The sequence below is a fragment of the Neopsephotus bourkii genome, unplaced genomic scaffold (assembly GCF_033783945.1).
Source record: "Neopsephotus bourkii isolate Nb327-2 ecotype Australia unplaced genomic scaffold, CSIRO-AGI_Nbou_v1 NB_1765, whole genome shotgun sequence".
NCBI classification, from domain to species: domain Eukaryota; kingdom Metazoa; phylum Chordata; class Aves; order Psittaciformes; family Psittacidae; genus Neopsephotus; species Neopsephotus bourkii.
The window spans coordinates 6,559,953-6,631,846 of record NW_026902239.1 but is presented as its reverse complement, the minus strand read 5'-3'; the positions used below and the strand labels follow the sequence as shown (position 1 = coordinate 6,631,846).

The following is a 71,894-nucleotide window of genomic DNA, read 5'->3' as shown; positions in this document are numbered from 1 at the left end:
GTCCTTATGGCCAGGAACTTGAGAAACTTACCTTGGGTTATTGCAACCTAAAAGCCAGGATCTGTATGAGCATTGCTTGTGCTGCCATTTCAGAAGTCCCAGCTCCTTCTCTGCTTTCACTGCTTCTGAATCATCTTCCTGAACACTGGGACAGGAAAATTGTTCCCTACTTGCTTTGCTTCCAGTTGTGTTTGTGAGGTTTGGAAGTCTGTGTGTGGATGACTGCAGGAAAAGGCAGTGAGAGTGATAGAAAAGACCTTTACTCCAAAGGTGCGGTTGTAGTGCAACTCATCAGTACCTCCTTCCTCCTTCCTGTATTGACTTTATTGACTGCTTTGCATAGCATCTGCAAGAAAGTGTGAGAGACTATCTCTGAAATATAGTAACAGGAGATGCCATGCTGAGCCAGAAAAGTCTGTACAACGTGCCTTTGACTAGTTAGGGAAAAAAGGGCATGGATAGAGTTGGTCAGAAAAAGCTTAATAAAACTTAGATGGGTTTTGAGGTGTTTTCTTGTATGAATTAGTCAGCTCATTGAAATGAAATAATTTTGCAGACTCTGAATTTGCTTTCAGTGGTGTCCCAACACAACTTTGTCAGCCAAACCATGTTCAGAACAAGGTTAGGTGCCAACACACCATCTCCATTACTTTGTTTTTTTTTCAGGCTTCTCCTGAGCAGACAAACAACCTGAGCTCATTGAATCCTAGCTAACAGCTTTATTTCTCCATGCCTGGCTGAGCTGACAAAATCCCTACTTGGAGCAGTTCACAGGCACAAGCTCGATGCTGCATTTTGTCCAACTTGAGTGAGTGTTTTAACAACCAACATGCTGCTTGTTTTGTTGCCTTTCTGTCTGGCTGCTCTCCTCACCCAAAAGATGGCTCTGAACTGGTGCAGAATGTGAGAGTTTCTGAAGTGCTAAAAATTACCTGAAGGCAGGAAACTTTTTCCAGCACAGCATTTCTGCCATGACTGTCCTCTTCAGGATATCTAAAACTAATGCTGCTGTCCTTGCTTTCTTTGCCAAAATCCTATTCCAGCTTCTCATAAGAAAAAGATATGTGAATTTTAGTTGGAATCTGTACAGAGGTCAAGGCATCCTGGCTAAAAAGAGCCCAGACACATGACAGAGGATGTGGTAGTTACTGGATCTGCTCAGAAGTTTTCATTGCAGAAAAGCTGGTTTGCAGGTCATTCCCATGTATATCCACTGAGAGCAGTCAGTCAGAAGATGGAGGAGAAATGCAGGAGGACAAATGCAATTAAACTTATTAAATTATCTAGATATGAGAGCTGATTGACTGACTGTCATAATAGCTGGGTCCCCACCTCTATTATTTTGGATACAGGATGCATGTGTTGATCACTGCTCATCAGTATCATTACTTCATTAGTGAAAGAAGACAACTCAGTTGTTATCCTAGGATGCTGGGCAGTGGAAAAGCCTGCCTGTTTTATCATTTGCGGATTCCCAGAGTAGTGTGTGTGGGGGGGAAATAGTTCTACTTTTCTGTCCACCTTTCAATTATTTAGGAGGCCCACAATGTGCAAGATAAACACCAAAGGCTGAGAAACAACCTCAGAAAAAAGATCAAAGGGAAACTGGCTTATATGCTTGAGACAATGCACGAACTAGAACTGATATGCTGGAGCTTTGGATTTTTATACCATAAAAGGGAAGAATGAGCATATTTACTGCCTTGTACTTTTTAGAAAAAGGTTATTCCAAATACTTTTCATGTAAGCCTTGTAAGGATTCTATACTCGCGTAATTCATAGGGTAAAATTAATGCTTATCTCTGCTCTTCACATAAAACTTCTGAAAAGATAGATGTCTGGCATGTACTTTGAAACTTTAAGGTCACACAGAGAAAGGATTATAGTAAAATTTCCCTTGCATCCTCAAACCCTATTCTGTTAATATCTATTTTCCAATAATGACTAGGGAACCTAAACAATAATATTTGCTTATGTAGGCTATGTAGGCTTTTTTTTTGTAAACAAAACACAGACTGAATGATTGAGCCCAGGGCCAGTGGCAGTGTTGGGACTGGCCCTCAGTGTTTGGGATTCATCCCACCTTATTACCTGGTACCAACTAGCTCATTTTTGGGACTGTTTGTTGTGGTGAGGGACCATGTCCTGGTGGGTGCCTCAGGTGTTGAACTCATGTAAGTAGGCCTCCTATCAGGTCAGTCTTCCTGATCAATCTTAGAACTGTTGAGGTAGATTTCCTCACGTTAGAGAGATGGAAGTAATAGAAAAAGATGGGCTTGGGGCTATATAAATTGTTCTAGTAAAAAAGGATATGACAAAAGCCAGAAGAGATGTCTCTGTGAGTCATCAAGTGACGAAAACATGGCTTGTGTACACGTGGAGACAGTTTGTGTTGTTTCTGTGGAAAAGCTAAACTGAATTTACAGAATCCTCTTAGACACACCTGTTCCTCTCTAAGAATGCTAACAAGAACAGGGAGCTATGCCCAAAGCTTTATTTGTTTCATAATTGTTTGTAAGTGCTCTGAACATGGTGAATGTAAGTGCTCATGAACATGGTGAATTGCTAAGCCAGAAGAATATGGGCAATGACTTCTGACTGTCAACTAAAGTACTTCATCACTTCATCTCAAGGAATTGCTTGTACTACCCCTCTCCTCCATGGTAAGCAATTAGAAGTTGTAAATGCTAAACCTTTTCCAAATAGGGTAAAGACATGATTTGAAATTAAAGTAATAAGGAGTTCTTGTCTACCTGTTTGATTGGCAGTTCTAACCGTCACAGCATCACTGAGTCAACTTGCTGTCAGTGAATGCTATCATGATTACCAACCCTAAACAAGTCTAAAGGGATAACCAATAATGAAGTGCCTTAGCACTTAGTTGCCTACTTCAAAATGTCAGCTACCACTACAGTTCAGATGCTTTCTCTGTGAATTATGCTGCAATTCAGAAGCGGAGAATAAGTAACAGGGTGACTAAGTACAATAAGCCCGCACTGAGTTAACACCTTGAATGTGTTATAGGAAGATACTTTGCACAGACAAGCAGTTCTTCAGAAGTTTAAATGGCTAGTCTGAGACAAGCTGATTTTCCAATAACTTGTAAACTATTTGGCCAAGATATGTGGTACATAGAGCTCTTGGAACTTTCCATGAAAAAGGAACCCCAGACAAAAATAAACATTCACTAAAAATACATGATGTTTCTTTCTGGTGTGAGGGTAAAATGACTTTTAGACACCACCAACATCCTGGTTGAGTCAATTAAACCTCCCTTAAAATACATAGTTGGGTTTGGTTGAACATACTACTTTTTAAATGGTGACAGTCAAAAGAAACATACCTAGTAGAGCTGACAACTTGTTTTTTGGGTTTTTTTTTTTGGTTGTTGTTTTTTCTTACATCTTCTTAAAAAAAGACGAATAGAAAGATTAGTAGGAAAAAAAAAGAAAAAAGATGAGCTTTTAAGCTTTTCTCTGGAGGAGTTCCTTGTCAGGTAAATTTCATACACTGGTCTTTTGAGATATTTTCCCTTTTTTTCAGCTTCTTGGTCCTAGCAGGAAAGGCTCATAGGAGAAGGCAACACTTACACAACCTGCATTACATACCCTGCAGTGAGTGATACTTAGCCAAGATTTGCTGAGTAATACAGGCTTTCTCGTAAGTGATGGACTACTGAGAAACTGGGGACAAAAAAGTTTAGGCAAGGGAAGCAAATATGGAATGAGCCAATCTACCTCTGACAGCTGAAGGTCATCTGGCTGTGGCATGGTCCATGTAAGAGAATTGCTGATTCAGATGTATGCAGACATCTTCAAAGAAAAGTTTAACAGACTTGACATAAACATCTTGGGATTTTATAAAGGATCCTTAACTCTACTCCTTGGTAAGATTAATTTGCAAATTAAGCTGGAACAAAGAATGGCTCTAGTTGGGGGCGGGCTGAGTCTGCTGCCTGAAATACCCAGTACAGGCTTGGTCAGCAGAGGAGTGGCTGCTCTTGTGAAAGACCTGCTTTCTGTTATCCTACTTCCTGAATAGATTCAGGAGTGTTGCCTTCCACTTCTGTTATGAGCTACAGAAGGTATGAAAACAGAATAGTAGAAATTAGAAGACTTACATTTTTAATATTCCGTTATACTGATTGTGGAGCCACTACTGACTAACTTGCCATGTGTCCATTTAGAACTGGTTTAGCACATGTTAGCTAGATGGATTCTGTCATCCCCACCTGCAGACTTCAGTTCTCTTTGTCCACCATCACTTTATCCACCAAAAAATTATGACTCATAACAACATACTCAAATTCTGCTCTGAAACTAGGGCAGTGGATTGAGTTTGGATGACAGAATATCCCTTGGGATATTCTGGGTTCCTGAAGATCATGCCTAGGGCACCTATATAAACCTTGAATCAGACTTGGAAGAATGCTTCCTGGCATTCTCTGCAATCTGAATTAGCCGTTCTTCCTGACACCTAGTTCTGGTGAATCTCTGGAAAGTCTTTAGATGATTCCTGGGTCAGGCATGAAGCAGCAGGATTCAACTGCAGGCACCCAGCTAGAGACTTCATGCTGGTTCTCAAAAAAGAGGGTAGGTGCAGTGTCCTGCCCCAGAGCAGCTAATGCATTCTTGAGATGTCATCCTGAAGGATTTTTAGTTTTGTTTTTTGGTTTTGGTTGTGTTTTTTTTTTTTAACTATTATTGAAATGTGCGCTGTTTCCCTTTCCTCGTGGGCTTCGCGCCCAGGCCATGTCCTGGAAAATGTTTTAATTTTATCACCCTGAAGCAGCTTTACCAGAAACAGTGTTGTGCATCCTCTTGTAGTTTATAAATATTTCTAAAGATCCGTTTAATAAACGCAGAGGAGGCAAACTATAGAGCCCAGAAGAATAACACTAATATGTTCTCTGGAATTTCCCTGGACAGCTTTCTGTTGTGGGAGCCTAAGAGGAAGAAGCACAGGTTAGCGGAGTAACAAGGCAGAGTTGAAGACTCTAGAGTTGAAGGAGGATCGGGGTGGACTCAGGTGCTGGTCACATCTACTCATGCTATTTGGAGACAACAGTGTGAGTATCTCCTACCAGGAGACACTGTTTCCCTACTTGACGAGTTTTTCTGTATATGCATGCTTGCATCAAGTCAGAAACAGCACAGAAGCAAAACAGGTGAGCAGATGTGTGCCACCAAGGAACTCGGGCATAGGCTGATGTGGCATGCAAGAATGCATTTATCCTTGACAGTAACAACATACAAGCCTCTAATGTTAGACAGCTTTTTCCATTGCAAAAGACCTTCTTCCTGAGAAAATATAATTCTAGTCATCTTAATTAGAGATTACCAGAGAGCTCTAAAATTCATGGTTGATTAAAATTTATATACAGATGTTGTTCTTAAGCAGTGTTTAAGCTTTCAAAAGTATTTGTAAACAGACCTGTTAGGATTGCTAAACCAGATGTCCAGTGAAGGCTATGATGGTCAAGACTCCAGAAACATGGAGCATTTGTTGTTGTCTTAACTCTGAAGCACAGAAACACCACAGCTACTCAAATTACTTGGAGGATTTATGGGTGTCCTTTTACAGAGGGGAAATTTGATACAAACAACAAAATCATGACAGAATATCCCTTGGGATATTCTGGGTTCCTGAAGATCATGCCTAGGAACTAGAATAGTTAGTGTTGGAAAGGGCCTTAAGATCATCAAGTTCCGACCCCCCTGCCATGGGCAGGGACACCTCGCACTAAACCATGTCACCCAAGGCCTCATCCAACCTGGCCTTTAACACTGCCAGGGATGGAGCATTCACAACCTCCCTGGGCAATCTATTCCAGTGCTTCACCACCCTAACAGGAAAGAGTTTCCTCCTTATATTCAATCTAAACTTCCCCTGTTTAAGTTTTAACCCATTACCCCTTGGCCTATCACTACAGTCCCTAATGAAGAGTCCCTCCCCAGCATCCCTATAGGCCCCCTTCAGATACTGGAAGGCTGCTATGAGGTCTCCACGCAGCCTTCTCTTCTCCAGGCTGAACAGCCCCAACTTTCTCAGCCTGTCTTCATACAGGAGGTGCTTCAGTCCCCTGATCATTCTTGTGGCCCTCCTCTGGACTTGTTCCAACAGATCCATGTCCTTTTATGTTGAGGACACCAGAACTGCACACAATACTTCAAGTGAGGTCTCACAAGAGCAAAGCAGAGGGGCAAGATCACCTCCTTCGACCTGCTGGTCACACTCCTTTTGATGCAGCCCAGGATACGGTTGGCTTTCTGGGCTGCAAGTGCACACTGCCAGCTCATGTTCATTTTCTCATCGACCAACACCGCCAAGTCCTTCTCTGCAGGGCTGCTCTGAATCTCTTCTCTGCCCAGCCTGTAGCTGTGCCTGGGATTGCTCCAACCCAGGTGTAGGACCTTGCACTTGGCATGGTTAAACTTCATGCATCATACATCAGCTTACCTCACAAGCGTGTCAAGGTCCCTCTGGATGGCATTCCTTCCCTCCAGCGTATCATCCGAACCACACAGCTTGGTGTCATCAGCAAACTTGCTGAGAGCACACTCAATCCCACTGTCTATGTCATCAATGAAGATGTTAAGACCGGTCCCAACACCGATCCCTGAGGGACGCCACTTGTTACTGGTCTCCAATAGGACATTGAGCCATTGACCACAACTCTTTGTGTGCGGCCATCCAGCCAGTTGTTTATCCACCGAGTGCTCCATTCATCAAATTGATGTCTCTCCAATTTAGAGACAAGGATGTCGTGTGGGACAGTGTCAAACGCTTTGCACAAGTCCAGGCAGATGACATCAACTGCTTTACTGCTGTCCATCAGTTCTGTAGCCCCATCATAGAAGCCCACCAAACTGGTCAGGCAGGATTTCCCCTTAATGAAGCCATGCTGGCTGTCACCAAGCACCTTGTTGTTTTTAATGTACCTCAGTATGCCTTCCAGGAGAATCTGCTCCAAGATTTTGCCAGGCACAGAGGTGAGACTGACTGGTCTGTAATTCCCCGGGTCATCTGTTTTCCCCTTCTTGAAAATGGGGGCTATATTTCTCTTTTTCCCGTTGTCAGAAACCTCACCTGACTGCCATGATTTTTCAAATATTATGGCCAGCAGCTTAGCAACTTCATTTGCTAGCTCCTTCAGGACCCGTGGATGGATTTCATCAGGACCCATGGTCTTGTGCACGTTCAGATCTTTAAGATGGTCTCGAACCAGATCCTCTCCTACAGTGGGCCCAAGGTCTTCATTCTCACAGTCCCAGCGTCTGCCTTCCAAGACTTGGGTGGTGTGGAGAGAGCCTTTGCCAGTGAAGACCGAGGCAAAAAAGTCATTCAGAACCTCAGCCTTCTCCAAATCCTGTGTAGCTAGTTCTCCCTAATGTTTTCATTAGGTGCTTTGTTCTATTGAATCTAATTATCTTCTATTGTATCTAATTATCTTCTAACTTTACAATGCTTGCATATACAGCAATGAAATTCAGATGAGTCAGAAACAGCATCTGCAGGATGAAAACCCAAATATACAACTTACCCTCTCTTTCCTCTCAGGTGCTCCTGTCCTCTCCCTCCCTTCTGGAGATCTTTATCTCTCAAGTTTTCTAATTGGCCTTAACATTCTACTTGTCTGGTATAATGTTAATGTTAATCATGTTAATGTTAATAATGTTTAAACTCTTGCCTTATGTCTTCATTAGTTTTTCTCTGAAAGGAATAAAAAATGGTACTTTTCTCATTATCCCTGCATGTGGCATTTTAATTTTGTGTGGATATTATTGAGTAATAGCCTGTTTTACAATACCAGTTGTTTTCTTAAATGTGCACAAAGTTCCTGGATCAAATTGCATTGTGGAAGTTACAAATTTTTTTCTTTTTTTTTTAATGATAATTCAGTGCAGTAAAGTCTTAAAGCATTATTCTGGGTACTTTTCAAAAGTAAATATATTTTTCCAGAATATTTTTTTGGTGATATTTTAGTATGTTCATATGAAATAGATGTTGTTCCAGCAGTGAAACACAAACTTGGCATTTCATGCACTTGCTTCCACTAAAAAGGTAGTGAAAGCCCATGCCTGTAGCTGTTGAAATGGAGATATCTGAATCATAATGCTACTCTACAGGACATAGGACTTTCTCGTATTACACTAACCTACATATTTTACATTATGACAATAAATACTAAAATTTAAAGAGGTATTTCTTCAGGCACCAAGAATTAAACTGTAGACTCAGGCAGCACGAATTAAACCCTAGTGCAGAATGGGATAGATGCTAAATGTGCATGTGTTCAAAAGGTTAGACATGATGAAAAATTATCACGAACAGCATTTAGGAGTAAACGTTCCCTCTGGCTCAAATCTTCTCAGCTGCAGATTTTTGACTGATGTTTAACTGGATCTAATACAGCAGTTGTACTCTTAGGCATGAAATAAAGGTGGATTTCAAAACTGTTTATGCAATTCAGGAATAGAAATCTCTATGGAGATGCAGGATGTGCATTCCTAAATTCCTTGTGCTTTTTTTTTTTTAAGATCTCTGTCCCTAGCTGACCATCTATTTCAAAAGCCCCCTTTTTTTTTCTTTTGTTTAATCTTACCTCTGTATTAAATCTTGTTCACTTTGAGTTATCAAAAATCAGTGGGATGTAAGGGGATTTCTCAATGTGATTTAGGTTGGTGAGACTTGGCCTTAGGCACCTATGAGATTCAGAGGGGAGTTAGTCAATATAATGTTACTGTGGCCTTTCTATAGGTTACCTTCTGGTTCACCAAGTTGTTAAAGATATCTTAGAAAAAATGTGTTTTAAGGTAGGAACTGAAAGAGGAAATGGTTGTAGCATTTCCATATTATGCAGAAGCCAACATGGATCAGAACACAAGTATGCCTTCCGAACACATTTAACCTGTGAAAGAATGTTTTATCATCTTTAAACACCAGTTAGCTGCAGTGATGTTACAGTACCTACATTATTGCTTTGTTCTGGACTCCTCTCAGTTTGATACACCCTGCTTTTAATATCACTAGAAACAGCATTGAATAAACCCTTCAGGACTTCAAGAACCCATTGGACTAGTTACTCCACTACAGTACTTTCCCTTTTTTTTCCCTTTTCATTGTTGAACATCCTATTACTTTTTCACCACAGGTACAGAAGTATTCTTCCTGGCAATAGGCTTGCTTGTGTGGACCACTTAGATACGGTTGGCAGATTAGATACTAAAACTATGCTTACTAGAGAGATTACACTGGTAACAGCATAATGAACATCTGCTTGGGCAGCATTAAGGTATTCAAACATCTTATAATGTGCTTCCCACCAAATACTGCCAATGTCTTGTCATCATGTCAGGATTTTTTACTTTAAAGGTTTTTAGGCATTTTTTCTAAAATCAAATAAAGGTATATTTATATAGCTTAGAGAGATAGGTAATCACTCTGAAGCAAGTGTTTCCTATTGCTAAAATTGGCTTTTCATATTTTCCTTGTACTGTTGCCAAGAATCTAACAACTGTTACAGTAAGTTATAAAATTTACAGTAATAGATGCTGTAATATAAGACTGACAGCAGGCAGGATAATGCCATTTTTTAATGATACAGGAAACGTGTTGTTTCTTAAAGACCAGCAAAACAGCCAAAAAACGAGCAATTCTTTGCAATTTTCTTTGTGTAGTTACCAAAAAGGGGGCACGTTGGAGAGTAAAATTAACACATGCTTAAACAAGTAGTTATAAAGGACTAAGTAATATTTTCCTGACAGAGATGTGATGGGAAGTTCAGAACCTGAGTCTTTCAGTGTGTGTCTTGAAACTTTACCCTGTGTCTTGCATCTTTGTTCAGCTATATGCCATCTCTTGATACTGGTTTTACAGATAAAAATCTGAAAAAGACAGTTCAGTCCACCTGGCTTGATGTGCCCATGGGATTTCTGACTTCATCTTAGGCATTACTGCAAGACACAATTAAATGGCTTCAGATACACATTCAGTTTCAATTGTCCCTTTTATTAAGGATTTAGTCAATTTTTTAAAGTTTTTAACATTCAGTGCTAAACAGAATTCCCCATGAGGATAACTCAGAAACTAGGATAACTGTTAATTTTTCATTGATTTTTAGAATACTTTACAGCACAGCTCGCATGCAACAATGCCAGAGAAATCCTCACAGCAGGAGCTGAGAATCAGAGCTTCATTACCTTCTCTAAGGTGGAGAGTCCAGTGTTACACTAAGAAGACATGCTCTTTTAACGAGCAACTTCAGGCTTTTAGTCTGAGGCTCCTGGCTTTTTCCATGGCCACAGAAATTTTGAAGATGATTAGAAACAATCATAGTTGCAAGAAATAGTTGCCACAAATACTGGGAGGTTTATGATGCAATTTAAGGGTCAAGACCCAGGCAACCTGGAGCTGACTGTCACAGGCAGGACACCTTGCAGGATGGTACTCCTCTGCCTGCAAGCTCAGTTTGTCCCCCTGCTCTGAGAGCAGCAAGGGTTCCATGCTCTGGCTGGAGTGAACAGATAGTCCACTCATGCAATGAGGTGCAATTGACACCTTCTGTTGCTAGTCCACAGTTCCTATTTGTGCTGTAACTACCTTACAAACTGGGGTCAGATGAGGGTAGTTGGTGTTTGCTCCAGTCTTTCTAAGAAACAGACATTTGGTGGAGATTTTTAAAATCTACAAACTCAAAGTAATTAAATTTAAAGAAATGCAAATGACAAGTGTCACAAGTTCCCAGATGCAGCAGCATGGAAAACTCCGTATGCTCACCATTCCCTCCTACCACATCATTTATGTTCGTTTGTCTTCCCTGCAGCTGCTAATGGCTGAGCAACAAATTAAAACTGAAGGTCTCTGGTGACTCCCTTTACAGGAAGGCCTGGAAACACAAAGCTGGTGCTGCTGCTATTCTCCCTTGACACTTGGTGAGGCAGTTTGATTCAGTTACAGCTGGAGCTGGCAGCTGCTCTGGTTTCCTTAAAGGCTTCGTCAGTCTCTTTTGAAATTGCATAGCCAATTCTTTGTAATTTCAATTTGCAACCTCAGTAATTCCTGCAATTAATTCATTGCACAGTGATGCCTTTCGTCCCGTAATTCTTAAAATGGTATTGACTGCCATTTAATAATGTCCTCAAAAAGATCAAGCAGCTATAGATTTCTGTAGGTTTAACACTGTTTCCACTCTTCCCCTGCTATTCAACAGAAATGACTTTTCACCTGATTTATTCAGTGTCAAAACTTAGTCCTTTTTGGCCTTCCATTCTCCTCTTGAGTACCTTGACACCCTGACAGCTGAAATGAAAGTACTTCTCATTGGTGAGTTAATTATTTTCCATGTTTACATGCTGGTTAATTATTTCCCATGTTTCCATGCTGGTTAATTATTTTCCATGTTTAGCCTGAAGCATCTTAACTGTTTGCATTGACACAGAAAGAAATGATAAAATTGACGATGTTCCATAAATATTTGTACACAGAAATGCAACCATAATGAATAGCTAATGAATGACCAACTTAGAAGTTAGCTACAGGTGCAGAGTACCCTTTATTTCATAGAATCATAGAATAGTTAGGGTTGGAAAAGGCCTTAAGATCATCAAATTCCAACCCCCCTGCCACGGGCAGGGACACCTCACACTAAACCATGTCACCCAAGGCTCTGTCCAACCTGGCCTTGAACACTGCCAGGGATGGAGCATTCAGAACTTCCTTGGGCAACCCATTCCAGTGCCTCCATTTCTATGGAAAAAAAAAACAGATACATTTTTGTCTGTGATGCAGTTATACATAATTTCCATTGAATCACCAGTACAAAGCATGTGCTATTCAAACTTCTGAGTGGAAGACTTAGGACAAGAAAGGAGATTTATATTCTTTATTATAGTCTTAATCAGAAAATATCTTTCTACAGTCAAACACATGAAAATGAAGATGAAGTTTTATTATTTGTAAAAGAAAAACAAAAACAACAACAAACCAAACCCAAACCCCAACCAACCAACAACCTGAAAGCTTTTATTTTTTTTCTAATTTTTTGTGGTTTTTTTTTTTTTTTTTGGGGTGGGGACAGGAAGACATTTCTTTTTTCCTGCCAGTGTGACTGAAAGCAGAAAGAAAAAGATTCGCACTTAAAACCATGTGGTTGCAGGATCTTTTCATTTATAGAAAAAAAAAGTGAGGTTGTTGCTGCCTGTTGTGCGAGTTATTAAAACCACATTCACTGGAAAGACACCCCCCCCCCCCCTCCCCAAACCCCAACAAACCCAAACAAAACAATTTGGCTATGTCAGTTTTCATGAGTGTTTTAAAATTATCAGACAATCAGTATTCAGATTACTTTTTTTAACAGTTCAAATGTCAAATCCTTGAGTGTAGAGTAACTCAGCAGCTAATCAGTGGGCAGTTGTTTGAAACGTGCAGTAATGGAATGAAGGAGACTCTTACTGTAGACTTAGGAGCTTAGTTCTCACAGTTTCTGTTGCCCTTTATTTTTGTAATCAAGTGAAATATTTGTGTAGAAATCCTCATGTCTGCACCTGTGGAACCTCATGAGATGACAGCAGATGCGCAGGCAGCTCTGCACTAACTTCAGTATGCTGCGAGCTGCAGCAGCACTACAAACCAGCAATTATTTTTAAAGGAAATTTGTAGTGGCAGCTTGACAGTGCAACTCAGCTCAAACAGAAAACAGAGCAACAACATTTTGACAGGGATCAAAATCACTTCCAAAGGAAATTTTCATTTCAGAAAATGTGGCTGTTGTCAGAAAGTATGCAAGTGCCACTCTTTTCAGAGTACATTGACAGTAAAACTAAATCTACCATAGATGCCTCAGGCCCCAAGACATCAAAGCCATAATCACATTACAACTGAAAGACAAAGTCTAAATTTGTGTAACTACACGTATGACAATAACTTAAGAAGTAATGGAAAATGAATTACTTCCAGCAATTTTAAACTTAAGCATGCTTTGTGAGTCTTGGTTGCTTAAGGTTGTGGCTGCCCCATCCCTTACAACGTTCAAGGCTAGGTTGGGTGGGGCTTGGAGCAACCTGGCCTAGTCGAAGGTGTCCCTGCCCATGGCAGGGGGTTGGAACTGGAGGGGCTTTGAGGTCTCTTCCCCTCGGTGGACGGGAGAGAAGGCAGCCCAGCGGGCAGGGCGAGATGCTCCCTCAGCCAGCGCCGGCGAGCAGAGCTCGGGCTGCCGACGCGCACCGGGTGCTGGCTGCGGGCTTCTGGAGACATCGGGAACGGGACCCCCGCCCCCGCGCACACCTGCGGGGCCGCCCGGCGGCTTCGGGGAAGGCCGGGCCACCGCCGCCGGGGTCAGGCAGCGGAAACTTTCCCCGCGCTCCCTCGTAAACACTGCCCGGCGCCCTCCCCCGGCCGCTATTTTGGACCGCCGTGATGTCACGGCAGCGGCACCTCCGCCGCCCCGGGCCCCGCCGCCGCAGCCGCCCTGGCCGCAGCCCGCCCTCACCTGCAGGGACTGGGCAGAAGGCAGGGGCGGCCGAGCGGGGCTGGAGAGAGCTGTTCCCCTCCTCCCGGCAGCCAGCGAGGGATGCCGGAGGGGGAGCGGGGGCCGCCGGCCGGGCTGCCGGGCGGGGCGGGGCCGGGTAGGGCAGGGCCGCCCAGCCACGTTATTAATAGCCGTGGCGGCTGCAAGTGAAGGGTAGAGCCGTGGGGACCATGCAGGGCAACGGGCAGCAAGCGGTGGCGGGGAAGAGCCATGAAGACCACCTCGGCGGGATAGGGGCAGCTGATGGTGGGCTGCAGGGTGCGGCCGTGCCCATGCTGCCGGCCATGGAGGTGGCCGAGGAGCCGGAGAAAGCTCCGGGTGGCAAGAGTAAGGACCCCAACACCTACAAAGTGCTCTCCCTGGTAAGGGCCGGGGTGTCGTAGGGGCCGGCGACTTTTCCCGGGGCTCTCCTCGCCGGCGGTGCGTGTGAAGCGGCGCGGCTGCGGGCAGGTGTTTCACCCCGGGCGAACAGACAAATCGCTGCCCGGCCCGTCGGAGATGGGAGAGGGGACCGTGGTGGGGCCGTCAGGGTTTCCCGGTGAGCTCTCCCGCCGGTATGGGGCAGCCTCGGCAGCAGCGGTTCCCCAGGACGGCCGGGGCGCGGTGCTGCCGGACGGACCCTCCTTCCCTCCGCGGGAGTGCGCTCTGGGTGGAAGCGCGGTGCTTGTGCGTGTTACCGCTGACAGGCGGCAACCTGCCGGGGAGCGGGATTTGTGCTCTTCCAGGTGATTTATTTTGCGGCTTCCACAGCGCTCAGGGCTGAGCCGTCTCGATTCTTTTGTAGTGTTAGTGGTTGTCCCGTCTCCCACCGTGTGGTTTTAAATGGTTGGTGTAGAGGATGCCCCAGGGAAGGCTAAACCATGAACATACTGTTGAAAATGCTAAGAAGATTTCAAGAGCCAAAAGGCCAGAGAAAGTATGAAAGCTTAATTTGGAGTATAAAGTATCAAAACTTAATTTGAGACACTTTCAGTCCTGGCTCAGAGGGCTTGATGGCCAAAGCCATTGTTAGCAGGTAGGTCACTTTCCAGTTTTAGCCCTGTTGCTGTATCGTAATTATCCTCCCTGTAGAGATGTGAAAATAAGGCCTTCCGGACCGCCTGGAGTTATCATTATGATGCTAAAGTCATTACCGAGGTGAAAGAACTGCAACATTCTTGGAAGGAAGCTTCAGTGGAGCTGCAGTAGGCTTTTATTATATATATGTATATCCATAGGTATATATATAGGTATATATATATTTCTCGATAGGTAGATTTCACTGCATTAAAGCTTAAGGCTCAAGATGCCTTTCCAAATTTACCCATAACTTTATGGTTATTCTTCCAAATGAATTGTCCACCTCATAGCAACTGACATAATGGGTGATAAGTTGCACTTCCAAGTTTGTCAGAACATAAGGAAGATACCAAAATTCATGTTAAAGCGTTCTGTGGTAGTTTCCATGGAGAAGGTTTTTTTTGGCAACTTTTCTTATGAAGGGTACTCTTAAATAAAAGCTTGTAGCTTGTTTCATTACATTGTTCTGGGAAGGTTAGGTTGTGCCATAAAAGCCACTGCAGTTGGATGAGCTTTTTTCACCATTCAAAGCTCAGCTTTTTTCAGGCTTAGAAATAGGTGGTAATAGTGGAAATAGTAGAAAATAATCATATGCTATTAAGAAACTAATGATGCTCTGAGCTTTTTAGGCACTAGTACAGCAAAGTGATTAGAGATACATAGGCTGTTAAAGACTGGAATTGAACACAAGTTAAAATGCTTGCAGGCACTTACTCTTCTGAAGTAAGTCCTTATTTTTCAAACCATAGCTGTTCGCTGTGAATTGGCAAAACGTTCATCCTGTGCTGACTGAATTGCCAGGGTGAAATATACGTCATCTCCGAAGAAGTAATTTAAAACTTCTACACATAGATGACTGCTGTATTGTTTTTGGCAATTGCAGGCAGCGAGATAATTTAGAGTATTCAGAGAGAGCTTGAAAAGCTTTCTAAATACTACAGGTGTTACTGGATTGAGTAAACCAAGAAGGTATTTAATCTTAGGTTGCCCAAGAAAGTTGTGAATGACCCATCCCTGGCTGTTTTCAAGGCCAGGTTGGGCAAAGTATTGGGTGACATGGTCTAGTGTGTTGTGTCCATGCCCATGGCCAGGGGGTTGGAACCTGATGATCTTAAGGTGCTTTCCGACCTAACTAATCTATGACTTTATGATTCCAAGCCTCATGTTAGGAAGTGGAAAACTGGAATTGGAAATGGACTTTTGTTCTTTCTCGTAAGCCAATGCATTGATAATGCTGTCACCATGTAAGAAAGGAGTCGGTTTACCTGCTTGGTGTTTTGGGTTGGGCAATGTGAAACTATAAAAGTGACTAGACATAAGTAAACTCCCTTTGCCTGTGTGTACCATAGTTGCATGCACTGTTGCTTCCTTTATTTAGGTAGATTAAAAAATAAACCACACCCACCCCAAAAAAAACCCCAAACAAACAAAACCAACCCAAAACCTGACTTCAGGTAAATTTATGATGTGGTTTTTCATTTTTTTTTTTAATAAAAGCAGATGAGTGCATTTCTAGTGATTAGTGAATACTTGAATTACTACTTTTTTCATTTTCCTGGGAAGCTCAGACTTGTTTGCATTCCCCCTTCCTATTTGGGTACCTGCTACCCTGTAGATGCCTGTGCAATTTGTGAACAGAACCTTGATGCTCTCAGCTTCTGTCCCTGAGCCAACCTTACCCAATTACAGAGGAACTGCAAAGTTCCCAGGTGCAGAAGTTTGTACCATGTGGACTTTACCCATGGGTTTGTGCTAGAAGCCTCTGTGTTACCTGGAGGTACTCGGTGTGTTGGTTACGGGAAGATGTAAGTAGATGAGGAAGCGGTATGAAGTCACTTCCACTTCTAGCAGTGCTTCTTGTTGCAGGCATAATTCGAAGTTCAGCTGTAGGTTTTCATACCATGCAGGTTCATCTTCTGTTGCTGCACAGGGAGAATTCTGCAAATGATGGGACAAGCCCACAGTATTTACTAACCGCTGAGGCAAAGAAATTAAAACATCCAGCTTTAAGCAATTGTGAGAGGTGGTGATCCTTCTATCTGTTTATGCCGTTTCTGTGCACACCTTTTTATTTAGTGTCTTGCCAATTTCTGAGATTGTACCTTTGTCCCTCAAAGCCGGGTGAGTTGTCTCCAGGCTTCTAGTCCCTCCAGGCTCACCAGCTGCTGTTGTGTGACAGAGCAGCATGCTGCTGCCCAAGAGCAGTATAACTCCTGCTTGGGTTTGAGGCTTTCTATTCCAGTTTGCCAGTGACTCTCAGGCATTGCATTTTGGTCTGATTCACTCATTCCATTAAAATAAACTTTTCCATGCATTTATAACAGCTGAAGGGAAAAAAGTAAAAAAATAGACAAGGTTTCTTTTCAACAGTTTCAGGCTCCCTTTGTCAGAACTGGGAAACTCATTTAAGGTAACACTTTGTTTAGAAAATTTCTTAGCACTTTTGCTGCTTCATAATTCTTCATTAGAGCAAAAAAAAAAAAAAAATCAAAAAATTCCAGATCAGGTCCTGAACCCAGAACAGTGTTAGCCTCCTATAAGGAATAGCACTAGCATTTTGGTGTATATAAAGGTAATGAATTGTTCAGTTTTAAAAATTGCTGTGGGAATACACTTTAAAATATTTTTAAGTCTGGGATATTTTTTCCACGTACTTTTTTCACTAAAGCAGTCCAGTCTTTTTTTTTAAGACTAGCATTTGATGCATGTGCCAAACACGAAAGTTTTCTGAAATATTGTTTTGTTCAGATACCTTCTGCAACTTGTATAATAACTGTGAATTAGAACAGTTTTATATAACTAATTAAGACAGTGTAGCTCTTTGGCATGTGTTCTCAGAAAGCTGCTCTGTGTTTTACAGCTGGCTGCAGGTGCAGTGAGAAGCAGTCCAGGGTATGTGGCTGCACTCCTGTGGGTTTGGTTACTTTTTTTTGTTATGGTTAGTGAGCTCTTCATTGGCCTGACAATCATACTAAAGTAGTGCATGGCATGGATCTTGTAATGTGCTGTGATCTGAAGCCAGTGAAGGATATCATGATAAAGATGACATCTTTGGAAGCCACTGCACTAGTTTGGGTTGCCTTTTTATCTAGCAATTAAAGTGTGCTGGGCTGTATCCAGTTGCTGGTAAGCCAAGAAAAACTTTTGCTTTTCCTATACTCATTGCTTATTTGACCCCACATGGAATACTGTGTCCAGGCTGGGGCCTTCCACATCAATTCAACTGGAGCAAGTTCAGCAGGGTGCCACCAAAGTGGGCTGCTGCTCTCCTTGTGTGAGGTGAGGTAGAAGGCCCTGGGCTTCTTCAGCCCTGGGAAGAGGTGGCTTCAGTGAGGAGCACCTAACGGCAACTTTCCCAACCTCTGAGGTTGTCATCAAGCAGATGGAACCAGGCTTTAATGTAACTCATGTGAGGAGAGGAAAGACAATGAAAAGAAAGTGTTTGTGCCTAAACCTTGTGATTTGGATCATAGTTATTAACTCCAGCCAACTTTGGCATGGCTGTTTTTATGAGTATTGGTCAGTTCTAAAGCACTGGAATTAAGGACTAAGTATTTTGTGACTGAATTTGGGGGATGTGGGCACCATGTTCAGTCTCTCTTCTAAACTTTTTTGGCCTGTTTCAGGCTTTTTTTACTGTTTTGCTTTATGTGCCTTGCCTTTTTTTTCCCTTTTCAGTAAGTCCTGAAATGACTTTTCCCATGAGAGTGCTGGATTGAGCTTAGATAGAACTTTTTGTGTTCCAAGAAACTGCACACAGACTAACAGTAATTTTAAAGTGTCTGACTGTTAAGAGATTTGAATTTTTTAGCACTGAACAGCCTTTGGTGAAATATGAAGTAGAAAATGACAGTGAGAGGATGGCCTTAGTTTAAGTAGACTTTGAAGTGCTTTTTGGCTCAGAAATATTAAAGCAGTTCTTTGCCAATCTCCAATATTTTAATGTTTTGTAGGAAACTCTGTTCCAGTATTTGGAAATAAGGGTGTTTTAAAGCAAGTGTCTTGCCTGTCCTCCTTCAACATTACAGCTCTCCAGCTCCAGTGGTGGCTTGTTTTGAATTCTGAAGACCTGGTAAAAACTGGTGTTTGAGAAAATATTCTTTTATTATACTTGCTGTTGATGCAATTAGATGCATGTAAGCAATAATACATCTGTAACCATAAATGCATACAATAAATATGTTGCTATCGAATTTAATCCATAAAAAGAAGGTTTGGGTTTTGGTGACGTTTTTACTGTTTCTCTTCAGTCAATTCATTTTTCAAGGAAGACCTTGCAAATAATTCTTGTTACACAGCGAGAACCCACAATTTCTTTACTCTTCGAGTGGGTACCTTCGTGATGGGAACTGAAGACAAAAAATCATGACCTTGTACAGTAAAAAGCTAAGGAATACTTAGCGATTTTAACTCTGAAGGGATGGCAGGGTTAACCTGTGCTCTTGCTTTACTTGCACTTTACTTTGCAGAGCTTGTCAGCATATCCTATCCTAGATGACAGAAGTTGATATAAGGTAAAAAAATTATTATCTGAATAAACACTTGCAGAAATTGAAGCTTTGTCAGTACTTCAGAAATGAAAACCCCAAACAAACCAAACAAGGCAAACACAACAAAAAATCCACTTATGTAAAAATCTTCACAGAGGGAGAATAGGGACCACTTTTGTTTATAACTGTATTCAGAACTAATTTTTATTGTCTAGCTATGTGGACTTTGGGTGCAGCTGTGCTACAGTCAAAGGTGTGATGGAGGTTTTGCTGAACATACTTCAGCTCCGTTTAAAATGGGTAGTTTAGTATTGCTTTCAGATAAAACAGTGTGGAGTTTAGGACAGACTGCAAGATACTCTAACATAGCTGAGCTGGGGCCATCTTGGAGGGTTATGGTGACCCCTCCGAGTGCAGTCTGTGAATGTTCCTGGCTTCCTGGAGTCCAGCTGGAGTGCAAAGCTTGGAACAGGCTGAAGTACATGCAGCTGTGTGACTTGGGTGCTTCTGTCAACACTGCTGTCTGGTTGGCTGCCTGAAAACATCCACATTGTGCCTAGGAATTTGAGTGTAGACTACCTGCTGGTGGGTTAGGCTGTAGTGTGCTAGGATCAGCTGTTTGGTCCATTCGGGCAAAACAAATGAGCAATAGGGGCTATGATTAGTATCAACATGTGCTCAGACTTCCTGCTTGGAGCGTTCAGAGATCTGTCTCAGTCTGTGCCTCAGGGTTTCTGTTTTGCAGTAATAGCCTCTGTCTACCTGTCAGGTAACTAGATAAGGGAAGGTCCTACTGAAAGAGACGTAAAGCCATACAGGTATGATAACAAGGCAGCTGCAGGCAGTGGCCTCATTGAAAAGGGGCATTCTCACCGTGCCTCACATGAGCAAAGTGAGCAAAGCAGATCTGGGGACACTAGCCATGTTTGGCCAATAGTCTAGATTGCCAGAGATGTATATAGTGACGAGGCAGGTCAATGGTCAAGGAAGGAAACAGTGTCTAAGTTGGGGTCAGGGTCAATAGAGTGCTTAGCCAGGATGGACACGACTGCAGTGTGGCTTTAGTTCAGGCAGAGGACAGAGGCAAGAGCTGGCTAAAACAAGGTGAGGAGTGACTGCTGAGGCTTATTCCAGCTTTTTGTTGAAAAGCTGCCTTCAAGGCTGGTTGAAGTTTCACAAACAGCAGCTCTCAGAAGCTGAAACATTGGAGAAGTGGCAGCCAAACTCCTGGGATGTGGTAGTGTGCTCTTGGTCTAAAAATAAGAAGGAACACATTAATAGTTTAAATGAGTAGGCCTTTTGTAGAGACAATAATTAACTTGAATTTGGAACAGCTTCGTTACTGTGCTAAAACTTAATTTCAGGCAAGGTCAAAGATACAAAAATTATGCAAGGCTTCCTTCCAACTCCTGCTTTTTGTAGGTTTTTTTTTTTTTTTTGCATTCTGATATCAGTAGAATTACACAAGGAGTGAACTGTTCTGATATGATTTACTATGGAAGCTGCATTTCTGTTACTTTTGGCTGAAAGGAGGAGTGGAGCAAATTTAAGGCTTTTAAAACATGAAAGGTATGAGAAGTTTCTCACTTTGAATATGGTATTAGAAATTAATATATTGGTTAACATCACTGTGACAATATGGTCTGGGCAGTGGATAAATACTTGTTTTAAAGAATGTTCTGTCTGACAGAACTTGACAATTGCAGTAGTGTCCTGTTTGATGAACAGTAGTATGTATGATTTCCATAGAAGCTGTTTTATCATGATCAGTATTGGAATGGTATTTTGACAATAGGACAGGAAATAAAACAACATAAAATGTACTATCTGCGCTGAAAAGCAAAAATACTTTTCTGCACAGCTGTTGCAGAGGTCAGCTGTATAAAAAGTTTCTTTTAAGGGTACTTATAAAACAGCAGTGGATTTTATTATAAATGGGATGTGATGAAGGGTGAAGGAAAGCAGGGTAAGTTAGGAATTCTGGCAAATAGGCTGTTGTTTAACTGTTCAACACTAAGTTAGCTAAGGAGAAAAGGGAAGTAGTGACAAAAGATAAAATGTTGCATTTCTAAAGAAACTCAGGTATGTATGAACCTTGTCCCTGTTCTGCTGTGTAATGGCATACAAATAAATTAAGCTATATGAGTGCCTTCTAATATGTGGTAGTATTTGTGTACAAGTTTGTGTTTGGGTGCAAGTTTGTTAAGTTCCTATTCTATGAACAACAAAGCAAGCATAGTGTTGTTATAGCTGCTTGCACTGAAGTCGATAATCAAACCCAGCCATTTATCTTCCATTGTGCTTATCTTTGGCATCATCAAGTGTCCCAGTTCTTCAGTCTTCTGACTGCAATAAGTTTCCATGTTGTGAGGCATTAAAATTTGATAGCCTGTCGTTTGTATCTTAAGGGGCTGTATTGAAAGGGTGCAGTGGGAAATAATCATCTCTCTGTTAGCCCTGGCATTCATTTTTGGAAAATGGCCAAAGAATTCAGGGCTAAGGGTGTGCCTGTGATTGGTATCAGTGTGCTTAGTGAAGACCCGTGGTGAATAGCTTTGAAACCTTATCTGTCTCATCTTCTTCCCTTACTGCTTTGTGGTTCTACCATTTTTTATGCTCCTTACATTCTTTTTACATTTGTTTTACCGGTTTTCTTCACTTGTTTTATAAGGTTGCTCTGTCTTCCTGCTCAGCCTAATGCTGCTGTCATGGTGGCAGAAGCAACAGCATCTGCTAGGGAAAGATGGAGGTGAATGTAGGTTTCTTTGGTGGCATTATCAGTACCCAGTAGAAGCAGCCTCCTCTTGCACTGTTCTTGTTTTGTGACTCTTATGGTGGTTACTATAAATCAGAACACTTTAGCTTTATTCTTGAGAAGGGGTTTTTGGAATAGGAAGTCCTGTTTATGATCTGTTGTGCTGAATGGAAGATTTTTATTTGCAAGAACAATATTTACACTTTTTCTCGTAAATCAAGATCAGTTTTCAGTCCTGAAAAAAACCCTACTTGCTGATTAAACAGTCTGCTCTGCTGCATAAAATAGTGTTTGCAAGTACAGTATTTACACTTTTTCTCATAAACCAAGATTAGCTTTCAGTCCTGAAAAAAACCCCAAACCCTACTCTGATGAAGTAGTAGAGTCAGCTGCTATCTGTTTTCTGGGAATTTATCCAGAAGTTATTTCCTTTTATTTTTGTCTAGCATATAGTTACACTTTAGTTTGTCTCTTAAATACTCCCATGATGCAAAATGCATTGAAAACCAGAACAGCTAGCTGTGCTTTGAGAACAACTGGTGTATTAATACCTTCCAGGAGAATATGTACCTGTACAGTTGGGCAAGCAACAAATAGACAAATATTTTAGATCCTAGCTAAGTGCTAAGTCTTTCCTATCCTTCTGTCCCTTGTTAAAACCAGGTGCTCAAATAGTTCTGGAAGGTATTTAGAGAGCTATAGTATGATAATTCCCTGCTGAATGAACAATTATCATTCCTTGGCAAGCTGTCCAGAAAGGATTTTTATAATCTCTTACAGTTGCTCAAGCTACCTTTAAACTGTTTTTGTCTTTTGAATGACCTTAGGTTGCAATAGTATATAATAACAGTCTTGAGAACGTTCAATAAAAACAATGAGAGTAGACCTCTTGTGTGCTGCTATGGGAAGAAAAAGCAATAACCCCTATGCATTTTTATGGCTTATCTTTTTAGCTCTGAAAAGGTTTTGGATGTAAACTGCAGCTTTTCGATCCACTGGCTTAAGGATCATTCAGTCACCTTCAGTGTTTCAGGACAGCCAGGACCTGAGAGCCTCAGCAGCTCTCCTCCTGCTGAGCTCTAGCTGTGGAATGTGGGTCAACATAAGTAAGTCTTTGAAGAGCATAAAAATATTTACAAATGTGGAAAGAGATGGGTGGTGCAAGAAGGAGGTGGTACACTTGTTACAGTTGCCGATAACTTGTTATTTTAAGTGATCTATTTAGGTATGTGGCTGTGTTGGTGTGAGTGAAAGTATCCATCTCTTTTCAGTTTGGTAAACATTATTAAGGGTCCCCTACTTTTGAATAAAACTGAGCTGTTGGGCATTTATGCCTGTTTAAAAATAACTTTTACAAGCATAAGTAAGAGTTCTGTTGCTCCTGGGAAGTGTAGATACTTTCTTTTTCCTCTGTACACTATGCTTTCTGCATTTTTAACAGTGCCATTTTAAAGACTGAAGGTAACTCGCTTGTCACTGGAAATTCATTATTTGTTACTGTGTTCTTTGCACTTTTGAAGGTGAATGTCTTTCTCAAAGATATTTCAATGTGAAGGCCCAGGTCGTTAGTCATCTATTCTAGGTGCACAGAACAGTGAAAACATAGTATACCCTTCACAGATCCCAGTGGTTTTGGAAAATTCCATGGCTTTTTGTAATACTGGCGTTACAGATCCAGTCTAGACATTCTCCCTTCATGGACAGACATGACACAACTGTGGGAGTCAATCATGGACTTTGGAATGGAAAACCACTACTTTGCATTTTTTGCCTTGTTAATTGTGTGGTAGTTAACAGAAGTACCTTAAGACTTTGAGAGACAAGGTTTATTGGCCGTGGAGCACCAGGGATGAAGAAACGAAGACAGGAAGCAGTGAAGTACATGGTAGGCAAAGATTGAGTAAAATTAACACAGGAAGAAACTTAGTTCAGAATTGTTATTCCTTGAAAGGAATGTCAGTGCATTCTTCAGGAATTCTGCAAAGCAAATGCAGAATAGAGGAGTAGAGGGGAAGTAGGGGAGATTGACATAGCTGGGGAGGAGTAAAGAGAAAGGGACAGTATCGTTGACTATGTAATGGAAGGAAGAGTAAAATACAGCAGCAAAGGATAGGCAACAGTAGCTAAGGCTGGTGAGAGCTTTCTTTATATGTCACCAAGACCTGTATAGTTGACCAGTCTCTGGTCTCCCGTGTCTTGCTGCCTCTGTGGCCCTTCCACCAGCCCCTGAAATCACTGCTCGGAAATTCTCTTCTCTGCAGTTCTAGAGATGAAAGACGGAAATAATTCTGTTCTCTAATCATGTTATCATCTTTCCATCTGCCCAGCTCGAAATAAAAGGCTTTTGAAATGTTCAGGATTACAGTTCTTCAGACACTCAACCACCTATTCCCAACCACTATAATGTTTACAAAGCAAAGCTTTTATTGCTTCCTCCCACGTAAAGGAAGCAGTGATGGGACAAAGATTCATCCCTAGATGACAATGTTTTTTTAATTCCAAAACAAACTTTCTAAAAAATATTTTAAAACGAAAAAGGACACTTTCTTCTCTGCAGTTGTTACTGTGTTGATTTAAAAGCTTTACTCAGATACTATATTAAAACCAAATCTGACATTTTGTCCCAGAAGTGTCTCAAGTTACAGGACAAAGAGTTCATGTGCTGCTTTTGCATATAACAAGGCCAATTTCTTTTGTTTGCCTTCCTAGTAAGTGTTGGATTCACATGTTCTTTCTTAACTGTGCCTTTTCTCAGTTCTTGAGTTCTTGCTTTCTCTTTTGAGGGGAAGAATTGGAGGGGGGGGGGTGTGGTGTGCGTGGAGAGAGATCTGCTAAGATTTTCTCCTTTTGTTTAAAGAGAGACTAAAGGTTGAAGGCAGGCAGTGTGGTAGTAACTAGGGATCAGTCTAGTGCTTGCAGCAGGATGCTGCAGGGTTCTCATGAGGTTCTTGATAGTAAATCTTAAACTACGTGTGCAGCTACTTGTTTCTATATAGATTAAAAAAAAATAATCTAATCTTTACACAGCAGACTGCAGCATCCCAAAACTGAGCTATGTGTCTGTAAAATAGTTTAGGTAATATTGGTAATTTGCTTTCTGCAGTGAAGTTCCACCTAGCAAGAAGTGAAGTGAATGAGTCCACATTTGGACTGCAGCAGTGAGATGAATTTCTGTACCTGGGCAACCTTTAAAGCTAGCACAAATATTCCTTGTCTTCTGCAGAACTGATCATCTTGGAGCCTTTCCACCGACAATAAGTCAGCTACTAGTGTAGCACCTCTTGCTGTGCCCAGTCAGGATGACTGCTGCTGTTGGCCAGTATTAATTGCTCCACATTGTTCCAGCTGAATGTTTGTGCTGTTTGCATCAATAATATCCACGTGACTGAAGTCATTCAGGCTCAAGATAAAGTTTTGATTGAAAACCTTGTACTATGCAATTGCAGCTTGATGTTTACTCCCCTAGGTTGGAGTTGGCTGTGCCAGACCATTATCAAAAGCTTTACCTCTAAGCATGCCATTTTTGTGAAGCTTCTTTATTAAGCATTGAAAAAAGAAAGAAGAAAACCCCCCAAAAACAAAATGGGGGTGAAGAAGCTTTAGTATTTTGCAGTAAAATATTTTAAGACTAAAATTTAAGCTAGTAAGACCAATGTTAAGAAAGCAAAGGCTTGAATGTGATGAGTCAATGGAAGTTCCCAGATCTTCATTATTATAGATGGACATAATATACAGGTAGGGATCTGGAACATGTTTTCTCTTGTATGTATATATAAGAAATTTGAGAGCAGAACTGGTTTGTACTAGAGATGCAGAGAGCATTTTTGTAGTATGATTGTAGTATGCTGTTGTCTGTGACTGTATGAGGTTTCCAGAGTATTACTTGGGGAAACAAGTTGCACCAATGCATCAAGCAGCATGACCATTTTGTAGTGATTCCCAGCCAAAAGAAATATGGCTCAGTGAACTTAATCCTTTCATGTTTTTGCTTGTTGGACTAAATTACGTTCGTGGAAGTGTAAAACTGAAAATCTGGAATACAATGCACAACCTTGATTTTATGACATTTGATGCCAAACTATCACGAGTTATTTGTGAACTTCAGTGAGGATGTACTAATTTTAATTGGAATGTATTGCAATGCTACTACTTTGGGGTGGCCTTTATTTAGGTTTTTTTTTGCTTTATTTTTTTTTTATTAATTTAATGTCGCAATTAAATTCCTGTTTTAAAAGTGCATTTCCTACACTGAAGCTCCATAAGGGAATAGTAATGGTTTATTTATCAGCACTGCAATGTGTTTTTGTTATGAGGATGCCTTAAGTGGTTTAAGTGTCATAAGTCATGTAGCTGTTTGAGGGTATGGGGTAAAGCTCTTACAGGCAGAGTAGGTTTGGCTTTTGTTTAAAAGCATACTTGTGGTTGTGTGTCAGAGGATGTTCTACTCCTTGATCTTAGTAGCAGAGCCTGGTGGGAGTTGAGAAGCAATATATTGTCACCCTGAAAAAGAATATTCCCAAGTTGCCTTTTTAAAAACAGAAGAATCAATTTGTAATTTCCAAATAATAATGAATAAGTTAAAAGGACAATAAGAGGTTTTGCTCTCTCCATTAATTTTAATTTTTTTGCAGGGCCTTAATATCTTGCATCTGATGTGCTACCTATTTAGCTGTGCATGTGCCCTTATCTAGGTAATATTCATATGGAAGGTTCCAAGGTCTAGAATGATTTATGTGGATGATAATACTGTTGATACTGACTTAACAGTTAGTATGCAGTTTCTATTTATTTATTTATTTATTTTTAAACATTTGTTTACAAAGTACATAGCTGTGCAGTTGTGTTCATTCTTGACAGCCGGGTTAATGGAGACTTGCACCTTTCAGTTGTATTCTATCAGTTGTATTCTGTATCAGTTGTATTCTATCTTGGTGCATTGATAATGCCAGGTTTTTTTTTTTTTATGTTGTTTTCCTTTTTTTTTAATTTATTTTCCATCTTTTGCTATCAATTCAAAGATAGGTTTGATTTTAAAAAGTACGTATTTCTCTGCTAGACATTGTATTGAATAAGATTCTGGGCTTGTATGGTTCAGAATTCTAGGCCATAGTTTCATCAGATTGAGTCTACAATTCCATTTCCTTGTTAATGTTATATATGTATTATTTTTGTTGTTGATTAATGTTTCTGATAATGTTTCATATTTTAATAGTAACACCAGCCATCCTCAGGGTACTCAGTTCCCTGAGCTGGATGGCAGAGATGGGGAGCTGATTGAAATCCCTATAATTCGGGAAGAAATGGTTAGTGTCCTCCTGTTCCACTTAGACATACACAAGTCTATAGGTCTGGATGGGTTACAACCAAGAGTGCTAAAGGAGTTCGGAGAGTAGCTTGCTAAGCCACTCTCCATCACTTATCAGCGGTCCTGGTCTAGTGAGCAGGTTGCAGGGGACTGGAGGTTGGCTAATGTGGCACCTCTCTACAAGAATGACAGGAAGCATGACCCTGGGATCTGCTGGCCTGTCAGCCTGACCTCAGTGCCGGGGAAGGTCATGGAGCAGATGATCCTAAGTGAGATCATAAAGCATGTGTGGAAAAGTGGAGGGATCAGGCCCAGTCAACATGGGTTCATGAAGGGCAAGTCTAATGTGGCTAACCTGATCTCCTCTGATAAGCTGACCCACCTGGTTGATGAGGCAAAGGCTAGGGATATTGTGTATTTGGACTTAAATAAAGCATTTGTCTCTCTCTCCCAGAGCATTCTCCTAAACAAATTGGCTGCTTATGGCCTGGAGAGATGTATTCTTTACTGGGTTGGAAGCTGGCTAGATGGCTGAACCCAAACAGTGGTGATATATGGCATCACATCTAATTGGTGAATGGTCACTAGTGGTGTCCCTCCTGGCTTGGTGTTAGGGCCAGTGTTGTTTGACATCTTCACTGATGATCTGGATGAGGGGATTGAGTGCACCCTCAGTAAATTTGTGAATGATACCATGCTGAGTGGTGTTGATCTACGGGAAGGCAGGATGGCTCTGCAGGGGGATCTGGACAGGCTGGATTGATGGACTGTGGCCAATGGTATGAACTTCAACAAGGCAAAGCGCTGGGTCGCAGAACCGAAGAATCATCGTTAGGGTTGGAAAGGACCTTAAGATCATCAAGTTCCAACCCCCCTGCCATGGGCAGGGACACCTCACTCTAAACCATAGCACCCAAGGCCTCATCCAACCTGGCCTTGAACACTGCCAGGGATGAAGCATTCACAACCTCCCTGGGCAATCTATTCCAGTGCCTCAGCACCCTAACAGGAAAGAATTTCCTCCTTATATCCAATCTAAACTTCCCCTGTTTAAGTTTGAACCCATTACCCCTTGGCCTATCACTACAGCCCCTAATGAAGAGTCCATCCCCAGCATCCCTATAGGCCCCCTTCAGATACTGGAAGGCTGCTATGGTGTCTCCACGCAGCCTTCTCGTCTCCAGACTGAACAGCCCCAACTTTCTCAGTCTATCTTCATACAGGAGGTGCTTCAGTCCCCTGATCATTCTCATGGCTCTCCTCTGGACTTGTTCTGACAGTTCCATGTCCTTTTATGTTGAGGACACCAGAACTGCACACAGTACTCCAAGTGAGGTCTCACAAGAGCAGAATAAAGGGGCAGGATCACCTCCTTTGACTTGCTGGTCATGCTCCTTTTGATGCAGCCCAGGATATGGTTGGCTTTCTGGGCTGCAAGCGCACACTGAAGTCAGCTCATGTTCATTTTCTCATCAACCAGCACCCCCAAGTCCTTGTCTGCAGGGCTGCTCTGAATCTCTTCTCTGCCCAACCTGTAGATGTGCCTGGGATTGCTCCGACCCAGGTGTAGGACCTTGCACTTGTCATGGTTAAACTTCATGAGGTTGGCATCAGCCCACCTCACAAGTGTGTCAAGGTCCCTCTGGATGGCATTCCTTCCTTCCAGCGTATCAACCGAACCACACAGCTTGGTGTCACTGGCAAACTTGCTGAGGGCGCACTCAATCCCACTGTCCATGTCAGCAACGAAGATGTTAAACAAGACCGGTCCCAACACCGATCCCTGAGGGACACCACTTGTTACTGGTCTCCAATAGGACACTGAGCCATTGACCACAACTCTTTGTGTGCGGCCATCCAGCCAGTTGTTTATCCACCGAGTGCTCCATTCATCAAATTGATGTTTCTCCAATTTAGAGACAAGAATGTCGTGTGGGACAGTGTCAAACGCTTTACACAAGTCCAGGTAGATGACATCAACTGCTTTACTGCTGTCCATCAGTTCTGTAGCCCCATCATAGAAGGCCACCAAATTGGTCAGGCAGGATTTCCCCTTAGTGAAGCCATGCTGGCTGTCACCAAGCACCTTGTTGTTTTTCATGTGCCTTAGCATGCCTTCCAGGAGAATCTGCTCCAAGATTTTGCCAGGCACAGAGGTGAGACTGACTGGTCTGTAATTCCCCAGGTCATCCATTTTCCCCTTCTTGAAAATGGGGGTTATATTTCTCTTTTTCCAGTCATCGAGAAATTCACCTGACTGCCATGATTTTTCAAACATGATGGCCAGCAGCTTAGCAACTTCATTTGCCAGCTCCTTCAGGACCCGCGGATGGATTTCATCAGGTCCCATGGTCTTGTGCACGTTCAGATTTTTAAGATGGTCTCGAACCAGTTCCTCTCCTACGGTGCGCCTGAGTCACAATAACCTTGTGCAATGCTACAGGGTTGGGGAAGAGTGGCTGAAAAGCTGCTTGGTGCAAAAGGACCTGGAAAGGCTGATTGGCGGCTGCTGAACATGGACTGTCTTGTGCCCATGCAGCCAAGAAATCCAACAGCATCCTGGCCTGTATCAGAAATAATGTGGCCAGCAGGACTAGGAAAGTGATTGTTCTCCCTGTACTTGGCACTGGTGAGGCAGCACCTTGAATCCTGTGTTCAGTTCTGGGCCCCTCACTAGAAGAAGGACATTGGACATTGAGGTGCTGTAGCAGGTCCAGAGAAGTGCAACAAAGCTGGTGAAGGGTCTGGAGAACAAGTCTTATGAGGAACAGCTGGGGTAACTGGAGTTGTTTAGTCTGGAGAAGAGAAGGCTCAGGGGGACTTTTTATTTCTCTCTACAACTACCTGAAAGGAGGTTGTAGTGAGTTGAGGGTTGGTCTCTTCTCCCAAGTAACAAGCAATAGGACAAGAGGTAATGGCCTCAGACAGTGCCAGGGGAGGCTTGGATTGGATATTAAGAAAAATTTCTTCACCAAAAGGGTTGTCAGGCATTGGAACAGGCTGCCCAGGGAACTGGTGGAATTGCCGTCCCTGAAGTGTTCAGGAACCATGTAGATGAGTCCCTCAGTGACATGGTTTAGTGGTGGGCTTGGCAGTCCTGGGGTAATGGTTGGACTTGATGATCTTAAAGGTCTTTCCGAGCCTATTTGATTGTATGATTCTATAATTTGCACTTCACAAATCCAGAATATCTGAATTTCAATGCTGCACATTCCAGAAATTGCTTTCTTGCTGTGTTTGTTAGCTGCTTAGTGAATAAAACTGTCTAGTGAACTGTATGCTTGTTAAAGCCAAGACAAATAGTTCTTATTTACTGAAGTGGTCACGGTCTTTAAGCTTGAGAAATAATTGGGTGTATTTTAAAATGTGATGTGGCAAAAATTCTTCCCAACATGATTCAGGCATTGTATTCATGACTCAGCAGTTTTTGGGTTTTTTTTGTTTTTTTTTGATGGGGAGGAGGAATAAAGGGAGAGACTTTGTGTAGGCATGTACAAAAAATATCACTGAAATACTGCTTGGAGGCAAGCTTTCCTCAGAAAATGATGACTGGGAAGGCGGTATGTACATTCTCTCCTACCCATATCTCCCCAAATACTTCTGAATAAGGAAGTCTTCATTATTACAGTGCCTTCTCTTTCAGGTCTTTTGGCAAAGTACTGTATTATCTACTACACTTGAATAGAATAGGCATTACAACTGCACTGTTGGCTTTCCTAGACTCTTTAATTATTCTGTATGCGTTGATAATATGTGCACTTTTCCTGAAGAGTTTATGAACCAATTCCAGTACTTAAGAGGTTAAAAGGAATCTTTCCCTCTGTATGAGTAGGCAGTATATCTTGCCCTAAAATGCTGTGTTAAGGACAGTATGGTGCTTGTTTGATAACACTAATGCATCCAAAATAAACATGGCCATACTTTCTGGTCAGTGTCAGACACTGTGGTCAGTCTAATGTGACATCCCACAGTTGCTTACCATGGTATGGACCAACATCTAGTATGAACTGGATACTAGGAAGTGGGAAAAGGTTTTCCTGGCTAAGAAAATTAAAAGTATCACTTAAGGGCTATGCTTTCTCTAGCCTGTGGTCAGTGGCAAAGCTTCACCTTCTTAGAACAACCTAGGAGGGAAGAAGTGGAGCAAAGAATTTTCTATGAAATTGATGTGTAACAATAAACATCTTAATTTACTGTTCATGGGAAGCAAGCACCATTGTGTCTACAGTAAGTAACTTTATAAAAAGTTAAATACAGAGGCCCAGTCCTGGGAATATCCATGTTTTTGCATCAGTAATTAATTGCAAACAATGTAACTACTTGTGCAAGTGAAAAATGCGTGTAAAAGCAATGAAATCAAGCCTCCTAATCTGCATGTTTATCAATTTGGGTACATTTATGTAGCATTCTAGAGAAAGTGAGGGCTTTCAAAAGCATTCAATAGTCACTTCAGATTACTGTCTTTTTTTTCTGTCCCACAGGTACTCTGTGTTTGCATGTTAACGACAATCCTAGGATGTATATTTGGCCTGAAGCCTAGCTGTTCAAAAGATGGTAACTAATATGCCTTTTATGTAGTAATATTTCTAAGCAATTCCTTTTTGGTTTCTTTTTTGTTTGTTGGGTTTTGTATGGTGGGTTTTTGTTTGTTTGTTTTTGGTAAATTAGTCTTGATATTATCAGAATGCCACCCTTTCTTGCTGCAGGAAGAGGATGGGATGCATTGCTGGAAGCAGTTTCAGTTAGAGGGAAATGAAAATACCAGGAAATAAACCTCAGGTGTTCTCAGTACTTGTGTGTACTTACTTGAGAGGTAAACTGGCACTCTGTGTGTTGTCTGGCAGCTTCCATGTATCCCAGCAGTCACTGTGGTGATGTCACATGGCTATCTTTTTGCAGTTCACCATAAAAAAAAACCAAACAAAAAACAAAACCCCAACCAATACCTTCTATTTCATGTTGTCCTGGAACATTTGTTTTTCATCTTTTCCAGTCAATTATGGTGAAAAAGTTGTTTGGTGTTACTTTTATATATATATTTATTTATTTTTTTTTTACTGGTTAGAATTGTATGTTCCTTGTGGAATTCCTCTGGCTGTTTTCTGTCCTGAAAAATACATGTTTTTTTCAATGATGAAGTTTCTTCAGGTGGAAGGTTATGGAAGATACTTTAAAAAATCAAGCTTCTCTTGGGGAACAGCTATGTAGAATAATTTTAAAGTTGTTTGACAAGTAGTCCTATGCTGATTTTTTTTTTAACTAAAAATCAGGCTATTAATATATTAATTAATTATTTTTTTTTTTAACTAAAAATCAGGCTATTAATATAACTTGTTGGAGGTATTTTTCCTCATTTTGTTACAGCTTTACAATACTGGCTCAGTATCTCATGTTTATAATATCACACACATCAAGTTTGTATCTCCTATATCTGGTGTGGAATGGCCCTTCCTGTGTTTTAAGATAATACCTTAGTTATTGTACAGTGGATACAGAACTGGGGCTCCTTCAGTTCCTCTGATTTGTATGAGGACAGACATTCAAACAGGGCATGAGCATGTGGGAATTGCAAGCATAGCTAATGCAGTCTAGATTCTAATTAATGTTTATTTATAGCAAGTGTAACATTTATCAGACATGAAAATGAAGATCAGTGTTCTCTGTAAAAGCATTTTACTATTTAAGGCACTCTTACTGGAAACCTAGGTTTAAATTTCCTCTGACAGGTCTTCCATATTCTGAATGACTAGTATTTTTCTGGTGATACAGAGGGGCAGGGAGAGTTGCAAATAGAACTGTAGTGTTTTGTTTCACTTCTCCTTCCAATAATGAAACACCATGTTCGTGATAAAGCAGAGCAGAACCCTTTGTTCAACATGATGAAAAATTATTTTTGTTCAGTAAGAAGAGAAACTAAATGCTAAACTTTTCCTTTGGCTCTTACTGTGTTTTGCAGCCATCCTGTAAGCTGTGTGGAATGACTATCTGTGTCATTCCACATGCTGACTGTATTAATTTCTTTTTGCATGTTGACTGATGTGGGCTCAGCCACTGATATCTAACTAACACTATCCAACATTACAGTGAAAACCTGCAAAGGTCGTTGCTTTGAAAGGACCTTTGGAAGCTGCCGTTGTGATAGAGATTGTGTCAAGCTTGGAAACTGCTGCTTAGATTACCAGGAAGCGTGTATACAACCAGGTAAAGATGGAGAAAAGTTGTGGGGGTGAACTCTCCTGTTCTGTGATGTGGGACAGCTCTGTGTATGAGTATTGTTGTGGTCCTGTGGCCATAACCCCTGACCACTTTCAGGTAGTGAATGCAAAGGGGAGCTGCTCATCAGTGGGGTGTTTCTGACATCGGTGATCTTCCCCTCCTTGTGCTCCCTCAGTTGCAGCACAGATGAAGTTACAGTGGTGACGGTGGTACTGGGGACTCCTATGGAAACATCAGGGCTCTGGTGCAGCTATTGTACACAAACAAAACTTGTACTTCATCCAGCTGGACTACATAGGAGCTGACATAGCCAGTCAGCTGGCTTTCTTATAGTTCCTAATGGGGGGAAGAGTCTGTGAGGGACTGTGCTGCTGCTCTCTTGTTTGGAAAGAGGAGAACAACTGTAACTTGAGGTCTCAGCCAGCTTTTTGTTCTCTGTCTGGGGGTGAGAGAACAGTGACCTGCATTGTCCCTGGCACTGGGGACAACTCCTACATTCTCAGGCAAGCCCGGAATAGAAGTGCATTCTGCATATTGTATCTTTCTGTCATCGTGTGTGTGAAAATGGGGAAGGACAGAGCAGCTCTGTGAAAGCTGCCATCTCTCCTTATCCAGCTACTCAGTCCTTCTGCATTGTTACTCCCCAGCTTGAGCGTGAAGCAAAGGTCATGTGCTGGCCTCTGGGGCAAGGCAGGGTGACAAAATAGATTCCACTGGTGGAGAATGATTGTGCAGTGAGAAGCAGTTCTTATGGTTTGCCAGAAAGTAAAGGTCAGATAGGCAAAGGTGTGAAAAGTACCATGGAGAAATTTGACAGGGAAAAGTGTTAGTGTGGACAGGAACACTAAGAACAGAACCTGACTCTTTTTTCTATTTTAGTTTTGCCTTAGTGCTTCATATGCAGCATTCTTTTCAGTTAATTATTTTTCTTCTCACTCCTCTTTACATGTATTTGTAAAATTTATCTATGTATTCTCACCCTAAAATTAGAAATTCCGCTGTTGACTTTTAAAACCGAATGATGAAACTAGGCTTAGACCCCCAATTCAACTTACTGGTATTGAAAGATCTTCTAAATTCTGTAGAGCTTTGAGTTTATAGAATAGTTGCATAGGATTTGCTCTCCACTGTATTTTATTACACCACTCCCCCTCAACTTAAGGGATTCTTTAAAACCAAACTGGAGATTCTGTCTCAGCACTAAGAACGGGGATTTATTTTGTGATGGTGGTTTGTTTTTCTTGTGTGGTGGTTTGGTGGTGTGGGATTTTTTTGTTTGTTTGTTTGGGTGGGTTTTTTTCCCCCCTTTATTTAATTAGTCTTAACATCAGTGGAGAATCAAATTCTAATTTACAAATAGTATCATGTAACTAGAACCATAACAGATTCTTTTCTCTCTTTCTCAGAAGTAAAGATTTACTGACACTGGTAGTTATTGAAGTTCAATATTGCTGAAAGTGAGGTTAACCCCCTGGGAATACTTGTAGGGATTTCTAGTTGCTAGTCATGTATGAAAATCAGTGATTCTACTCAAATATCTATGTTTGGATTCCATGTCACTAAGACCTTCACGTAAGCATTCACTCAGCTGGTAAATTCATTCATTTTTATCCTCCTTGACTGCAAAGGCTCTATGTGTGTTTACAACTGATAACAAAATTATTATCTTCAAATTATAGCATGTATTGGAATATTCTGTTCAGAAAAATCAATATGTATTAGGAAAAAAGTCTCAACTAAAAACAGCAGTGAAGCTGAAGTCAGTAGGTCTTCCTGTGAGCTTATGTGTATAGTCTCAAATAGTGGCAGAGTGATGCTTATGCCTAAGAGGTGCTGAAAAATGTTGGAGTGCCAGATGGTGACTGGTAACAGTACGTTGCAAATGCAACGTCAGTGCAAGTCAGAATACTGCTTCTCAGTGTTTTCTGGGCATTCCAAATCTAGATTCAAGTTAAGTTTTTATCTGGAGGAGTTGTTTTTGTGAGTATCTTTGTAGTGCACATTTACCAAATTAAACTCACATAAATGACCATATTTAAAAGGATTCTTTCTGATCTGTGTTATTGTGCTGCTTAATTGTATTCAGATGGCTACGCACTTGGATTATTTAGCCAGGATGTTGGACTAGACATTTGAAGGTCCCTTCCAACCCAAACTATTCTATGATTCTGTTTTCTAAAGTGCCAGAACTTGCAGTATTATCCATGCATGAGATACCCTAGGGATGGTTTTCAGTAAGAATGCATTTGAGATGGAGCTTAAGATTCAGTTAATGAATTCTGCACTTAGACTGGTATTAATTATTGTGCTGTCCTTCTCTCTCATCTGTTTTTTTAGCCCACATTTGGACTTGCAATAAATTCAGGTGTGGAGAGAAAAGGCGACCGGAATATCATTGTTCCTGTTCAGATGATTGTGTGGAAAATAAAGATTGCTGTGTCAATTATCGCGCTGTTTGTAAAGGTAAATACCCTCAACAAGTTCCTACAGTCTCTCATATATGTACCCATATTTGTATGAAAGGAGCAAGGACATAATACAACTTCAAAGCATCCAGTAAAATGAAAAAAAACCCTTGCATTTATATATGAGAATGTACTGTCTTAAATCACACTCATTTGTTTTAAGGAGAGGCAAGCTGGGTTGAAGAAGAGTGTGAGGACATTACTGAACCTCAGTGTCCAAAAGGGTGAGGATATTGTATATTTGCATAGCTCTGCTCTTTGCTTATGTTTCAAGATTATTTTCCCTAATGTGTCTTCCTGGGACCTGCTTGCCTTTCTTATCATGGTAAAAGCAGCTGCCAAACAAAGGACACCTGTTCAGCCAGCATTTGGTAGCACTCACTAACAGATCAGGTTGGTCCATCTCAGCAGCACTCCTGTATCCCAGCACTCGCTTGACTCGACTTGCAAGACATGCCTGTTACTGAGCCCTGCTCTCTCACAGTTGCGTGTACTTTGGGCAGCTCTTTCTTGTGCCAGCCTTGTTATTGTCCTACATTTGCTCCAATACCCTTTCTCCCAAACGTTTTGTGACTCATCCAGCAATCTCAGGCTCCTAAGACTGCTTCCCTCACAGTTGCTTCTGAAGATCTTTCCTTGCCTGTGCTAGCCCCAGAGCTGCAAACTGTGGGCATATCACTGTCTCAGTTTCACCAGCAATATTTGCAAACCGTCTGAACAACTTTCTTTTAAAAGGTGTAAAATGCGATGGGATCCTTGTATTCTTTGGCTTGGCTTCACACTGAGCCCCCTCCTGCAAGTTACGTATACACTGTGTGAGGAATGACTCATGTAGATAATGGCATCAGCTCTTAGGCTCAAATAGAGCAGCAAAGCTCCCAGCTGGGAAAATTGTTGCATTTCTTGTACTGTTTTTGTTGTGAGATCTTTAACTTCAAAGCTGAAGTTGACTGCAAGCTATGATTTTTATGTTTAAGTTCTATTAATAGGAGTGATTCTTGATTGAAAATATTCCACTGGAAAACAGCTTGTAGATATGTTATGGGCATCAGTTGAATTCAGTTATGTTCATGTCTGAGAAGTGTCAAAAAAATCAGAGCTATTTTCATTTTGATGATTTTGAAATTATGGTGTGCTGTGGATATTTCTAGTAAAACATTTCAGTCTGTTCTTATAACAGTACTTTTTTTTTTTAACTTAAGATATTTAAATCATGCTATACTTATTGGAGCTACAAGACTGTCAAACAAAATACACTTCCTTTTGGAATATTTTTATACCAAATGAGTACTCTTCATTCTGATTCAGAGCAATAACAACTGACAGTCCAGAACCTTCACCAGGACAGAAACTGGAGCTTCTGTGCAGCTTGGAGTCCAAGTCCCCCATAAGTCCCCATGTAGAAGGGAGGTAGCCAGGTGGTTCTGGAAGCTTTTGTCGTTAGCTCCTGTTCTGGGGTCAGGGACCATTTAGGACTGTGTGCTGGGAGCTGGCTCGAGGATGCTGATGTTCCTAACACAAGATCAGAAGTGTTACTCCCAAGGGGTGGATAAGCAAGCAAGAGCCTTGTGCAGATTGAGCAGCTCCTGTTGGTTTACTTGGTTTTTAGGGTTTATTGTTTGTTATTTCTGTTCAGCCCATGAAAGGAATACGTACTCTACTAAAATTGTTTTAATTCTGGCAAAACCAGAAGTGTTGCAATAAAACCCAGCCCAGGGAAGGGCGATGTGTGGTCAAAGTTGAATTGAACAGTGTTGGCCAAAGCCTCATCTCAGGCTCTTAGCACACAAGCTTCTCCCAAAACTAACAACTCTGTAAACAATCCACTTCTTCTATGGGGTGGGCAGGAGTGCAGGTGACTAACACAGTGCTCATTTTCAGGCCTCAGGATAGCAATTCTGACTCTGTCTGTATTAATACGACATGTTTTGTGGGTTAAAATTGCTGGTTTTATTCCATTTTGGGTTTAGTTGCATTTGCTCTTGTAGTGCAGAACAGAAAAAGACAATGCAGTATTCATTGAGGTGCTTAATCTGGGAAAGCCCAGTGATTTCAATGAGACTGATCAAATGCTTTAAGTGAAATACACACCTAAGTCTTTCCAAGACTAGGCTCTGTGTTGTTACGTAGGATTATACAGTTAATGGGCTAGAAGATTTCAGGACTGATCTAGTTCTTTCCATTGTTCTAAGAGTGAAATAATACTATGAGAATTCAAACCTACTTTGACAGTTTACCCTAGTGCTTAACAAGATGGTTTTCCTTGGGTTTGATTATGTTTCTCTGTACCGTAAAGCTTGTGGTATTTATTCTGTGTTCAGTAAGCTGGAAGAGCAGCTGATTTGTTTCCTCTTTACAGATCTTTCTTGTATATTTGAAGATTGCTATTACATCTTGTGTTGAGGCTTTACATATATTTACCAGAAAAGAAAGCTTTGCAGTTTTATATAGGCAGTAGTGCTTGGGATAGGAAGTTCTGTGCAGTATGTCTAGCTTTTCAAGGGGACTTTCTTCTTTCTTCTGTTTCGTTTTTTTTTTTTCCTTTAACTGTGATCTAACTTGCCTGTGGTAATGCAGGTCAGCTTGGCAGTGTGGTCCGCAGTTTTGGGCTCTTGATCATCCAGGCTGGTGAACCTGCTAGACCACAGCAAGCCTGTGTTTCCTGCATTTAGTTTCCATAGAAGCCAGTTTATAGGAGTGGGTAATTACCACTGCATTTCCTTCAGTTTGGAGTCAGGATGTGACTGTGGCATACATATTTATCCAAGAGCTGTGAAACACCCTTGTCATACTGTTTGGACATAGTCAGCATGAATCACATGTAGAAACGAAACTTGAGCCTCCCAGGCTTGCTTGTTCATGGTGGCACATTTGTTGAAGCAGCAAGTGTAACCTTGACTACTGACAAGAAAACATCATGGAAATTGCTGATATATCTCAGAACTGAGCTCAGGTCAGTTTGCCAGGGGATTTTACTTGAAGCTGTTCCAAAGAGTGCAGTTCCGCATTGTCTGTCGTGCTTTGCTTCCCTGAGCACAGGGCAGATCATTTAACTGTATGAGTTTCAGCATGTGTAGAGTATAGAAGTGAAATGGCCAGTCTCCCTGGTTGTGGCAATGGTCTGTTTTGCCAGGTTTAATATTACATGTGTGAGGGGTTCAGTAGCTGGATTTGCAGACAACCAAAACATGTACTTAACAGTTGGTTTACTTGTAAATGCCAAACCAGAAACAGTTGCGTAAAGTGCCTTTCTAAGGAGTTGTTTTAAACTTGGTTTTTGTTTTTAAGTTAGACTTTTCAGAATGTAGTATTGAAAAGTTCGTAGTTTATTGCAGGAAACTTCTCAATGAAGGTTTTGAGATTTTTGCAGTAGAGGGAATCAGTTTTATGGGTGGCAGAGAAGGTATTTGCGGAAGTTGCAGAGATCAGAATCTGTGGTGCGAACAATACTTGTAATATGAGTGAAGGCAGTATGTGACGTTTTCCCTACTGTTTTCTGCCAGGGGACTTTGATCTGAATGATCTTGGTCTGAAGATCATTCATTTCTTCTTCCCAGCTAACTGCCTTTACTAAGATTTTTCAAAACATAGTATTACATATACCATAGAAATAAAAATCAGGCTGCAAACACACTATCTTGTTTTATTCTGCCTGGGCTGTAGGGTAGGCTATGTAATGATTATGACTAATTAAAGCCTTTTGGCTGAACTGTTGCCCACATTGTTGATTGGAATTTTCTAAAGATAGACATGTTTTGGTTGCCTGACTTATCTTCAGTTTAATATAGTCATGTTTGACTGAACTAAGACATAAATATTTCACTTGTAAATGACTGGGTTTTCTTTTTTGTGGGGTAGCTCACTAAAAAAAAAATTGTCAACACTTTATAAATATTTGTCTTTTTACTGTTTTATTTTGGGAAACCGAAGTGCAACAAAGCTTGAAACATTTTCATTTTACACTTCATAAACATAAAAAGGAAAACTGAGCTTGCCATTGGCATGTAAAATGCATTCAGTCCTTTCATGTGAATCTGTATTTTCATTGGTTGTTGCTGCACTGCAGTGATTTATTTTTTTCTTGCAGTCCTGCATGTTTTCGTATTTATGGGTCAAACATAGGGTAGATTTTCTATGAGGAAGAAATTACTGGTGATTATTCCTGTTCGTGATGGGATTTTTTAAGTATTTACAGTTGGAGATAAATCTTTGAATAGGGCTAAAGCTGGAAGCAAGTCTAAGCTGGAAAACATAGGTCCTGTAGATCCTGGAAGGGGAGAATTTATTTTTGCTTGTTTTAGTGGAATTGCCTCTAAAATTCTGTCGAGTTCCAGGCAGAAATACTACTGCTACAGTGTTCCAGTCATAAGGCCACATTTTTCAGTGTGGAGGTTGGTAGTACTTCTGGTAGAGTAATCAAGTTCTTTCTGGTTAAATAATCTTTATAAGATAAAGGGGGAAAATCTGTGTTGTAATTGCTGATTTAATGAATCCTGTACATGAGACTTAGTTACATTTTTTAATGCACTGTATATGTACGTGTAAAAAGATAAATTCTCCCCCCTCTGCCAGGTAGATCATGAGTTTTTCAGGAGCAAAGAGAATAAGGGAAAGCCATGGCTTCACATTTTTCTTTTTCCCTGCTTTTACCTTGGGGTGGGAGGCAGGGTTGGAGTGGTTGAGCGTTGCTCCAGTGGAACCGATTTCAAGGTCGGGAGTTCCAAACCCACCAGGCAGATTGCACGAGTGTCTTGGCTCATTCTTTATGAGTGCTTGTGAAATCAGGCCCTGTGCATGTAATCCTCAGCCTTTTTGGGTAGGGTTGCTATACCAGCCTGTGAGGTGAGGGACTAGGTGGCTGGTCTGCTCACAGCCTGCAAGCCTGCCTGCTTAGGAAGATTTACTTCCTTAGTCTGATTTATAGTCCCATAATGAGCATCCCCACTATGTGAGGGAAACTTTCTTGAAAAAAGTGGTTGGAAATTACTTCTTGGAGTCAGTCTTCTAATACTTCAATTTCTGCTTCTTCAGATTTACCAAATCTCCAGTGTTACTATTTTCATTGGATGGCTTCAGAGCAGAATACCTGCGGACTTGGGGTGGCCTTCTGCCTGTTATTAGCAAATTACGTGAGTAGCTTATTTGTCTAAACAATATCATGATGTCTTATCTGAAAAATCAATAGCAGCTCTGCTTGCTCTTTAAAATCCTCACTCTTCCTCCATGGAAATAGAAGTTGGTGCTCTAAATAACAGACATGCACAGAGAATTTGAGGTGTGGAAGGGCAAAAGGTAGGAGATGGCATGAAGAAAGGGCCCTTTGGATTTTCATTGAAACCTTAAAAATTACTGAGAAGCCCTTCTATACTTATGAGGTGGATGCTTTTTGCTGTGAGTTTATTTCTTCAAAATAGAAGTAGACCCACTTTTTACTCCATGTATTATCTCATATTCAGATGGAATAGCTTTGGAAAATGGAAAGCAAGGTAGAAAGCATTTGATTATGTTTATAAAAGAGAAGGAAGAGATTAGGAATAGGTGATACAGAAGGGCTGGTAGAAATATACTGAATCGGAGAAAACCTTTATTTAGCAACCATTTGCAGAAGAAATGAGAGCCTCATAAGCATGTTTTTTTCCTAGCTTTTATAGTGTCTTACTTAACCTTCCTAGAGTATAACTAACTTTGCATTTTGTGTCTCTATTTTGGCTGTGCTCTGTAAAGAACTGATGGTGTTTCTTGTCTGAAGAATACACCAATCTTCTTGACATTCATAAATTACTACCTGGGGTGACTGGCTTCAGTTTGGCTTAAAAATAAATTGGTAAAAATACTTGCTTTTTGTACAGTGGTTGTTACAACTTGACCCGTTCCAGAGGATAACAACTCACAGATGTATTTGAGGTTTTCATTTTTTTCATTTTGATCCATGTTAGAATAAAACAAGGCATTTGAAACTATTTCATTAAATATAGTTACAGAAGAGTTCTGTTGAAGAAGACTTCTTGAGCACTGCAAATGGTTATAGCTCTGGCTGCAGTACAAGATAACAGTGCCACAAAGCATCTGTAGGACTTCCAGGCTGTGACATCCATTTATACATGTGAAGTTTCTGCATTCTTTGGACTAGGTGCACTACAAAACAACTTGTCTTTTGATTTCTATAGTAAACTTGTATTTCTTTTTCCACTGAACCCATCATAAATTCTGACCACTAACAAATACAAATATGTTAGCATCCTCTTCAACGTTGCTTCACTTCTCCAGAGCCATGGAGTTTTTGATGGTCAAAACTTACATTTTTAAAGGATTCTGAAATCAGAATGGCTAATACAGGCTTTGGACATGACAAAATAAAGTCTTGTCTGGGGGAAAATATTTATGCATTATGTGTACTGTTCTATATTACGCTGGACCATGTTATGTAATCTGATAAAAGACATTTATGATGGGATATACTACAAGATCTTCAAGGCCGGCCCCCCTGCCCCCCTCAGTAAAATGCTGGGTGAAAAGCCCAGATAATGCAAGCTTTTGTCAGCAAAAGAAAATCTCATGAATGAAAATTGGTGTCAGTGGTGTGTATATCACATGAGACTTGGGCATGATGTGGCTTCAAATCTCAAGGCGCTTCATGTTCTATGTGTCTAAGCACTGAAAATGGTGGAAGGAGTCATATTGTAAAGATAAACATTGCTACAGTACTTTACTGTGCAGGAAAGGGTAATGAATCTCTGGTACACAAGTAACCATAATGGATAAAGTACTTGACTATAAAATTGAATCTTTTTGGAGTTCATAGTTATCCATTTTACATGTAGGTGTTCAGAAAGAGAGCCCATCTATGAATGCCTGTTTACAAAGCAGTGAACAGTTACTTGCATTAAGTAACTTCTCAGACTGCCCAGTTCTTTATTAAATTAGAGCCATGCTAAATCCAGAGCTTTTCTTTAAAACACTTGATGACAAGTCCAGCATTCTATTAGCTAGAAATATTCCCATTATGTAGTCCTGTTAATTCAGCCATGCCTACAATGAAATTCTGATGTCTCCTTGGATAAATCTTTATAACTTCATAACTTTTTAGCAAGCTTTATTATGCACTCACTCTTTGCTACCTGCTGAAAGGTGGCAATTCAGCATGGAGCTGAGATGTAGAAATAATGTATATGTATGGGGCAGAGAGAAGATGTTTTCATGTACTTCTTGGCTGTGGTATCATAAGATTAAAATAAATCCTTCTTTTGTCTTAAGTTGTCTTTAACCAAGGCAACAAAAAGAAAGATAATGCTTATGGAAATTCCTAGCAAACCCCCCTAGGATGTTGGCCAAGGCAAGTTTTTAAGCACACTTTTCTCTTTAAAAACAGTAGAAAAATACCCAAAACAAACCCAAAACCCATCTTCCCCACTTACCCCCAATGAAAACTAAAAAAATTTCAGAAAACAGCCTTAACAACAGATTTAGAAGTGGTTGAAACGTGTCAAGTGTATTGCAGTAGCAAAAAGGGTAAAAAGGACTATTTGAATGCAGATGTGGGAGGGAATGTCTGTGTAACTTGAGAGGGTTTACTTTTCCAGCTTGGCTTCTTTATAAGTTGGTCAGCTCAAACCGATAATTTCAGTTGAGATCTAATCCAAAAACCCTAATGCCATGAGCTCAAATTGTCCTGATACAACACTTTTTTAAATCAAACCTTGCATTTTTATTTTCTTTGGATTTTATATGGTGGCCCTATGATTTATATATCAAGATAAAGAAAAATTTGAGATCCATCCTAGGCTAAGAGTTCATTTTTATTAAAAAAAAAAAAAAAAAAAAAAAGATTGCAGACTGCTAAGTAAACAGTGATTTGATAGGTGACTGAGAAAGCCAGGGCATCACTGTGTTAGTGTCCACTTCATCTCTGAGAGCACCCAGGGTGAAGTTGCTAGTTGGTCTCAAGCTGCAGACTTGACTTAGCGCATACCAGGGCAATTTTGGATGGTGTGATTTCTTTGATAATTTGTTCTTATCTATGCATGTTTTTCCTAAGGACTGTAGGTTTTGCTCATATGACCATTGAAGTCAGTCGTTAGAAGTATGTAAAATGTTTCATATTCATTTAGTCAGCTTGCAAATGAATATAGAAAGAAAAATGATGTATTAACTCCTAAACTCCTAAAAATGTTCTGGAAATATGTTTTTTTTTTTCTTAATGGATGTATGTCTTCATTAGAGAAACTTGCAAGGTTTCTTAGAGGCTTTTATTTCTGTAATTTTGCTTGTTTTCTTTCTTCCTCTCTGTAGAGAAATGTGGAACATATACTTCCAGTATGAGACCAGTGTATCCTTCAAAAACCTTTCCCAATCATTACTCCATTGTCACAGTAAGTATTCCTGTGTATTATGTTTTGCACTATTGAAGAGACTGTTCATTATCAAGTTGTCTCCAAGGAGGTAGTGTATTTTTTAGTATTAAAATAATAGGATTTCCCTTCAGAATATGAAACAGATTATAATTGATAAAGACACTTATTATTCAAGGCTACAACTCAGTGGTCAGATCTAATCTGATTAAGCAATCCAATGCTTCAAGACTAGCTGCAAGAATTCCTATATAGGTGGAAGGTCACATCACTTTGCAACTCCCCACTTGTGTAAATATTTCCACTAAATTGCATCTCAGTCTCTCTCTGCGAGAGCAGCCCAACTCCTTTGCACAGCCACTTTTGTTCCACTTCTTTAAGGTAGCTTGGCATGATGCAAAGAAAAGTATGAAGTGCAAGGCAGGTTTTAAACATCTCATTGGTACTGACTCTGATAGAGTGTATCCAAACCTGGATAGGAATGTCACAAAGCTGCTCTTGTAAATTTATCACCTTCTACACATAGGAAAAAAAAAAAAAGAAACAATGAGGTTTTCAACACTGAATGCAGGGTTGGAATCCATCATGTTCTTAGTTTCATATGTCAGACTATATTCAGTCAAATATCATGATCTACACCTTCTTTTTGACTTTCTTAGTTTGTCAGGACTTCTGATAAGTGAGGAGTACAGATACAGGAATGAGATGTTTAAATATGTAATCCTCACAAATATCTGTCGTTGAATATGCAACTAAGAGGCATTAATCATGCCCTGCAGCCATGTGAGAGTGCCCCTAAATACAGTATAGAGCTTTGTCTCAGCTCTCCAGGAGTGGTGTTTATCAGGGTCTTAATGGTGGTGGTGTTATATCCTTTAAAGTAAAAAGGAACCAGTCTCCTTGAAGGCAGAACACAAAGTCTGTTTGAAGCTACCTAATATCTGGTGCCTCTGAGTACTTCTATTGCTTATGTAATGGCTTTTGTCTGCTGATATGCAATTCTCCTTTGGAATCTTGGTTTTGGCCATGTGACAGAGGTTCAGCAGAAGTAGCTGCTTTGTCATTGGTACTAAAGATAAAACAAACGTGTGAACTAAGAGGTTGTCTTTCAGTTTGATCCCAGAACAAGTTTCCTGCCTATTTTTTTTGTTGTTGTTGTTTTAAATCTCACTGAGAAGCAAATAAGAATTGTTAGGTAGAGCTCAGTGGCAATGGTGGGTGATGCTGTTAAATTTGTTAATTTGAGGTACTTGTAGAGTGGAATTCACATATAGATTATTCACTGTACATATTTGTCTAATGGACATCTGCTTATATAGGTGGAAGGTTCTTTAACACTGTAACAAGGTATACTCTCAATTACAGGGTCTGTATCCTGAATCTCATGGTATAATTGATAACAAGATGTATGACCCCAAAAGAAATGCATCCTTCACCCTTAAAAGTGAAGAGAAGTTTAATCCACAGTGGTACCAAGGGCAGCCTGTAAGTATTAATACACTGCTGAGAATGTACATTGGCCTGTTGTTATGTTACTTAATATCACTTGGATGCATAGTGATGCTGAAAGAGGAGAGTCAGCCAAGAAGCATTACTCAGCGTGATTAGGAATTGCTATACTAGAGCAGCAAAATGACAAATGGAACAAAGTGAAACAGACTTTATTGAACTTAAATGTAATTTTCTTTAAGGAGAAAACTTGCTTTAAATAACTAATAAAGATACCAGACTTTGTTCTGGCTTTAATATGAAGTGGGCTTGCAGTTAACTTTTCTGAGGAAATTGACAAACGAATTAGTTTTAGTTATCAGTAGTAGTAAAGGTTTATGCTGTGCCCAGATTACTACTAGGCTCAGTTCAATCATACAGCTATGGCAAATCTCCTGATGCCATCAAAATGAAGTGGCATGGGACAGTTTGGGTGAGTGCTATCCTGAAGAATAGCAAGAAGCAACTATTGTAACTGCATTTAGTAATATGGGAGGACCAATTTTTATTTATTTTTTTGGAAGGGAGGGAAGTGTAGACTTCGCAAGCCACTGAGAAGTGGTTTGCACAAGTGAGGCAGAAAAACATGCAGAAAGCAGACAGAAACCTGCAAATCCTGAGATCAGCAGTAAAATCGGAAGAGCTGACCAAAGTCCTACGTTTATGTTTCAGAGTATGTGGGACATAGGTCCTCAGATCATTCCTACCCCTTCTTACTTCACTGTTCTTGAGACATTTCCCCTACCTAGGTCTGTACCCAGCAGAAGGGACGCAAGTATTTGCCATAATGAATTAGGCTGCAAGGTATATCTGGACTGCAGATGACATGCGAGATTGACTGTATGGTGTGCTCCACTTACATTCTTAGGTTTTGGTCTTGCTGAAAGGTACAGAGGTGGTAGTGGATTTATTTGCAGTTACATGGTTAATTTAGTGACCTGCACTAATGATGGTGATTGTTGTCCTGCAGATTTGGCTAACGGCTATGTACCAAGGTCTAAAAGCTGCTACGTTCTTTTGGCCTGGGTCAGATGTAGCAGTTAATGGAACCTTTCCAAACCTGTATGAAAAATACAATAGGTATGTAAATTCCTGTGTCTTGGATTAATATTTTACTTAAACTGTTGCATGGGATGTACACCAGAGAAATCATAATTTCCCCCTCCACCACCCTGCTTTTCTAAATAGCTGTGTGCAACATGTAAAAAGATAAGATCCAATTAACTTTGTTTCAATATAACATAGATTCTTGTCTAATCATTTTATCGTTGCTCAGCAAATGTTTTAAGGAAAGATGTGCAAAATCATTTTTAAAAGCAGCCGGCTTTGAAGCTTTAGTGCTTTTCTACTTACAAACATCTTTTGTGGGTGTATTTAGAGTCATTCAGCCCAAATGTGTCATACACTGAATAGATCATGGATTGTCATGATATTGTCCATGAAAACTGAAGTAATCTGAGGTTAATTGTTCCAATGTGAAATTACTTTCATTGCAAATTTTGAAAGTATTTCATATTAAGGCAGTCATATTTTAGTGATTGCTCTTCACTGCAGCTAAACCTTTTCTGACTAATGAAAATTCTAGATAAATCTGTCTATCACCTTTTATTTAATAATCTCAAAACTCGACCAAGAAATCAGGTTTTTCACTTTGATCTCCTAGGATTATTTCCTATATTCTTCTTATAGCGATCAAATTCTGATTGTCACCTTAGATCTTTTTTTCATTAGGAACTTGTACCTCGTTACTTGAACTTGTATGAAGTAGCTGAATTACTGATTTTGTGGGTGCCTCAGCTTGTTCTGGGTCAACATGCATATTGTTGGTCTCCTTGATATAGAGCATCTCCTTTGTGACATAGTTGAGAACTTGTATTCAAACTGCTTAAACATTTAACAAAACAACAACAAAACTCATACCAAAACCCAACCAGCCAAACCCCACAACAAACCATCCCCAATCTGAAACTTATTCAAAATATAGTACAGGAGTGAAAATTTGCATATGATTTTGCACCTTGAAGCCAACTGTTCTTTTTGTATAATAAAAACAATCCTGGGAGCTTTATTCTGATCACAGTACAATCAACGGAGATAATATTCAAGGGAGCTTTAGATCAGGCCATTAACTTCTGTAGACTCATAGGCAATTAGAATAAACTTGCATCCTACTAAATAAACTATTAATGTTGTTTAGTTGAATTAAAATTTCTTTGCTAAAGTACATTGACTTTGTAATGTATGAGTAAAATTTTTTAGCTTTTGCAAGTATGAGGTTGGTTGATCTTCTGTTGTTCTGGTACAGCTCCATCCCCTTTGAAGAAAGGGTGGTAACTGTTCTTCGCTGGCTGCAGTTACCTGAGGATGAAAGGTACATATGCAATTGCAAATTCCCATTCAAGTGGTGTTGCAGTTAATCACTTTGTAAATATGATTTCTGCTTCAAACAGTATCTTATACAGTATTCTAACAGAGTTAAAGTATTTAATACAAGCCTGATTCTATGACTGAAATCTTTTATAATTAAGTTACATTTCTCTATTTCCCTTTAATGTGTCCTTCCTCTGGCAGTGTTGTTTCCAATATTTTATATCCATTGTTGAAATATAATCTCTTCAAACTGTCTCAACGTGTATGTAAAATATTACATTTTTGGTACTGTTTGATATAGACCACACTTTTACACTCTGTATTTAGAAGAACCAGATTCCTCGGGCCATAAGTTTGGACCAGTAAGCAGCGGAGTAAGTAGTTTTGTAGTTTCTTAATTTTATTATTTTTTTTAATGTGGATCTTTGCTCTGACTCTATAATAAACTTTCATGATTCATGTGAGGTTAACCAAAACCATGTTCAGTATGCTTATGAGGAAAAAGAATTGTGAATAGACAGTCCATCTGTAATTAACACTGGTATCAAAGTAGGTAATAAACAGCCTATTTAGTAAGTCTAATTTCTATTTTATTTATTTCAATAACTTTTAAATTGCAAAAGCATTTTTGGATATGTCTTGTATGTAGATTTATCTATTGTTAGTAATTCTTTATGTTGATTTGGGGTGGGGGGAGCCACAGAAAGTTTGTGTACTTTCAGTTTAGCAAGAATGGAGATTTTTCTAGCAATGGTCCAAACTTTGGTGGTTAGGCATTCATGTTATAGTTGTCATTCGTTTTCCCACAGTCTCTGTACAAAGGTTAGGTGAATATTGGTCTTATCTCCCTTCAGTTAGATTTTATATGTTCTTGGAAAGAGGGTGATAAAAGGTATATTCACCCCATCATAGTGATTATAAATAAGAATGTTTTTTGGGACAGCTACTATTTTCAGAACTTTTAAATAGCACTACCTTTTAATAAACCACAGTGAAAAATGCAAAGGAAAAAGCTCCTGGAAATTCAGGAACTTTGTAATATTCTCTTGTCTTCAATGGTCAGGAAGTTTGTGCATCTTAATCAGGTATTTAACCTCAGAAGTGACAACAGTAAAAACCTCTTGCCAATTTCTAAGGTATTAACAGTTACTGTTTCTTTAAGGAACTGAAAGATGATTGTAAGTGCTCAGTGAAGTATCAGACAACTAATTAGAACTGCAGTATAGGGAAAGTGTTGAAATTGATTATAGTTTTCTTTGACAAATATGTGGATCTGAAGTTCTATATGTCAGGAATGCTTTGGAGAAAAAGATCCTGAGGGTTTGAACATAGTCTCCCCAGGAACATCGCATCTTTGTTCACATAAACTCCGACAGCTTATACAAGTAGCATAATGAGGTAACAGAATAACTTAATTAAAAAGTACTTTTTTTAGGCATTGTTTACTTGGCAAGTATTCAAAAGTAGCTCCAGTGGCTGTACCTGTGCAAATAAGCTTGAATGCCAGATCCCTGATCATGAACAAGGCTAGGCAGGTAGTTTGTTCTAGGCTTTTTCAGTCCCTTTAAAATAATTTGAGACTGATATCCAGTCACAATTTCAAGGACAGCTTACTCCAGGGTCTCTCTCAACAGGGATTCTGAGGAAGAGTACTGCAGGCTTGGCTTTCTCTTCAGCCCTCTGGTGTTCTCCCATCAGCATCTGCACTCTTAGGCAAGACATTCCATGTTGCCCTTGGTTGTACCCCTCATAATGCAATAAGCATCCTCTATTTCATACTTTTAAAACCACCCAAGCCACCCTCACTGGCTATAATGTGGGAGTTGCTGCAGTTTTAGGTCCCCTGTGTCCTTCATACATATCTGGACTGCATCTAGCTTTGAATAGTCTGTAAGAAGAGCTCCTTGTTCTTTATTAGCTCATACTGTTACAGTTAAAATTTATTCACTCCCTCTAGAAATAAATTCAATTCTTAATTGAAGTGTTAACACTTACTTTACATTCCAATTTTGCCCTACAGGTCATTATGGCATTACAGAGAGTGGACAACATAGTAGGGATGCTGATGGATGGTCTCAAGCAAATGAACTTGCATAAATGCCTGAACATTATTTTCATATCAGATCATGGTAAATTAAATTTTATAAAATATATCAGAATTTAGTACCTGCTTTTATAGTAATGTTTGGAGTTTATACTTGCACGTTTCTCGCAAGGTTAATGATACAGCCAATACCTGTAGAAATTATGCTTTGTACTATCAAGATCATGAAAGAGATAATCCATGTAGGAGAGAATCAGACTATTTTGGCCTCAACAAGGTTTTTCTACACTGGTATTCCCATTTTAAAATGAATTTTATTTCCCTTTGCAGGGATGGAAGCAGGGAGCTGCAGAAAAACAGCATATCTGAACAGCTATCTGGACAATGTTCAAGATTTCATGGTAGTACCTGGTCCTGCAGCTCGCCTAAGACCTAATAATGTTCCAGATGAGTATTTCTCTTGTATGTAATTGCTAAACTAATTTTTGTTACTTGGTTCTACACTTTTGTACTTTATGAATACAATCTTAGGATCCATATATTCCATTGGTAAACCCGAGTGAAGGTCAACTAGGTACAACCTGGGTAATGAAGAGGAAATAAGGAGTAGTGCGCCTATGTTTTTTAAAGGCTGGGCTGAAAGTTCATTTGAATCCTACAGATTGCTTTTGGTGGCTGCCTCAGAGTGACCAACTGCAAATGCTTTTACCTTGTGAATGGCATTCCTTTGAACCAGATCTTTGGTGCTCAAGACAGCCCAAAAATGCCCCCTCATGTTTCACCTCATTTCCTGATTTACCAGTTTATGTATGAGTTTGATGTATTTCTGTCTTACAGGAATGTTAGACTGTTACTATCTTTTACATGAGTATTATTTCCTAGTATAAAAAAAAATGGCTAAATGGCCTGACAGCAGCTGAGTAAACTACACATAAACATAAATAAGAAAATAAGCCTGAATAAAAATCAATGAATGCGTTAAAAATATTAAACTTTGATTCATAGAATCCTAGAATTACAGAATGGTTTGGGTTGGGAGGGAACTCAAAGATCATCTAGTTCTAACCCCCTTGCCATGGGCAGCAACGCCTTGCACTAGGCCAGGTTGCTCAAAGCCTCAACCAACCTATGCAGTCTCATTTTAGATAAACACTTAATGCCTGCAGGTTTTAATACTTTTTAATGTTGGATACAGGTGTTCCCTTCACACCTGATAGTGGTTTTTTGTCTATCTAAATTATTATTCTCCATGCCCTTTAAAACTTGTAGATCTCAACCCCAATGACTTTAAGTCTTGTTTACTTTATTGCTTGATGCTATTCCAGATTGTTTTAAATGTTTCTTTGGGGAGCAGGGGAGTTCTCAAATGCAGTTCCAGGTTCTTCCTGGAGAAACAATTTCAGGAAGAAGAAAAGCAGAGCATTTCCTGCTTTTCTAATGTGCACTGTTTTCACAAAGGAGCATAAGTTGTCTTTGTAAAACTGCATATCTCTGTGCAGGAATTATTAATAGTTTCCTTGCCAGTGTGATCCTTTATGTGCTTTGGGTATCAGACTCGGGACAGAGTAACTGTGAAATGTAATGGGCCTGTGTTATACAAAATGTCAAACTAAATGATGTAATGGTCCTTTTTGGCTTGAGTCTAAGTATCTGGGTCTTAGCCAGCTTGCACTTGGCTGTCTTTCAAAGGATGCTTGCCAGATAAAACTGCTGCCCTGGTTGTTGTATTTGTTACTTTTTCCTTAGAAGTTTATTAGAAGCAGGAAAAACCCAGCTTGATTAGCACAGCATTTAGTTGCCTCTTTTGTGAAAATGTACTTGGATTATTTTTCTAACTGTGGCTAACATAGTTTAAAAATTTAAATCTTTCAGTAAGTAAGCAAGGGGAGGAGAACTGAACTAGAATTTCATAAAAGCAGTAGCATGACAGTTTAGTGATTGTTTTGTTCCATGTGGTTTTCATTCTGGAAAAATAACTTCTTATGTCCAGATTTCTTTTTGAAACCCAGCCAATTATATGATGTGATGGGAATGCTTTCATTTTACATCTGATTTTCTTTTTTAACTTAGGTGACTAATTCTTACATATGATTCTTCCAGTTAATTATGAAGGCATTGTCAGAAACCTCACAGTAAGTGTCTTTGTGTCTGTTGTTCTAGCTTAATTTCTTTGACGTTTACAGTATTTTATAGCATCAGCTGTTTGCTGGGCTACTTCTATAGCATCTGGACTTTGAATTGGTGACCTTCCATACGCAATGCAGTTAACAACAAAAGTAGTTCCACTTAGGGGAAGGTCAAAGTTGGGTAAGGTGTCATATGGCTATCTGGTTGTGTATTAACTAGGGTTTTGTGTTCAACTCTTTTCACTAACTGTATCATGTTTCTCTACCAACTGAGAACTTGTGTATCTGGACCATACTGGCTGAGCCAAGTCAGTGTAAAGCTCAGCTCCATTTCCTGGACAAGCATGAGGTTTTCTTACCCACACCTTTTAGGTAAACAGACTTGAGACAAGTTATTGATTATTTTTTTTTCTTTTTTTTTTTCTACCATCTTAAGAAACTTGCTTTTCTGCTTTATACCTGTTCTTATGCCTGCACCACAATCAGTTTGCCAGTGCAGACACTGCTGGTGGTGAGAGCAGTACTGTTTTTATAGATACATAACTTTTCAAAACCTCCAGTATTACAGTAGAGGTTTTGTTTGTTTTGTGTGTTTGTGGGTATTTTCTTTTTTTTTTGTTTTGGGGGTGGTTTTTGTTTTTTAAATCATTAATGGATCTTAGTTGGTGGAAAAATCTGTTTGTCCCTGAGGGATCAATCTGAAAACCATTTGAATGTCTGTTACTTTCTATATTGCAGAGAGGTAGAATTATTGCAGTGGATAGTCTACAACTTGTGAATGTATCATGATGTTCATATCTTGGTGTAAATCTTCATTAATTCTAATCCATACTGTTTGGTTCTGCATAATTTTCTGTAAAAAAAAAAAAGTTGTGTCCATAATCCAATGTTTATTCCAATAACTACTGAATGCAAAATCAGACAGTATTTGTTATTTAAATGGTTATTAGTCATGTCCCCAGACCATATGAATCTAAACCTGACAGAGTCCTGTTGTCCTTAGTGGAAGTTATTGCAGGACCTTTGCTATTGAAGTGCATTGTAGGAACTGCTCATGACATAAGCAAAAGTTTGGTGAAGCAAACATTTTACACTTTAAACTTTTCAGTGCATAGAACCAAATCAGCCTTTCAAAGCTTACATGAAACAGATGCTACCCAAACGTTTCCATTATTCCTATAATGACCGGATTGAACCATTGCACTTCTATTTAGACTCCCAATGGCAGCTTGCTAGGTAAGTTACATTTTTCAGTACTTGATTATACAGTAAATAATTTAATAATTTCTTGTTTTCTCATAGCATTTCTCTCCCAAACGCTATTCTCTTCTAATAGCTATCAGTGACAGCTATTAAAGCATGGTATTCTTGTTTGTCATAGCAAAAGGACATTGCAAAGAAACAATGCATACTTCGAATGTTAGAAACTTTTTCAGATACTTGAGCATGCCTTGCCATGCTTTAGGAATTTTCAAAGTGAGTGATGAAAGCTAAGCATGTGCTTAACTACTTAGTTGAACCAGTCTTTTGAATGATCCACTGGTATATATTGAACTTACTGGGCCTGCTATTGTTAGTTACATGTTCTGACCAACGAATATGCAAGTCCCAGAACAATAGCATCTGCTATAATAATATAATTTTGAACACCTCTGTTCAAAAACCAAAAAGGTTTCAGTCTGTGTATTCAGTAAGTCCTTTGTCTAACACTGTGAACAAGTTTTTATTAAAGCCAAAGAAATATTAAGAATCTATTTGTATGAAGTACTGTGAAGTTCTGTTACCCGAATGACAGTGAAAATCTGTTACCCTAAGAACAAACATTTTGTTTATCTGTAATCTGATATTTGGCTTTAAATTACTCTGAACATTTGTGAATTCCAAAGGGATCACATCTGCAGATAACGTTTGCAGAAAAAGTTATTGCAGAAAAAGAATGCAGAAAAGGCATTCTTTTCTAGAGCTTTCTGTTCTTTCTGAAGACTTTCCATTCCCTATGGCCAAGCCTCTAAGAATCTTTAAATAGATACATGGACAATGCCTCACTGAATGCAGTTTATATTGATATGATTTATGAAGTCTGAGTTACAGAAACTGTGAATTTTTAATAGGAAACCGCTTGAGATTAAAAGATGTACAGGTGGATTCCATGGTTCAGACAATCGCTTCCCCAGTATGCAGGTGAGACTTAAACTTATGCTAGCTCTCATTTTTAGCTCCTTTTATTTCTGAATGTTGTGTTTGCTTGTGTGAGATTTAAGTTTTTAAAGATATGTGACACTATTCCATCTGTAAATAAAGAAATAAAGTATTTGTAGGATTCCTATTATGATGTGCTAGGTAACCCACACAGGGTGGGATTCCACTGTCATAAGAGTTGGGCAAAAAGTCAACAGGACTTACCCAGAGATTTCACTGTACTGTTAAGAGTACGAAGTTGCACCAGTTTGGTTGGTTGTAACATTAAAGCAGGAAAAGAGAGAATTTATCGGATTGTCAAACATGGTAATTGTAGGTGTTAAGAGAATTCAGATTGGAAGACCTCAGGAGGTCCCTAGTCCCACCTCTACTCAAAACACAGTCAGCTGTGAGATCATACCAGGTTACTCAGGGCTTTACACAGTTTCTTTGAAGCTGCTAAGGATGGAGGCTCCACAGCTTCTAACTAGCTCATTCCATTGCCCCACTGTTCTCCTGGTGTAAGTGTATTTAGTTATAACCAGCCAGAACCTTTCTTGTTTCAGTTTATGCCTGTTGTGTCTCTGCCTCCCACTGTGTAGCACTGAAGAAGTGGCAGTCTCTTTAATGATGGGGGACTGCTGTTATGTCCACCTAAGGCAATTTCTTTTCCATTCTGAACAAGTTCATCTTCCCAGGGCAGGAGCTTCAGCCCCCAACCACCTTGGGGGTCCTCTACTGAATGTGTGATGATTCTTTATTGATGTCATTCCTTTATGTTGGAGGTGCGCAATCCTCATATGGCATAAAGAAATGCTGAGTAGAGGGGGATAATCCCTTCCCTCAACCTGCAGGCTCAGCTTCTGTTTATACAGCATGCGATACTGCTGACCTTTGCTGCCAAGGTGTGCTGCTGGCTGTCCAGGCCTTTGCAAGCAAAGTTGTTCCCTAGCTGACCAGTATCCGTGGTCTGTAAGGTTAGTCCGTTCCTTGTTTTCTGGGTTGCCTAAGAACAGAAGTAACAATCTTAAGATGCAATAAAGAAGAGTTGATTTGCTTATTAGAAAACTTCTTTTTTCAACCATTAGCGAGTACAACAGTTTGCCCTGGAAGTCTGTGGAGTTTCCACCGAAGGAATTACTTAACAACTGGTCAGACAAGCATCTTTTGCAAAATACATAATTATTTTTGATCCTGTCTTTTGTGAAAGGTCACTAGATTATCTCCCAACTTTGTAATTCTGCTGTGTCGTGCTACATTATGTATTGCTGTTCTGAGGTACAGGAGAAAGCATGTTGGTTGTTTAAAATAAGGAGAGTACTGAAATTCTTCTCTTTAATGAGAAATGGGAGAGATCATAGGGAAACATGAAATCAGGTTCTTAGGCAGCTCCATCTAATTTGGGGAAGTCACTTAACCTATCCTCTGCTTTAGTTTCTGCTATCAAAACAATGAAAAGCAATACTTTCCATTTGAAAAAGCTGGGTTTGAGGATGCAGTCCACTAACAGTAATGAGGTACTTGGTACTATTACAGTTAATATGTGTAAACACATCTATAAAGAGAGAACCCTTTATTTAAAAAATTACTGAAAGCAACTTTTATGAAAAAAACCTACATAGGCTATGTGAAGCATAGATTTCACTTAAAAGCCTATTTTTTCATGCCTTGTAGAATAATGTAGTGTTGGCATCAAAATGCTAGCCAAAAGCAGTGTTACTATTGTATCAGTTTACCCTTCCAGGCCTACTCTTTTTCCCTGATTTGACAATGAAAAACCTGTTGATAGGTTACCTGGTAATGGCTTACAACCAGCAAGGCCATGTGATACCAAATGCCAGTTTAGCATATTCTCTCTGCTACAGTTTGACTTGTGTAATTTGTTTTGTTCTGGTTTTTGTTCTGGTTCAAACTTTTTGCCAGGCTTGTGATTGTCAGTTCATAAAAGCCCCAACTGGCCTTAGACCAAACATATTTTATCCTTTTGTGGCTAACATTATAGCAGCATGAATTTCATGCTCTGTAATTAACTAGCTCAACAGAAAGGAGGTAACATGTTCCTGCCTCATCTGCTTCAAATTAGGCTTGTCAAGTAAATTATTAGCCTACAGTATCAACAGTTGCAGAATGTCAGCCTGAATTATGCTTTAATGTCAAAAAAAGAAGTTAGAGTTGAAGCTCTTATTTTTGCCATACAGCTTTGAAGCCTGAGACAATTGTGTTGCAAAGAGCTTTGAGATCTTACACAGGAAGATGCTATGGAGTGCAAAACATCCATCACTCATCCAGTATCTTGATACCACAAATAAGATGAATATCTCAGGATAATGTAAAAACAGTTTGGTTTTTTTTTGGGCAGCAGTTGAATTAAGCATTTGCTTCCCTTGCCTCCTTGTCCTTACTCCTGCAGCAAACACTGCTCTATGCTGCTTTGCGTGGCTGCAGTGGTAAGTAGGTCGGGGAACTGAATCAGAAGGAAAAGAGACAGCAGGAAAGAAGTTTTCTGAGCTGGCTGTGTTCCTGGATCAGGTTTGCTGTATGGCTACACAATAGCTTGTGCCAATACAGCTCGGGAAGCGGTTGCAAGAAGAAGGAACAGCTGCAAACCAGGCGTAGAAGCCTACGATCTTGCCATTGCTTAAACCATTTAAAGCATTGCTACCAACAGATGTTTTTATAGCCCTAAGTCAAAAGCTTCCACCATGTTTGTAGGGCATGAAACGTGATGGCTATTTTGGCTCAACATTTTCTGTTTATTAAATTCCTTAAAGCATTTAAGAAAATGAATTTAACTTCTTTAAAAGCAGGTAAGAGCAAGGTACATCTTAAATGGCTGAAGGCAATTTTTTAAAGGCAACAATGACACAAAATCAGGTTTCCTGATACTCTTACTACTATAAAAAATATTCTTACTTTTTTAAAGAAAAATTTGTCTTGACTTGATCCATACTACGCTGGTAAAGGTTAAGTTCTTAGCAGAAAATGCCCTCTGAATATGAAGATATTTTCCATTTTAACTTGTTCTAAACAGAGTTCCACTTTATTTTTCTCTGTAAATCCTAGGCTATCTTTATTGGGTTTGGACCAGGATTCAAGTTTCGTACTAAAGTTGATCCATTTGAAAACATTGAAGTATATAATTTAATGTGTGGTAAGTACAATTGATGGGGGTCATCTTTGTTCCGTAACACATAATATCTTTTGGGCATTGTAAATCTTCTCATGGCAGATTTATAAGTGTCCTTAGAAATTTGTCCTTAAAACTCACTGCTTATTTTCACAAATAAAAAGCTGCTTGTTTTTTGAGAAACATCCAGCCTTCTAAATGACTAACGGCTGTTTAGGGTCTACTGATTAGGCCACCCTACATCTCTCCACTGGTCACCCTGGGTACTCCTCTGGCTGCTCCAGAGCTGGTAGTTTGACTCACCACTACTAAAACGGCCTACTTTGCAATTTCTCTCTACCATCAAGAAGAAGGGATATGTCTCTCTCACATCTAGCTAGAGCCTTTATCAGATGAATCATTCAGGTGACCTTATTCAGACAGAACAATAAGTATCAAGCCTAGTAATAGATATGGGTACAGCTGCCAGGCAAATCATTTCCAGAAAACCTGAGTCAGTCAAGTGCTTTTTATGCACTTGAACTTGAACAGTTCCTTATATTTTGTAATGTGTTTTCTTATTTGTTGTTTTCCTTTACAATATTTTTAATTTTAGTTACTTTAATTATAAGTTTTTAGTTCAGATAAATTTTTCTTTAATTTTTTGTTAATAAACCTCCTCCCAGACTTGACAATTGTATGTGTCACATTTTCGATTTATGTATTGTATCTTTTGATACTAGATTTGTTTGTTTCCCTGTCTGTTATAATTGTCTAATATAACAGGAGTTTCAAATAAGCTTTTTTGATCTTTTGATGGACTGCAACAGTCTTGTTAGTCTTTATTCCCATTGCTTTGGAGTCTTGCTCTAGAGCTAGCTGTTTCTGCAGCAGTCAGATTTCCCATTTCTTGACCCTATGTGGTGTTGCTCTAGAATTCATGATTGATTTCTCTTCCATGAAGTCTGCTTCTGTACCTGAGGATTGCAGTCAGCCCACTCCATAAACAGATTTCTTTGCTCTATTCTCTGACACTGTACAGTACATTGCACCAGAGAAGTGCTGTTTCTTTCTGAAAATCACATGTCTAGGTGCCTTGTAGCCCTTTTTACCCCCCTCAGACACGATGCTACTGTGACTCCTTGTTCCTTTGACCCTTCTTTGTTCTGTATTTAATGATTTCCCCCCAAAGTCTGTCACTAGTTCTACCAATTCCTGTTCATTTATTTTCCTTGGGATTTTCACCTGTTTTGCGTTATTTCCTGCCTACTTCTCTCTTGCCAGGACCTATACTTGCTCTAACATCTACATCTGTGAGAAACAAAGTATTACCAAAGGGTTTGATACAGAAAGCACTTAACGGGAGCACTGCACATGCTTGAGATCAGTGGTGATATTCAGGTATACCATGTTTAAACCATGTGTTTAAATTCTTTGCTGGAATAGGAAACAGGCCATTGTCAGGAAGCCTGCCTTTTGCAGTCTTGCTTACTTTGCTGTATTCTTATGTCACAATTGATCTTGAACCTTCTCATGACCCTGATCTGTGTATTCTGCATAGGAGGGGTAAGGTCCTTACTGGCATCCCAGTGAAGCAGGTTCAGTGACAGATCAGATTTTTTTTAAGTGCAGTCATCAAAGTCTAGATTTTCTATCCTGTATAGAAACAATAGGATGTGCAAAAGCCAGCACATTAACTTCCAGATAGAGAATGAAGCAAGGTGACTTACTCAACCACTTCCTTGTGCAGGGCTTAAATGCCTTCTGGACTGCAGAAAGGCATCTTCTTTCACATGTTTGGGGCTCTAGTGTTTCTCTTGGAGGTGGCTGATTGCATCTTCTTGCAAAATGTAGCCCAAGAAGAGATAGTTTCCTGGTTGTCCAATGTCTCTCATCACTTAAAAGTACAAGCACCGGATATATGCAACTGTCTTGTCCAAATAGGGGAATTTCAGCTCAGGTTTTCCATGTTGCCAGACTTGGGGATTTCTGTGGCCGTGTGAATTCCTGGATACTCCACTTAAAATAATAGTAACGTAACCGTGTAATTTAGCTGTTGAAGTGGTGACCTGAGTTCCGGGACTGGTTCTGATTTGTTTTTTTGCTGCTTTGTGTGGTATATTCATTGGATCAGGGACTGCTAGGATAAGAAAGGCTGTTTTATTCTTCCAAAGAAAAGCAGCTTCATCTGGAGGAATGTCATTTCCTCCAGCTGAAGCTGTTTTGTTTGTTACAGGAGTGGCTCTGAGCTTCCCTTCCTGCATGTGTTCAGTTCCCCATGCAGGAAGGGAAATTCAGCTCTAACTCTTGTGCTGTAGGTAAGTGATCTAGACACCAACCTTTTGGATACAAGTGTGCCTGTTGAGTTTTGAAAATATCTTATTCCATCGATTCCGTATGACTTAAATGGAGAAACAACAAATCTATGAATGCTAGTGTGGAGTAAGCGTGAAACAGAGCTTGATCTCTTCAGTATTTTGAAGGTGTCTGAAATATCTCCAAGCATTGGTGGTAGGCGCTTCCAGTTGTTTGAGTTAACTTTAATGGCAAATTTAGGTATTTAGGGTAGAGATGTTTTATTGGTTAGGCTCCTTTGGTGACAATTTTGAATCTTAAAATTTTAGATGCAAGTGATGTTTTAGATGTAAGCAGAAACTGATGTTCTGCCTAAGCTCTTTTATGGCTTTACTCTTCAGTGGTGCTTATGTATTTAATATTCATATAAGAAAAAAAAATAATCCCAAACTAATAAACCAGAAATCCCCCTGACCTACCCCCCAAAGCTCCAATGTTATGTAGTCATTAGTTTCATGTGTTTGAGACTGCCGTTCTGTCCCCCACTGCAAGTTTGGATGCTGGAAGTTCACTTCTCCTCAGATGTCAACCTCTGCCATTTTTTGCACTTGTTCTGTCTCTCTTTACAAGCAGACTAATACTATCCTGAGCTCTAGCTTAGGACATGTGTGCTTTCCCTTTTGGGCATTGTGATCAGCAAGCAGGGCAGGTTTATTGACTCCCCTATCCTTGTGATCACAGTAGAATCAGCAGTGTACCACAGTCTTTCTAATCCTGCTAGTATCACTTGAATCCTTTCATAGATTTGCTTGATTTGAAACCAGCACCAAACAATGGAACTCATGGACGCCTAAACCATCTGTTAAGGAATACTGTTTACACACCCCAACATCCCACAGAAACAAGCCATCCTTCTGAATGTTCTTTGGTGGGACAAAGAGCCTTCTCAGTGAGCCTTGGCTGCTCCTGCAGGACAGGGGTAAGTACTGAAGTTGTTAAAGTGGAGGCAGACAACTGTGTTGTGTTCAAAGAATGAAACTCTCTGGATTTTCCTGTGTTTATCCACCAGCTGAACAGTTCCCTACTGTTGATTTCAAAATCAAATCTTGCCTAGGGTTAGTGGGTACCAGCCTTTATTTTATATCCATTTTTGCAGTTTGTTTATGTGAAGTCATATTCAGTTCTGCAGAGCCTGGAAGATGCCATAGAAGCAAGCTTTGATGGAGAAAAGCATTCAGTTCTTGCTTGCTTTACTGAATTATGCTGAAATTTCTCTTCTGTGGATGTTGTGCATTTGGGCTGTGGTTTCCAAGACTGTAGATTTGCCTTTGGCAAAACCAGTTTGTTTCTGCAAATTCTCCATAGCCCCTCACCAGTAGATATCACAGTTCTGTACAGTGCAAGGCAGATGTTACACTCAGTACTTTCAGTGTAATAATGGCTCATAATATGCTTTGTAGGACACTTAGTAGAATCTCACTGTTTTCGCTTTATATTTATAGGGCTTGCCAGTAAGGGATTTTCACCAGCGTTTAAATCTCACTGAAACAGAAGGTAAGAACTTTAGCTATTAATATAAAATGTTAAAAAGGTAGGAATTATTAAAATATGAAGTGTTTGTTAAACTTCTGAGCAACTCTCAAGTACTTTTAAATATTTGCTAGGACTTGCTAGGGCTTGCTATAGTTCTGAGGCTTTCAAATATCATTCTACTGAACCCTTTGTTCTACAAATAAATGTGTATCCTACTGCCTATGTCTTTATGATGTGTGTATTATCTGATACTTTTGACTTTTCTAGCACTGAAGTAATGAGCATTTCCAGATGGGAAGCAAAAATGGTGTATGGGGAATGTGCATGTATGCACCTGAGAAGAAATCCATGCAAATACTGACATCACAATGGCAGCATACTTTTAATGAAGCAAAAGGGGTATTTTATATGGTTGAGTTCTTAGGTGGTTTGAGGCTTTTGCTTGTTTTATGTATATTTTATTTCCATTTATTGAACATACTATGTTTGAGCTGCAATTTGCAAGGCTGTAGATGTGCTCCTGATTTGTAAAACAAAGTAAACTATTTTGAGCATGGAGCAGGTAACACAATAAATAAATCATGACAACTGTAAGTCAAAATAGAATGTAGCCCTTAGTGCTAATGCCTTAAAAGAAAATAAAGATGATTAGGCTGTCAGAAAGAGAAATAGGCTGAGACCTTGCCTTGTGAGTGTTCATAAAACCTTGGTTTTTATGCAGGTAAACTCTATTTGGAAACACCTCACTATAGCTCTCTGGTCTTAAATAGCAGAAACAGACAAGATCCAGTGCTTGCTGCTTATTCAGGGCTGATTTAAGGCTTCTGTTGGCTTGTGTAGTTTGTCCTGGTACAAAGAGCAGGTAGAACTTTCTTGAATCTTTTTTGCTAACAGCACATCTCTTTAAAATGTGTCCCAGAACTCTTTAAAAGGAACTCTTTTAGAATTAGCACTCATGAGAGCAACAAGATGAAATCCAGTTAGTACAATACAGCGTACTTTCCCTGAAGCATGTAAGATGGATTCACAGTAACAGACTGCTGATGTGTAGGTGGATGTTTGACTGCCTGCTGAACCTGGCTTTGAAGAAATATGGCAAGGCCAGGCACACAGCCTACTTTGGTTATTCTGTTTTGCACAGGTAGGAACCTAAGACTCTAAACCTAAGATTATGAAACAGTAAGAGTTTGGCTTAGGTTATCAGTGAGAAGCGGCTTAGCACTAGTCTTAATATCAATAATTTCTTGAACCTGATGAAATTAAGCACTTTTAATTTGATATAAAAAGCATTATTACAGATAAAAGAATTACAGTAACCAGCTTAGATGGTTCTTAGACTATTTAGAGCTTATTAGTTACCTCAGTTTGCATATTCCCTCATTGAATGTCATAACCTGACGTTCTGTAAGAACAACATAATGTCAACTGCATTTTTAGTCTTATGAAAAAATGTTTAGTTTTTCCCTGATGGGTTAGAAATAAATATAATAATCTTGACATTTTCATGTGTTGTGGAATTGCTGTGGAGAAAAACCTGCAGCATTCATTGCTCAATTTATTTTCCCATTTAAAACAAGTATCTTGAAATTGTAGTTCTGCGTAACTTGTGAATGGTAGTGACCTATTTAATGGACTGCATGTTTTTACACCTTCGTTATAGTTCCAGTTGTGTAATGATTGGAAATACTTGCATTTTCAAAGGCAAAGTAGTATTTTTATTTTAACATATTTCCACGGTATGCTGGTTTTCCTCAAGTTTGTATTTTACATCAGAGAATTTAAAACTTGAAAACCTTCTTTTTCTTTGTTTCCAGTTGGCAAAAATGTAAATATTCAATGTTTTGATGAAATTGAAATGTACCTTGTGGGTTAAAACCCAAAATATCCTACTGACATTTGACTGCAGCAAATAATTGCAAGAGCATGTGTTTCTCATGATTCTATTTTGTTAGGTTTTTTTTTTCTTTAAGATAAATGGTATTGACTCTAAAGTAGTTATGTTGCTAACTCTGCCTTACTTTTCAGCTTCTAATGACATACCCTCTGCTGATTCCACATAGCTTCTTTCCTATAGTTTCAAAAGAAAGCCTTTACTCTTCATTGGGTGCAGTAGTTTGACAACAAATAAGCCATGCCTTAGGCAAGGGTCTGCGAAAACCCCTGTGCAGTATTGTGCATTAAATATTTGGAGATCTCTATCTCTGTATACAAACTTTATAAAGAGAGGTGGTCCATGAGAAAGAGGGAGAAGGAAGGTTTTCACTATCACATTAATTATAAAGCAAGTCCTTGCACATCAGAAAATTCAGCCAGTCCTTCATTGTATCGTTTATTTAGATCTCTATTTCTTAGTCCTTTAAATGTCACTTTTGCATTTGACTTTGTGGTTTCTACTAAAATAGTCCCCTTAGCAAATTTTGAAACACCACAGTTGGTTTCTGTTCTGTCTGAATGTTACTTAAAAGCAGATCCCACATTATATTTAAATTGAAACACAAAGTCAACAGAGAGTCTAACTTTGCAACTTAGTTCCATCTCCTGTTTTAAATGGCAAACTGTTTTGTTTTAAAATAAAGCTTAATTTGTACAGCGTAAGTTTAAATGATTGCTTTATACTTGCTTTGTCATCTATTTTCTTAGCATAGAAACTCTTCCTTTGATGTAAGAATGACAATTTTTTGCTTTAGTTACTGTGCCTTCTCTATTTGAAAATTGGAAATTGAGGCAAACATATTGAGGATATAAAAGAGGAAGATGCTTAAGACCATTATTGATTGAAGTGTAACAAGCACTATTTCTGCCACAGTTAAGAAGATAGAGGAGCTTACTTTGCCCTATGGACGCCCCAGGGTTCTGCAAAAGAGCCATAATTACTGTCTTCTTTACCATTACCGCTATGTGAGTGGGTACAGCAAGGACTACAGGATGTCTCTGTGGAGTGCATACTCTGTTAACAAAGATGTAAGCTATTCCTGAATGTTTCTTAGATCTCACGATACTGTCTCCCAGGGAACTAAATAGAACTATATGTGATAAAAAGAGGAGTTGTGTATGAACTTTACCGTCCTATGTTAGTAAGGACAGGCCTTGACTGTTTAGTGCTTCTTGGAATGAGATGCAGTTTTGCCTTCAGAGAATCACAGAATCCCAAGGGTTGGAAGGGACCTCAGAAGATCATCTAGTCCAATCCCCCTGCAAGAGCAGGGTAACCTAGAGTACATCACACAGGAACTTGTCCAGGCGGGCCTTGAATATCTCCAACATAGGAGACTCCACAACCTCCCTGGGCAACCTGTTCCAGTGCTCTGTCACTCTCACAGTAAAGAATTTTTTCCTGATGTTCACTTGGAACCTCCTATGCTCCAGTTTACACCCATTGCCACTTGTCCTATCACTGGACATCACTGAAAAAAACCTAGCTCCATCATCCTGACACTCACCCTTTACATATTTGTAAACATTGATGTGGTCACCCCTCAGTCTCCTCTTCTCCAAGCTAAAGAGACCCAGCTCCCTCAGCGAGGAGCCCATTGCCATTGATAGGGAAGCCCTATGAGTCTGCACTGGCTTATTGATTGGCAGTGTAGGTCTGCCATAGCAGTCTGCCAGTGCTGTTCTTAAAGTCTGGTCTCAACACCAGTTTCATGATCTTAAAGAAGTATTTCTAATGTGGCAGGGCTCTTTGCTTGATGCTGAATATATTGAGGTTAGTGGCATGAAGCAACCAGTTAATCTGAACAAGTGGCCTAGTGGAGAGAGATGTTAACACATCTTGTTGCCCCTGCTAGCCTGAATGGAAAAGTACATTTACAGTGTATCAGGTTATCTTCAGTGGGCACCTCTAGATTCTCATTTGGAAGATGATGTTCTCAACTTGAGTAAAATGCTGCAGTTCACTTTGTTTCCAAAATATACAAAATAGATGGGAGGGCCCATTTTCCACTGACAAAAGAGGAACATTTCTTGCATTTTAGTTAACAGCCTTCACATATTTAAAGGCAGTTGCAGCTAAATATTGAGCGTTCTGCAGTCCCCCACACTGAAGACAATTATATGTCAACTATCTGTTTTACTGATGATACTTTCTTCTCATCAATAGGACAAATGGGTTTCTGATACAGAAAATATCTCCAGCTGTTTACACAAGGATGTTCGTATTTCTTTTAATCATAACCAGACGTGTTTGTTTTACAACAATCATCCTCGCCTAACTTATGGATTCCTTTCTCCTCCAAGTAAGTATGTTGCCTTCATTGTACTGCATATCTGATTTAAATGATTTGTATAGTAGGTATAGTCCATTATAGATGTTCCTAATGAATCAGAGTATAAAGCAGTAGTTGCTGAATTGTTGCTGTTCAGAAGTGCAAAAGAAAAACATTTTAGGCACTTCAGCAGTTGGTGGATTGTCCAAGGTCACTTAGTACTTTCCAAAAGCTTTGGAATTTACCAAGTTTCTAAAGTGGCATCTCATAGAAGAAACTGGAAGGAACATCTAAACCTTGAGTCAAGTCTGGCAAGCTAGTAAATTGCAAATTCACTTTGTGAGAGGGTATTACTTGGAAACACCCAAAACATGTTTGGATGGAAACATCCAAAGTAAAATTTAGGGATATTTCACTTAGTAAAAAACCTGCCTTGATAAGTTTATTTTCTATTTGAAATACACTGTTGTGTTCCATATGTGGTCTTTAGTAGAGCAATTCAGCACTGATCTGAAGAACATAGCTCTGATTCTCAAACATGTTACAAAATATTTATCTGTTTGTAAGTGGTTATATTGTTTGTGAATTGTTGCTGAGCTGGTTTGGAAGCATTTTACGTTGACTTTACTGCATAAAGTATTGAGTAGTAGGTTATTTAAACATCCATATCAAATGTAATTTGTTAAGTTCTGTTAGAGCTCCTATTTTTATGCCTAGATTTGGCAGTCAGAGCAAATTGGTCTGACACTCATGAAGTGAATTTTATTCCCTTCCCCACAATTGAAAAGTCTGTTCTGGTATTTTTAAACCTCACAAAAACTCGTCCATTGTACATCTGAAAAGAGCAGTTGCTGCTGCTGCTGCTGCTGAGATTATTTATTTTGGATGGGATCCATCATGTACTGAAGTTAGCACTTAGACCCACATCACCTTTGGAAAGCGAAGTTAGGTCAGCTCCACTTTAACTTTTACACTTTAACTTTTTACACCAGTCTTTCGAAGCATGAAAATGAAAGCTTAAAGTAACAAATCCAAGTAATTAATTGCTTGTTTTAATTTTAGACTTCATGATAGATGGAGAGAAACATCAGTATGATGCCTTGCTTACTAGCAACATTGTGCCAATGTATCCCGCATTTAAAGGTATTTATTTGTATGTGTGTTTTGTATGCACAGTTGAATATTAAAAAGACTACTGGCTTTTGGTATATATTTTTTTTTGGTTGCTTCCAAACCATGTAAATGATTCCTGCTTCAGCTGTCTCTGTAAAATAAGATCTCCCTCAACTGCCGGCTTCTTACCTCAATGAAAAGTTCCCAGAAGTAGGATTATCAGTCTTGTGAAAAAGGCCCACCATTGTGAGCTTATGGTTCCTAATCAACTGGCTCATTACATGAAAACATAGTGCAAGACATTTAACGCCTGACCTCTTACATTTTCTTGCCTACCTAAACGGGATTTTATACTGAATATCCTCTAGAGAACCCCAATACCATATATAATTCTGTGAGTTAAATTAATTTCCAATTCAGGGATGTCTTCTAAACTCAGATGGGCTTCAGGCAAGAGTCTAGGGCCTCAGTTACTAAGGAAACAGGATAATAATAATGTCTCAGAAAAAAATATGAAGACCTGGCTTTCTTGGGTAAGGGGGATTAAGCATTTTCCTAGTGAAAAAAAAGGGTAGCATTTCCTCTGGACAAAGAAATGTCCTGTTTTGTAACAGAGTAGAGGTCGACTCTTAACTGTAATGAAAAATACCATATTGGCACTTCACAGCTCATAGGTATGTGTGACAAAGCTCTGCAGGCCAATTTGGTGGTGTGGCAAGACACAGGTTGCCTCCCCTCCCCTAGCTTCTCTGCAATTTGCTTTCCAGTGACAGAAACCCAAGGACACAAGGGAGCAGCATCACTATGCCTCAGTCAGGTTTGTGGTTAGGGTGGCTGTGAAACCACAATGCCAGGAAGATCCTGCAGTGCATGCTGCTGCTCAGTTAGATGCAACCTTTAAAAATTATAAACAGCTGTATAGCTAATTATTTTTCTAGCTTATCACATTTGTTTATATTCCTGAAAAATCTGCACAGTTGTATTAACAGATTCTATTTTGGATATCTGTTTCCCACTTCTATTACTGTGTTTCAGTGTTATGGAACTACTTTCATCAATACCTGCTACCTGAATATGCTGCAGCCAGGAACGGTATCAATGTAGTCAGTGGTCCTGTGTTTGATTATGACTCTGATGGGCTCTATGATACTCCAGAAAAGGTGAAAAGGTGGGAACCTTTCCACATTCTAATGCTTTGTTTCTTTCTCCTGTTAGTGGTCAAAAAACAATTATGATATTTGTTATCAAGGAAAGCATCTTGTGGAGATGGGCCCTTGACAGGTTATATCAGTTCAGAGGGACAGACAAATAGCCCTAAGAAGGTACGGAAGTGTGAAGCTAAGAAATAAGCTGCAAGCGCTTAGAGAAAATGCACCCTCAAAATGTGTTATCCTAAACTCTGAAAGCGAAGTGTAAGAGCAGCTGTTGCATGTGGAAGAATGTCTGCTAGCTTGAAATCTTCTGATATAGACTCTAGGAGCAGACAAGGCAGGGGCTTATCCCTGGTGGCATAGTTGGCTCTTCCTGACCTGGCAGTGTTCCACTACAAAGCTGTGAATGCAAATAAACTAGTTAGCAAAATCAGTTCAAGCCAGCAGGCAGGTGGTTTTCTGGACTTCAGCTGAACTCTCCATGTACTGTGGATTCTAAGGCATTTTTGTGATAAATCAGTTTGTTATACCTCATCAAACCTGTTACTCAGATCAGCCTACAAGCCAAGCTGAATTTGCAAAACAGTAATCTGGAATTTTCCTTCCTAAGGCCTAAGCTTTCTTTGGACTAAAAAAGTGGATTGCTAAAACTGATATGGCAGAATATAGCTGATGTGCTGTCATTGTTCTTGGTGCAAGTATGGTTTGATGGATTTTACAGAGCAGTCTTTTGTGTTTCAGACACCCCAGTAATTCAGAAGTTCCAGTTCCAACTCACTTCTTCATTGTGCTGACTAGTTGTAAAAATACTTCTGAAACTCCTCTGGACTGTGGAGGGTCTCTAGATGTCTTGTCTTTCATTGTACCTCACAGAGAAGACAACAGTGAAAGCTGTGCAGTAAGTAGTCTATTCAGTCCACACATACATCTGAAGTCAGGCTTGAACTTGTTTTGCTTGGAAATTAAGTAGTAAGACTGTAAAAATGTGGCAGTCTATCACGATCATCTTGAGAGAGAAAACAATAGTTCTGTAAACAGAACTATGTTAAAGCCTGTATATACCTTCAAATGTGAAAATAGGTGTTCCCTGCTTAAAGAGCAAAACTTCATGCTATCAGGGTAGAGTTAGAGTATTTAGAGACCATTATTAGTGTGATACATGCACAGACCTCTGCAGCGCAAATATCCAAACAGCTGAGAAGGATGAAGAGCTTGTGGGAAAAGATGAATCATCCACAAAGGAAGGTCAGTGCTAGGCCGAATCTGTACTCAAAGGGAGAAGACAGATATTCCTGAAGAACATCGGTTGCTTCTAGTTGAGGGACTTTGAAATTGTGATGGGAACGCACATAGCTATGCTCCACATAAGCCAGAGCAAAGCATGGAAAGTGTGTTGACCTATCCTACAGCAAAGTATGACACAACTCGCTGCCCAAGTCAGGCTTAGAAATAGTTTTGTCATAGGTGTTGGATAGATGCTGGACATCACCTGCTATTCCACATTATTGCCAACTTCTTCTGGTGCAGCAACACGGTCCGTATAATTGAGGAAGTAGCAGCAAGTACTAAATTCAGGCAAGCTTATAGCTATTTGTAAGTCAGTGTTCTCCGTTTGTTAGATGCTTGCCAACAGTGACTGCTTTCTGTCTCTATGAAATGTCAAAATTTCTTTTGCTAACTTATTAAATAAATGTAACAAAAAAAGATGGTTTACAATCTCTTTTTTTCCTCCTCTGTCCCAATAGGATGGCAAATCTGAGTCCATGTGGGTTGAAGAGAGAATGAAGTTTCATACAGCTCGGGTCAGAGATATAGAATTACTTACTGGACTCAACTTCTATCAAGACAGAAAACAGCCAGTAGCTGAAATTTTACAGTTAAAAACGTATTTACCGGCTTTTGAAAGGGTCTGATCCCCCCCCCCCCCCGAATGTTGTTATCCATTTCACGACTGATTTGTAAATAGACTGGTTTTAATTAATGAAAACTTTTTTTTTTTAATAAGCTGGAACATTTATTGAACTTTCGACCAAAATGCCAGTAGGGAGGAGAGTGGGTGCCGTATTTCTATCTCAGGGACTCCTGGTGGACTATGTGTGAAACACAGGATGGCAGCTCCTGTCATTCCCACTTGAATGTGGTAGAACCATGTCCATTATTAAATGTTAACAGCCTTTGATCATCATAGTCTGAGACACGAACAAAAATGTTATCTCTTATATGCACTGGAGAGGGAAAAGTTTATAAAGCATGAATTATGATCAAATATAAATGTTTAACAAATACTGTTCTTGGAAATAACTACATTCTTGGTGATCATTGAAATATAAGGAGTGAGCACCTCTCACTCCAGTTTTCCTTGAAGCATGAATTATATCCTGAGCTTTGGTTCTTATAAAATAATGGTTCCAAAAATTAATCCTAAGCTAGTAGGACTGGCAATTGAAACTTCCCCAGCACAGAAAAGATGCCTGGCTGAAGTTGTGTTAGCTGGGAAGCCTTGGTATGTTGCTGCCCCCTGGTGTCTCCGACACCTAAGGAGAATTTGATGCACAGTTTGCATGTTGTGAGTGCATCCTCAGGTTAAGCAGGAATTGGGTGCATCAAGTCACCTGCAAATCACAAGAAATTAGTTCAAGAATATCTCTGAGCTCCCAGAAATAATTATAACGATTCTGTGATCTTACTTCAAATTAAACTTCAATTCGATGCAAAGATTCTGCTTTCTTGAAGCAAAGATGTCTTTCTCAATTTGGTGAATAATTTTGTCAGCTGCAGTTCTGAAAACCCATTTTTGTCAAGAAAAGGTAATTTTTGCCCTGAGATTGTTTCCTTATTTAGACTGCTAAGATTGTCGTCTGTAATGGCACATCTCATCACTGCAGTAGATGCTCGCTGCCATTCACTTGTCTCTTGGTGACAAATGACCAGATCAGAGCTGCATTTGTAGCTGTCTTTAGTGCACTGTCATCCAAATTACAACTCGCATAAGTTACCCATCTTGAATGCAGACATGACCAGTTGTAAATTCTGAAGAAGCATGTAATGAGCTTTCTTGAAAGCTTTCAGGCTACACACAATCAGCTGCTACAGGCACTCAGGAGTGTAGGAACTCCCTCCTTTTCCAGTACACATGCAATCACCTTCGTAATTCTCCCACTCTCTCTAAAGCTGATGAGCCAAAATTGGCTCTGTTACGTATAAAGTTTGGCATAGTCAATTACACATTTATGCTCTTATTTAAAGAGAAGAAAATACGTCACGCACAAGTATGTTAGAAGAATGAAGAGCCTATGACTGAGCAGAGAGACATTTTGCATTACAGCTTGGTCAGGGGATGCAGAAGGCTGGATTCAAAGCCTGTTGGAAGACAATAGAAGCTTTTCCATTAACTTCAGTTTGAGTGGGCTGAAATCCTGGGACCATTTTTTCTTTTACCAAGCGTATTTTCTTCATCGTCTGTTACAAGCTTGATATTCCCCTCCCCCCCCCCCGAAGTAGTTTCACTGTGTGAAATTCAAATGTGTTTGTAGCAACCTCACATTATGATATGACTGTGACAGCATTATTCAGTGTAACTGCTTTGTAACCTTGCCTGTGACCAATAAAACCATCTGAAGTATTATGTTGTTTATGGCCCTTTCTGTACCAAATGCTACTGGCTAGCTGAAACAGTGGTGCAGATATCCAGCACTATTTTGCATTATTTTGGAGGTGTGGGGAGGGAGTTGCTTCAATGCCTGCTCTTTGAGTTGAAAATTACTTCTCCTCCAGCTGGAATATTGAGGTTGTTATTGGAAGCCTTCATTGTTGGAAGGGGAAGGTAGGAAGAAAGATGGTGAAGATGTTCTTAAGTTCTTTTTAGAACTGGCAGTGTCTCCTGAATGCAAATGACAGATGTTAACATCTTCAGAAAGTGAAGCATTGCCAGTTAAGAGGCAGGCTAGCCTAACTCTTGGGTAAAGATGGAACAAGATGGGCTTCAAACAGGTGATTGCTTGTTTGACCTAGGGAGGATTTTGGAAGGGAGAGTAGCTGTGAAACCTACTATGGTAATCAAGAGAGGGTACTGGCTGAGAGGGTTTTGGCACCTAGCTTTGCCAGAAATTGACAAGTCAA

At 39.8% G+C, this 71,894-nt stretch overlaps 1 protein-coding gene across 4 annotated transcripts; it reads left to right on the top strand.

Annotated features, from left to right (window-relative positions):
• The first annotated feature begins 13,659 nt into the window (after positions 1-13,659).
• ENPP1 (ectonucleotide pyrophosphatase/phosphodiesterase 1) lies at positions 13,660-71,397 on the top strand. Of its 4 annotated transcripts, none has more exons than XM_061378394.1 (25): positions 13,665-13,890; positions 31,619-31,691; positions 33,222-33,338; positions 35,691-35,816; positions 35,982-36,042; positions 40,850-40,947; positions 44,108-44,187; positions 45,532-45,651; positions 46,625-46,734; positions 47,960-48,025; positions 48,326-48,398; positions 50,045-50,153; positions 50,399-50,530; positions 52,169-52,200; positions 53,303-53,430; positions 54,306-54,375; positions 57,436-57,523; positions 60,577-60,752; positions 61,276-61,327; positions 64,113-64,267; positions 65,406-65,541; positions 66,574-66,654; positions 67,660-67,792; positions 68,517-68,673; positions 69,521-71,397. In XM_061378394.1, exons 1-25 carry the CDS (start codon positions 13,699-13,701, stop codon positions 69,686-69,688), a joined length of 2,733 nt encoding a protein of 910 aa, XP_061234378.1. In that variant the 5' UTR covers positions 13,665-13,698; the 3' UTR covers positions 69,689-71,397. The 4 variants fall into 4 exon arrangements, 3 of the variants coding, with proteins under 3 accessions (XP_061234378.1, XP_061234379.1, XP_061234380.1); XM_061378396.1 differs by lacking the exon at positions 13,665-13,890 and adding an exon at positions 22,871-22,938; XR_009729242.1 differs by lacking the exon at positions 67,660-67,792 and having other exon boundaries at positions 13,660-13,890; positions 69,521-69,642.
• The last annotated feature ends 497 nt before the right edge of the window (positions 71,398-71,894 follow it).

What these genes read in the sequence shown, in the direction of transcription:
- ENPP1 (XM_061378394.1), top strand. Translation starts at nt 13,699, where the DNA reads ATGCAGGGCAACGGGCAGCAAGCGGTGGCGGGGAAGAGCCATGAAGAC. An exon ending in ATCGCTTCCCCAGTATGCAG is followed by an intron (nt 54,376 to 57,435) that starts GTGAGACTTAAA and finishes TGTAAATCCTAG; the next exon opens with GCTATCTTTATTGGGTTTGG. An exon ending in ACAACAGTGAAAGCTGTGCA is followed by an intron (nt 68,674 to 69,520) that starts GTAAGTAGTCTA and finishes CTGTCCCAATAG; the next exon opens with GATGGCAAATCTGAGTCCAT.